The sequence below is a fragment of the Amblyomma maculatum genome, chromosome 11 (assembly GCF_055883805.1).
Source record: "Amblyomma maculatum isolate TAMU_Amacu chromosome 11, ASM5588380v1, whole genome shotgun sequence".
Classification (NCBI taxonomy): Eukaryota; Metazoa; Arthropoda; class Arachnida; order Ixodida; family Ixodidae; genus Amblyomma; species Amblyomma maculatum.
Window position 1 is genome coordinate 116,489,867 of NC_139354.1, and position 72,089 is coordinate 116,561,955.

The 72,089-nt window shown below is 44.2% G+C and overlaps 2 protein-coding genes and 1 long non-coding RNA gene across 6 annotated transcripts; 1 reads left to right on the forward strand and 2 right to left on the reverse strand.

Moving 5' to 3' along the window:
* Positions 1-12,112: 12,112 nt before the first annotated feature.
* Positions 12,113-12,728, reverse strand: LOC146174804 (uncharacterized). Of its 2 annotated transcripts, none has more exons than XM_084585668.1 (2): positions 12,544-12,728; positions 12,113-12,371 (listed from the first exon to the last, which is right to left on the reverse strand). In XM_084585668.1, exons 1-2 carry the CDS (start codon positions 12,717-12,719, stop codon positions 12,209-12,211), a joined length of 339 nt encoding a protein of 112 aa, XP_084441794.1. In that variant the 5' UTR covers positions 12,720-12,728; the 3' UTR covers positions 12,113-12,208. The 2 variants fall into 2 exon arrangements, with proteins under 2 accessions (XP_084441794.1, XP_084441793.1); XM_084585667.1 differs by having other exon boundaries at positions 12,113-12,431.
* A 3,980-nt stretch (positions 12,729-16,708) lies between these two features.
* Positions 16,709-22,513, forward strand: LOC146174805 (uncharacterized). The gene is made up of 4 exons (XM_084583970.1): positions 16,709-17,124; positions 19,550-19,751; positions 20,128-20,247; positions 21,201-22,513. The coding sequence occupies exons 1-3, from the start codon at positions 17,081-17,083 to the stop codon at positions 20,191-20,193; spliced, it is 312 nt and encodes a 103-aa protein (XP_084440096.1). The 5' UTR covers positions 16,709-17,080; the 3' UTR covers positions 20,194-20,247; positions 21,201-22,513.
* LOC146174806 (uncharacterized) lies at positions 22,346-28,194 on the reverse strand. 3 transcript variants are annotated; one of them, XR_014701971.1, is made up of 4 exons: positions 27,677-28,194; positions 26,720-26,805; positions 26,421-26,486; positions 22,547-22,675 (listed from the first exon to the last, which is right to left on the reverse strand). It is a non-coding gene; the product is annotated as an uncharacterized LOC146174806 (long non-coding RNA). The 3 variants fall into 3 exon arrangements; XR_014701972.1 differs by lacking the exon at positions 27,677-28,194 and having other exon boundaries at positions 22,346-22,679; positions 26,720-27,120; XR_014701970.1 differs by lacking the exon at positions 27,677-28,194 and having other exon boundaries at positions 26,720-27,120.
* Positions 28,195-72,089: the final 43,895 nt, after the last annotated feature.

Consider the following 72,089-nt stretch of genomic DNA (forward strand, 5'->3'; position numbering starts at 1 on the left):
AAAGCGTATGGAATGGCAGACAGGGGCTTTATGAATCACATCTACAGAGGAGGGCGAAGCGGACAGCAAACGATGGCAAGGAAACAAAATAACGTTAGGCTGGTGGACGGATAAAGGAAGCCGCCCAAGAGGAGATGGAAAGTAGCGGCATAAGCGCGGAAGGAAAGGGTGTGGAAAAAAAAAAGAAACTAGCTGAGAGGGAGGAAAAAAATAATGAAAGCAAGCAAGCAAGCAAAAAAAAAAGTTGCCAAGGTAAATTCGCAAGACACAGTAAATGCGCTATTAAAACGCTCCATTCCTGTTGATACTCTCTGTATTGTACTGGTTATTATGCAAGCTATCGTAAGCAGAGAAATATAGACCACAGGACAGCTTAAATAAAAATTATGCAATGAACAACTGCATCCATGAGCGCGGCCCACTGGGCGCGCACGGCGGTCCCAGTAGCGCTGATGCCTATGAGTTGCCCAATTTCTTTAAATATATATTTTTTTTGCGGCTTGAGAAAGGATGCTAATGCAGGTGAAGGTATAGTGTGTTTTCTTTCAGAAAAAATGCTTCGCGGTAAATCTGGACGCGGCAAAACCCGGGCATGATTGCCAGCTCACTGCTCGTTGGAAGGCAGCGATTCACATTTAGTGTCGCTTCGCTTCGTAAAGCTTATTCGGTGACGCGAAAAATATTTTATAAGGCCACTGAAAATGTGTGCAACAGCAGCAATCCAAGGACTGCAACCTAGCAATTCATTTGTGACCATAGAATGCTGCGAATCGAAAGAACGAACGGCGAATGCGCCCCACGCACAGCAGATCCCCCGCATCTCCGCTGCACGGCCGGGCGCAAGTCTCCCTACCAAACTGTTCTTCCCGCCGCGAGGGGCGCGCGCGTTGCACCGCGAGTTACTCCTGCACGGTGCCTATAGGGCACATTTGTACGGCTTCGGTAAAGAGGGGCTTTATATAGCTATGTGTATGGTGCTATTTCATATAATGCGGCGGCCTAAGGATGCATTTTAATGATATGCGACAGAGGCAGCAATTACGGGATACGGTGAATAAGCAGGTAGCAAAGTGCGGCTACTCCAACGAGGCTCTGCAAGGAGATTTAAGTACCCCAAGTTTTGTTTATCACCACCAGGTTGCTTAATTTATGCGATATTTGGTAATGGTTTTGAGGCGACATGTAAGTCGTGCAAGAGCCTGTTGCAGGAAATATGAGTCAACTGGACCAGTTGCAGGTTAATGAAAACCAAGGACAATGGAGGCTTGATGTACCCCGCAAAGGAAGTAATCAAGCTTTGTCAGCTTACGAGCACCTTCATTAACAGAATGATGAAGTCTGAAATGGTCGGGCGAAGTAGCAAGCTGTGTAAACTTTTGATTTCATCATTTTTTCTCACTATACACAGTACCTGCAGCTCATATATGAGAACAATGATCGTGCCCATGCTGAGGCGCTATGCAAGATATCGTTAAGTTGCTGCCCCCACTGATAGAGAGCTGGGCTGGAAATGTGAACTCAACAGTAGAGCGACGTTTAAGGCTATGGCATAAACCTCTCTCAAGAAAGGTTTTCCATCTGCGATTGGTAATTTTCTTCCTTTTTTGTGTGGCCATTTAATAAACGTACTCGGCTGCTCGCTGAATCTCGGCTGCAGTTGCGCTCTGAAGCGTGAACATTCTTGTGATCGCAGGTAAGAGTTTCACAACAGGAACACTCGATGCGCGTTCTTCCATTGAAAATTGAAAACCAGCAAAATTGTATGGGTTTACGAGCAGCCAATAAAGATAGTAACAAAAACTTTCGGTGCATACACGTAGCACTTTGAGGGAGACCGGCTCTATGAAGCGCGCTTAGTTCGGTCATGCAAAATGCGGGAAGCCATGATGGATAGCGTTCTGGCATACAAAGTTTAAGGTCTCCAACTGAGTCGAAGGTCCCAGGTTATCATCTAGATTTAACCTAATAAACATCTTCATATTTCCACCGTAACATTTATCAGAATGAGATAGAAAGGTTGGTTACATGTCGCATTTTCACAGAGGTTGTTCATAGTAGAAGATTTTTTTTATTGGATAGCGCTGTCAGCTTAGAACAAGTTGACATCAATTTGTGTATAAAAGCTGTATGCAGTAATGAGTAAATGGTATAAAAATGACACGGAATCATTAGGCTACCATGGCAGCTGAACAGCTTCGAATTGTTCACAGCCGGGTGACTATTTCATGTGACAAACAACTTGATCCGAATGCAACATCATGGTAATGCGAGCTTTCCAATCGAGTGGCCTTGAACCACCGTCACATTAAGTTTTTCGGTGTACACTCCAATATACATCCTTGCCGAGCAAGCGCTAAGTGCTGACATGTTCACACTAGATATGACAGTATATACTAATTCGTGTTGCCAAATTGTGCGAAGCGGAGCTTTTATATCCTTAAAATAAAAGCCTTCTACCACGCCAACGCCTTCCTGAAAGCGCAGCCAGGCGCAGCTCTCCGCGCGCGGCTGTCCCCGAACGGTGGCGCCGCGGCGGGGGCGACGGGAAGTAGGCGCCTCCCGTCGGTTTCGGGCGACGTAGCAGGCCGCACCTAGTGCGCTTCCATCGAGCGGCCGTGCAGGTGGTATGCACTGAGCACACATGGCGCCCAACTACGCCGGCTGCGGCCATTTTTGCGGTGCACGTAGCAGACGAAATCCTGCCAGTATACTGCTCCGAAAGCGTGCTTTCGCCATGTCACGTTGGCTCGCGTGCCACATTCATGTTGTTACTTAGACTCCTCATGCATCGGAAACCGGGCCTGTAATTGTCGCTCTCTACAGCTGCGTGATAATGCGTCTTAAACGCCACTTAGGGTGGACACATGCTCTGGTTAGCGCTGCTTGAGCCGAGGTACACGAAAAGGGCGCAGCGACGAATGTTCACGAATTAGGTTCCCTCTGTTCCGAAAATAAAGCTCGTACAACGGTGACAACAGCCGCTTCGCGAATCCGGAAAGCTGCATGGGGTTCAGCAGCAAGTCTACGGGGCTCTTGCATTACTCTAGACACCGTGTCCGACTGCGACCCTAGATTTCGACCTCTTCTGCATGTGTGACCTAGACATAATGCCTCGGAGTTTACCCTCGGGGTTACCTGCGATCGGTTAGGGCGAGCTGCATCCCGGTTAAGCGCAGGATGGATACTAATTAAAGGGCCCCTGAAACGCCATTTACGGCCGTATTTTGATGCTACATGTGTTTAGAGGTGGTCTTAGTGAGCATCGAGATCACATTCAAAAAGCTCTGCGTGTTAGCTGTAATTTACAAATAATTTTGGAAAATTGCCGCTCGCAGCCGATTTGGGCGACTCACCACCGTGCGTTTTCAGCCGCCCAGCCCATGCGACGTCATTGGGGTTAGCGTTATCATTGGCCATGGCCATATGACGTCACGTGTACTTTTTGCAATTATAGATTTTAAAATTAGCACTATTCTTCCTGAAAGTACTATGTTATTCGTTAGTTATTATTGTACATTAAAGAAAGGTAAGAATTCTGCGCGCATCTTGATAGAAGCGAAACACTTCCGGCCGAGAGAGATCCGTCTGCTCGCAAAAGCACGTGTTGCCCGGTTGTCAGTCTTGAAATCTCGCGATCCCAACTGCTGCTGCTTTTTTTCTGGTCTGCAATGGACCACCATTGCTGTGTAGTTGGCTGTAAAGCCGAGGACAGGAAAGATGTTATAATGCGACATCGTGTCCCTACAAAGCAAGGTGTCACGCGGGAAAGCTGGCTCCAACGCGTCGGGCTGTCATCGTCGGACAAGCGCCAGGAGCTCAGAGTTTGTGGCCGCCACTTTTCCCGTGACGCATACCAGTATAATCCCAGTTTGGCGCAGCAAACTGGCCTCAACGTGAGACGTCAACGCCTCAAGTCCGACGCTTTGCCGACGCAGTTTCTCCCTGGAATGGTAAGTTTTCTGGGTTGCGAGTTATTGTGGAAACACGCGTAGCATGGCTCGGAGTCTCGCATGGAAGTGCATGAAGCCTAGCGCAAGTTTTGCAGGCGCAGAATCCTTGCGCGCAAACCGCTCTTGCGAGAGGACCACAACAAGTTAAGGCGCTGAAAATGTATGAAAGGGAGCTCTCGCCCTGCGGCGCGCGGATAAGGAAAAAAAAAAAGATAAGGCGACCTGCGCACATGGAACCATGAATTAACATACACTAACGTGTACGCGATCACAACAATCGCAGTATAATTTGCCTGGGTGGTGCAGTGGGTTAGGGTGGTCGACTGCTGTGCCCAAGGCACAGCGGCCGCTTTTCGACGGAAGCGCAAGCAAGGTGCCCGCGTATCGGTGCGGACAAAAGTAAACGGAGCACGCTTTTTCTTCATTTTTCACTCGGTGCATATTTGAAACTGGTAGTAGTGGTATGCGTGGACCGGTAGTAGACGCAAGTGCCCTTTCACGGACAAATATTTCCTGATCTCCAGTGAGGAAGGCGTTCTTTTAATTTGACTGAAAAAGCCTAGCTGCTCTGTTTACTTACGTGCGCACCTGTACATGTGCTGTGCGATGTCACTCAGTGCTGTGCGGCGCCTCGTCTGAGTCGAATATGGGGCGTTGAACCCGATAAACCAAGCCTGACTTGTAATAAAAAAATACCACCACACTAATAACAATACAGACCAACTGCATCCCCCCTCCCCCACCCCCCATCCACCTAAAGATATGCTTATTTTACAGTGCGTTTAGTCTACTCTTGATCTTTGCCTTATAATACCTGTATATGCATGTCTTTCTCATTCATGAAGCGGGAAATTGAAGGGAAAATTGGCTCGTTATGATACAATTAATGAAAGGAGCCAACAGTCGAGTCCAAGGTAAATGTAGGTTTTTTTTAAATACTTTTGTGGTTGATATTGATCAGAATTAGTCCTGTAACGATTTTAGGCAGAAAGATAATTAAATACCAAGTGGAAGGAAAAATAACATGTGGTATATAGATAAAAAAAAAAGAAGGTATCCCCTATGACCTTGCACTTGTAGACTGTTGTCTCCTTTCATTCTCATTCATGTGCAGAATAATAAAACTGCCATTAGCACAATGTTGATTACGCACAAATTTCCTTTCTTTTCCTAGCATGGCAAACCATCATCGCCAGGAAGGCCGAAAGACCTCAGCACTACACAGGTTTCCTCTGGACAGGTTAGTACTGTTATCATGGTATTAATAACAATGTATATATACTTTTATATTTATATTTATGTATATTTAGGCCACATATGTAACTTTGGAATATGTTGCACACATATATGATGGCTCTATTGCTAGAAGCTATATAAACTAGCACAACTGTTGCTATGTCATTATGCTTTCATTCAGGTAGTTACGTGTTCAACCATTGCTTCAGACGCCTACCGGAGGTGATCCAAATACCACAGCTCTTCCTGTAGAGATGAGAATATTTTGGATAGTTCATTTTGTCCAGTGGATGATGCAAGTCTTTTGACATATGTACATGCTTAATTTTCAACTGTACTGAACAGCTTTGTATTATATTGCATATGATGGCTCTATTGCCCGAGTAAGTAAGCTATGCAAATTAGTGCAAATGTTATGTCTGCTTCCATGCACAAGCTCGATCATCGCTTGAGGCACCTTCTGGAAGCAATTAAAATGTAGCTCTTCCTGTATAGATGAGATTATTTTGGAGTTCAAATAGTTAATTTTGTTTAGTGGATGATGCAAGGCTTTGGTGTGCACTGGCACACCAAAAAAAGAAACTCGGAGCAGATATATTAACTGGATTAACATGGGAGACCCGACGTTCAAAAATAATGAGCTTCTGGATTGGTTCATGGAACAGTGTATTAGTCGACTGTCCTGCACTGTGTCTTTTGTTTGTGCTGCTAACATGCCCCCAAATTTTTCAGGGCTCTTGAAACTCCACAAACTACAGCTTGTCTGTGCAAATTTTTTAGTCATATCAGTTCTCCACTTTCAGAATATTTGTGTATGTGTTGCAAGTTGACAATGTTTGCATTTTGTTACGGGCAGTTCACTCTATACAGCACCTGAAAATGAAAGCATGAAAAATTTCAAATCTGCAACCATCATTATAATTATGAATATCTGTCTGCAGGAAGCATCACCAGCTACTCGCACGCATTCAACTACTCGCATGCATACTGTGGCAACACAATGTGGGAGTGCCATTCTGTTGGTAAGTCATTATTGATAAAGATGTTGTAGTGTTGTGAAAATGTATTAAAGAGCTATATGATTGATTACATTAAACGTAGATGGGGTGCTTGCAAATAATTTTAAATATATTAAATTTTTCCAGGCACACAGGTCTCTATTGGACTTAAATCTCTAGTCAGCACCAAGGTTCAAACAGAGAAGCCTGCCACCAGAGAAGTCGGTGGCAGGCTGCTATCACTGGCCGCTCGTTAGAACAGAACTTCTTTCATCCACTTTTGTGCATTTGCTGGCTATGGCAGGCAAGAAAATTTGTCATTTAAGCACAGTTCATTAGGCAAAAAAAAAAGAAAACTTGACGAAATACGTCACCTATGTGTCACATATTCACTCATTCAAACCTGCAAATACCCTCCCTGTGACACAGTCCATTCGAATGATAGCGTTCATAACTCTTAAGGATGTGGTAATATTCACAATGGGTCAACAAATATTGCCTTGATGAGTCTATAGAGACCATGCCTCATACATACCTTGCACACCACTAATCTCGGACGTGGTGTTAGGATATTCACAGTTGCGTCAGGTAGCAAAAGGGCAATTTTTCCTTACATAATATGGTCATGCTGTGTCTGCCTAGTGTACATTAGTGCTGTCTTTAGAGCTACTACGGAGCCATCACATGCACTTTGAAGTTTAATTTTGCACAAATATTTGAACAAGTCACTAAGATGCACAAGGATATTTGATTCTGTTGTGAAAAAAATATAAGTTGCGTAGCCCTAAAGTGTACCTAATTTGCCATGGCATTTTTTCTGTTCCCTGTTGATAGAATGAAAAAAAAAATGCATACCTACTATAAACTTTGACAGCAGCTTTATTTAGCACATTTTACAGCCAAGACATTCCGAGATGAACATCCACGGCTGCTACGTATTAGTTCATAATATTAACAATCACATGGCACCAATCGCTGACATCACTGCACTTCTTTTTCAGCGACCATCAGGATGAAACGGCCCAGTCAGCGATTGAGGAACCCCTCTACAAAGAGCGAAAATTCCTTGTGTTCGAGGGTTGCCTGCGGCAGCTTCTTGAGACCTGAACAATGTGCGGGCAAACAAGAACCCTTTACTTTAGCATAGCGGGAAGCCTTGTGACCGTGAAGGGGACATGCTCACTGCAGCATTCTTTCCTCTGGAAAAGCCAACCACTGGTTGAAGGAAAACCAGCAAGAAATGTCCTCCTGGCTGCAGGCATCTTGTTCCCTGGCTGCGGTATAGCTTCAGTTCTTCGGTTCCTGCAATCCATTGGGGTGCAAGGCATCACAGAGAGGACCTACTACAACTACCAACGGGCACACTTGCTACCTGCCAGAAGTGAGGTTTGACAATAAGGATATCTCTCATACAACATTCAAGTCACAGTATATGTCATTAACTCGATAAGTAGATGTCGCATCCTTTCATGACAACAACTTGAAGCTACAATGCAACATATAAAACATATAAAATGCAGCATATATGCAAAAGCGGAGGCATTGCAGTGCAATGCACCTGCTACTGCACATCTCTGTTGCCTTTGGCTACATGTTTAATAGACCAGCTGCAAGCTCTAGTACTGAAGGCATAATTTTTGCAATATTTTTTTTTTAGTAAATGTGCTGTGAGAAAAGTGAAAAGCATTGCAGCATTTGAAACCTGCCCCCCCCCCCCCCCCATCCTAATATGCATTAAGGCAACCACATGACTGCAAGTTTGTAGCCTCTAAATTGAACATCTCCTTCTTTGCAGCTTTTTCAGCAAAGGCAAGCAGAACTTGCTAGTGAGCTTGTAGGGACAACAACAGACCTGGCAGGGGATGGTCGCTGTGACTCGCCAGGCTACAGCGCAAAGTGTACTAGCTGTGCAGAATGGAACCATTTTGCACACTGCACAAGTTCAAGTCGGTGAGGTAATGCGACTCATCCTTTCCGACAACTGAGGTTCCTCCTAACATCACATCCTATCTTACGGCATTTCAACCCTTCTGCTCCAACTTCATTGCACACGGACGCAAGTAGCATAGGCCTCAGTGCTGTCCTCGTTTAGCGTTATGACGACTGTGAACATGTGATTGCTTACGCCAGTCGGACTCTAAGCAAGACTGAGCCCAACTACACCATCACCGAGCAGGAATGTCTCGCGGTTGTTTTCGCCGTGCAGCGGTTTCGCTGCTACTTGTACGGAGAGCCTTTCGTAGTAGTAACCGATCACCATTCCCTATGCTGGCTACTCAATCTCTGTGATCCGTCTAGTCGCCTAGCCCGCTGGGCACTTCGCTTGCAAGAATACGACAACAGCATTTCATACAAAAGTGGCCGACGGCACGCAGATGGAGACTGCCTCTCCTGGTTACCACCTGCCACGACGGAATGCGACGCGGACAGCTTTGATCATTACGTCACTGCTTTATCTCAGAGATTTCCAAATACTCATACCTTTTGAGCCGAGGAACACACCGATCAGCATCTGTAGTCGTTCTTAGCTGCTGCTCAAGACCCAACCTCGAACAGCCAGTTTTGCCTATGCCTATGTGATGGCCTGCTATACAAAAACGTTTACTCTCGTGGCTGCTTGCTCCAGGAAAGTGTCTTGTTTTTTTCACCGAGCCCACGACCAACTTGTCCCCACTCCCTGTACGGCCGCCGCTACCGGCCAACTCTGCGATTACGATACCTCATTAGATAAGAAGGCTGTGAGAATCGGTTTTGCTACGGACTGTCGGTTAATTGAATATTCTTTTTGCCTTTGTTTAAACCTTGACCTGGCTTAGTATTTTACGCTGTGTTTTTTGTGTAACTCTCGCCCTTACTTACTATCTCTGGAATACTTGCTTTGTTATTTTATAATCTTCTTTCTCGCAGCGTTTGTTCATTGTCGGTTTTTTCTCTTGTCATTTTTTGAGTAGTTTTTTATTACTATCATGTCCTGGTGTTTTACTAATTTTTTTATGCAGTGTAATTTGGACTACTACCTATATATGTTCCCATTGTGTGTTAAAAAAGTGACGCATAAATTTATTCCTTGATCACACACCAACACACGCACTTCACTGGTTGACCGGCCTAACTTTTCTGTGTTCTCAAACCTCATAGAGGGACGACGGGTAACCGTAAAGTGGATCCCGCGCCTCTGTTAATCGTTAAGGCGGGGTTTGTGACAATATAAAACAGACCAAAACTGCAGGAAAGGTATTACATATGCTAAAAAATTACAAAAATTACAAAAAGGTCAATGAGCTGCAAGGATTCATGGGATTTGCCAACTTTGAGAAAAATTTGTGGCACAACCTGCATACTCTAGTGCAGTGAAAAGAACTGCTCCTCCCCCCCCCCCCCCTCCAAAAGAAATTGCACGAGTGCACTCAATTCTGCTTAGGTGCAGTAATGTGAAAGCACTGCGATTTATGTCACACTGCTTAAATTGGTCCGACATTACGCTAGCAAACCTCGGCCGCACTCGTCCATATGGCGTACGTGTATGCCATATTTACCCAGGTTAAATGAAGGAGTGGTGCAGATGGTACTTCATGAAGATCACAATGTTTGCCGCACAGCTGAACAGTATGTTGTAGTTTGAACTTGATGAAGAGAATGATGCTTACTGCACAGCATGAGTGTGTTGCAAAGTGCATTGCTCGTACCGTAGACGGGGAATGCCTCAGCCCACATAACCAAAGCAGAAGCCAGTGGAGGCCGCTTGGAACCGTCAAAGCCGACAGCCCACCATCACACACCCATGTAACTGGTCGGAATGCTCTGCCCCAAGGCAGGTGACCTCTTCCCCTTGGATAAGTGCTCCCTTCTTCTCTCCTTGCAAATTTCATCGTGGTCTTTTTCTGCAAAGCTGTAAATTCTTCAGTTCTGCTCCTTCTATCTGGTGCTCTGTTCTATATTGCCTTTCGTTTTCCTTTGACTATCCTGCACAGATGAATAAAATGTAAACACCAACACTGGAAAAAGCGACCATGAAAAGAAGCCACAGAAGAGGAGATATGCGGATAGAAAAGCGACAGCAAAAACTAGAAACACATTCACAGATCTCAAGGAAGCAAGATAACAAGCCAAGCTGTCGACAAAGTTCAGGCCCCAGAAATTGCAAGAGAACAAGTTAAAAACAGCCTTATCAACAGTGCCAAATGAATGAATTATGAAAGAAGCTCCTCGCTCTATAAAATGCCAGAGGGATAAATATTAGAATAGGGAATGACAAGGTCTCCCAGCCCAACTAAGTGATTCCTGCGGTACAAGCCACAAAATGAGAAGCAGTGGCTACCTTAGCTGGCAGAATTTGTGTACATATATTCACTGTGAAAGGAGAGCGATGTAATGCACAGTTAGATACAGTTGATAATCAAGAAATAGGGGATTATGTCCAGGCATGACAGCTGGTGATAGCCGAGAAAGCTAAAATAAGGCTTTTAGAGCATTCGCTCTACTTCTCCCGTGCACAAACCTCAAAGTGAATGCAATGTTGACTTTGAACTCTCACGCTGTGCAGCAAACAATGTCATCTTTATAGCATAGACATGAGAGCACTATGCTATTGCCACAACCTATCACACCTCGTAGTAAAACTACAACACACTCTCGCACTGTACAATAAAAATCGCCTCCATCAATTTCTAATTGCAAGACATTTTCATGCGCTACAATGATCATCGTCTTAATGTTTCATCTACTCCTTCTCCTTCATTAAACTTACGGAAATACACCATGCACATACGCCACCTCACTATAGACGGAGGTTGCAACCGTGCCAGACAGCCTGCCGAGACCATTGAACAAAGAGAAGCCAGACTAGCCCATTGCCAAAAAGCTGAGCAAGAGTGCGAACGAGCCAAGATCGAAGTGGCAGCAGCAACTGTGACTGCGGCCAATGGCTAACGCTCATGAAATTTGGTTCAAGGACGGTTGAACCTGCACAACGTTTTGAAAATATGCAGTGCTGCCCCTACACTTTGGCAAACACACCTGAAAGGGACCAGCTATTACTGCAGCTTGGAGATAAGAAATGTAACACTCTGCAAGCGTATTAGACTAAATAAATTCAAATTAATAATTCAGATCAGCAAATGCAGGAACAAGAGTTGTAGTTTGATCTGTGCTTCACCTGTATTACTCCACTGCTGGAATGGATGTATTCTGCGATCTGTTGCCATGTATTCACGGCTAGGAGTATCAATAAACAAACCTTCAAGCACTCATTTCATTGTGTCAGTATTGAGCACTCACACACTCGGTATCAATCAAAACACAGAATGCTTGTGCTGCCTCGGCACAAGCATTCTGTGTTTCGATTTTAATTTTTTTTCTATAAAATTCCATTCCAAATAAATGAATGTTTATGGTAGATGCTTGGAAGCATGTGCTCAAGCAGACTTGGCGATGCTCAGCATTGTCCTCCATTCTGGATTGTTCTTGGATGTGTATTTTTTTTTTTACTAGGATTTGAATTTTCTTCCCAGGCTTTATTTTTCACTAACTAATAGTTCTACACCTTTCTTGCTTAGATATCTACAAGTTCTGGCACTTTAGAGGAATGAGATGTCTGTTCTTAAACAGTGCCACAAAACAGACACTTGACGCAGTGCATAACTTGGCGTTCATAAAATAGCATTCTCTATTTTTCCACCTTAAAAATAAACGCACTTCCATGCACCACTCGAAGCAGTGCGCCTGGCACACGTGATAAAGTTTAGAATACAGCATGCAGTGAAGCGACAATCACCTGAGATTAAAGGGGAGGGTGCCTGAATCCCACGTAGCTCGCCGTCGGAAATTCACGCCGAACCCGGCAAACGACGCAGGCTGGCAGGACCACCCTGTTGCTTTCGCCCAGCCTGCCCTAAATCCACTTGGTAAACAAGCGATAGGCTATGAAGCGGTGCTGCCTGAAAATACCACGCTTTACAGTAAACGGATCATACACACACAAAAAAAATAATAATGCGAATCTGTCACCTGACGCTTCCGCACTACCTACTTGTTTACATCTCCGTCTCCATCGATGTTCGCTCCCTCCTCCTCTAGTGCAATGTGCACAGCCCGAAGGACTTCGGGCGTTAGGCGCACGCTTTGGAACGCTGGGTGGATCGTAATGCAGCCGCCGTCCTGCTGGCACACCACCAGCACCTCCGGCATGCTGCGGCAGCATACATCTTCTTCAGGTGTGGGCATGCTTTCGCAGCGGCCGCAGCGGCACCTGCGCGTAAGTAAAATGTGAAAAGGCCGCGAAGCAAACACGAAACGGCATTTCATGAAATAAGAAAGTTGTAATAACTTATGTGCAGTGGCGCGTGCGCCACGGAACGCACCATGGTAGGCCGTCGTCTCCGTTGCCAGCGGGTGGTTCAGAAGGGCCAGTCGATGGCGTGCTGCTGTCGTCGCTGTCTAGCGGATCACGAAACGGAGTATAATCATATGGATCAAAGTCCAGCTCGGCAGCGGCTTCACGCAGCCTCGCTTCGAGCTCGGGATCCATGCGATCCATGGCGACCGACACGCGAAGCCGGTCGTGCGCGAACCGCCGCAAACACGAAGGGGAAGAAATCGGAGCATCGGAGCACTACCGGAAGTAAACAAACCGAGAGACGGTGGCGTCACTTCGTGACGCATTATGGGCGGGGCGTCGGCCCGGACATTTTCTTTTTTTTTGGCCGGCGCATCGGCGTGTATGAGTTGAGGGCTACAGTGACGGGAGAGGAGGAGCGTCATTTTTAATATGGAATATCTGCGCTATTAAAGATGTTAGCCTAAATTTGTTTGCGCTTTGCTGACTAGCGAAGGCACGCCGACCGCTCGTGCGCCTTTCTTAAGCACGGCTTCAAGCTTTTCATGGACCCTTTAAATTTTCCTAAAAGCTGTATGTACCTCGTCCCGTTTCGGACGTTGAAATGATCGATTCCTGGGGATATGCGCTGTTTACCGGGGGTGTCGGGGACAGCCTGGTGATTACTTTTTTTTCCTTGTACACATGCTGGGAATATACGCTTACGCCCATGGCGATATGCAAGCTGGCCGCCTAGCTCGGCAACCCTCCAGTTTAACTCTATCACTTCATTGTAGGTGCACTGTATTTAAACAGGTGCCAACAAGACAGACACGGCAGGGATGAAGCGCGGATCGACTACCGAGTATCGGCAACACACTCGAGTGTCGACTTTTGTTAACACGCATGGCGCACAGCCCAAAAATGCGCCACCACCATGGACTTTGCCCATTTTGGTGCCTTAATGAGCTACCATGAATTGCGACAGTCGACAGCAACATTTTGTAAAAGAAAAAAAAAACATTTGTGTAGTGAACTAACAATAAAGCTTCCAAATTCCGACTCTCCGAAGCGCTTCCCTGACCATTATCTGCGTTTCGAGTGAGTTCATAGCGTCGTTGGACATGTTTGTCGACCTCGGCTCGAGCAGCACAGGTTATCTGCAACGGCATCTGGCATCCTTGTGTGCGCCGAACCCATTTGGGATCCGAAATTCGGACATGTTCGTCGAGTTTTTAAAGCTGGATAACCCTGGCACCTGCAAGTTGTTCAGCATAGACGGGGTTGGCCTTTATTATTCGTTGCCGCATCCTAAACTGATGAAAGGCGTCAAGTTGTGCTTAACACAGGACAATGATGAACGTTCGTTTATTGACAAGTACGGTGTGTAAGTGGGCAGTTTTCTAGAACTCTTAGCATTTTATTTATCGGCAACAGTGGTTAAATGAGAGGGAAAGTCCTTTGTTCAAGCATCCGTAGTGTACATAGGTTCCGAGGTGGCATTGGCCAACATTCTTTTGAGCAGCGTTGATAGAGCCATTGCAAATGCAACAGATGGGTTAGTTGTTCAAATTTTTCGGTGCGTCGATGATTACTTGGTGTTGACCCGACCGGACTGCTTTTCTAGAAGTTTGGTTAATGTTCCGAAAATATTTGATGAATGCGGATCTGGATTGAAATTTACAACCGAGGTGCCAAGCAACAATGAGCTGCAGTTTTTGGATTTGACCTTGTTTAGTGAACATAAACACGTGTGCTGGTGCTATCATTCACGATCTGGAAAACCCTTGCTAGACTTCCAGTCTGGTCATACGAAACTCGTAAAGGAGGACATTGCCTCTTGATTGAGCGCCTGTGTCTCGTCTGCCCTTCTCTGTCCATTGTGAAGTTTGCGCTGTTTTTGCTCCGTGCTTACAACCTGCGCTCAAGAAGTCTTGCCATGAAAGATAAGGGACACAGTAAAGTCTTTGTTTCGGTGTTGATGGGTGACTGGATGGTGGAGCAAGCCAGTAAGTTGGTGGAGAAACTTGGCAAACAACCGGAGAACTTTATACAAAAGAACAAGAGGTGGTACAAGACAATAACAAAGGAAAACTAGCCGCGGTCGGCCGCGTCGACCGCTAAACAGAGCGACATGGGACTCCGCGTCCCCGCAGTCGAGCTGGCGCCTCTTGCCCCAGCTCCAAAGCAACAACTACTCCCAGCGCTCGCCAGCGCGAGCGCCTTATCGCCAGGAGTAGCACCAGCAAAAAGACACTCGGGAGCCGTCCCGCGCTTTAGAGATGAGCCGAGAGCGCGCCCCTTTCCACACGTAAAAACATAAAAATACAGTAACTGTAGCTTCTCTTCTCCACGTATGTGTGCCACCCGTCGCAGCGTGTCTGACTGTTTCGCTTACTTGTGTTGGTGTACTAGTAAGCTACACGTTATGCAGCGGGACGAAAGCCAGACCTTCTCGCGGGATTTATGGCCTCCGGCTGTTCTCACTCAGGCGACGGGACCGCGGAGGGAAGCGGAGGTTCTCTCCCGTCTCCCGTAGCAAAGGGAGGCGCGTGACGGGGGTCCGAAGAGTCTCCGCTCTTGAACTAATCGTCTCCTTCAAGGAACCATGTATTTGAAAACAGACCAGACGCGCAGTTCGCACCACGGCACCCCGCCGAGACATTCCTTCCCAGCCAAGTATGCCAAAAATGCAAACGGTAACGCGCCGGACCTTACAGATAGCGTTTTAATTCAAGCAGGGCGGTTGCGCGAACGGTTACCCTGCTATATTCATTCGGCCAAAAGCAGAAAGGAAAAAAGATGTTTGCAGTTGTTTCATACGCACATTGCATGTCTCATGGGCTTACGAAGGTCGCCGGTAGATATTACATTGATGTGGTGTTTTCTGCCCCTAGGAAATTAGGCACAATGTGCAAGCAAGTCATGCAGAGGCAAGATGGCAAGAGGGAGGCATGTCATGCGCGTCACGTATCACCAGCGGTTCCCTGCGAGGTAGGGGTGGTGTATTCCCTTTTCATGCGGCGTCACGTACAATGGACAGACTGTGAGGTGTGTGAATAAGCGAATAAGGAAGCATGAAAACGCAAGAAAAAAAGATGCCCTATCACACACAGCCATCCACTGCAGAAATTGAAAATGCAAACACGAGAAAGAATATGAAGAATTGAAAGCAAAAGGCCATCCACTGGCTCAGTCCACTTTTATACGCAAAAAGTGGAAATGTACCCAGACTACAAAAAACGCGCATTTTGTTTTGCCACAGTGAGGCGCCACGTGAGGTAGTGGTTCCACATTCATAATCGAGGCATGAATTGTATCAGCAGGCCTTTCGTTGCACCATCAGAAAAGAAAATAACATCTTTCCGACCGCATACTGTTTAGATAACTTCTTTGTAGTGGCAAGTTGTTTCAAGGAATATGTATGTGTTTCGTTCTTCAATAAACCTCAGATGATAGTCAGCGCTTGTTTGTGTTTCCTTCTTCGTCTTTAGCACCGCCTCGGCGCATTATCATCATCCGTCCGACTATACTCACTGCAGGGCGAAGGCCTCTCCCGTTTTCTATGCTAGCTGCCTCCACTTGACCCCTGCGAATTTCTTTATCTCATCCACCCACTTAATTTTCTGCCGCCCCCTTCTACGCTTACCTTCCCTCGGAATCCAATTGGTTACTACATGCCCTGCCCATGTCCATTTCTTGTTCTTAATTTCGACTGGAGTATCAGCAATTTGAGTTGTTTCCCTGACCCACTTTGAACGCTTCCTACCATTTTCCTTTCCATGGCCTCTACGTTGTCCTCAACTTAATAGAGAGATTTAGCTTACCGGAGACGTATTACGTCTCCCGGAGACGTACAGACGTAGACGTATCGGACGCCTACTGCGCATGCGTGAAAATTGATGTAGACGTATTCGGCTGACACCGGGAAAAACACGTTTTAGCTGTACGTATCGCCCATACGTAAGACGTATCGCTAGACGTACATGCAGATGATGATGATGGCTATCCAATAAAAAAAAAGATAGAAGTTATTTGTAATAAATACTTCAAATAATGTCACAAAAATGTCACATGCAGATCCCCCGAAGTCATCATGTTGACGTGTTAGCTGTGTTTTGAATAATTATTAATTTGAGCTCACTTTTAACCACTTTGCCACCTGCAGCAAGCCTGAACAATCCAAGCCTAGTTGCATTACATCCGTTTGTTTTGGTGCTCACATGGAGGAAGGAAACAACTGCTCGTGTTTGCTGGTGTTCGGTCGTGTGCTAGAATTTGCTCCTGCTATCGGTGCAACCTGCCCACGTTACGTTACATCATGCCGACAGCATCCTTCACCCTTCACGACAGGCAGCTTTTAAGCACCCTATCATGGGATGAAATTGAAGACATGCATAGATTTCAACGGGAGCGCGATATTCCAAAGCCTCGAAGGAACTTACGTGAGCGTGGTACCCTTCAACATCGGCGCCAACAACAACACAGTGTTCAACGGGATTTTTAGATTCTAGAAAGAGAGTCTCTGGCTCCGAGGCACCTTGGCACAGCTCGACTTTTACTTCGGTCATCTACTCTACGGTATGACAAGTGGCTTGATCTGCAAGCTCTTCAGCGATTCTCCGAGGTAAGTAGCGCATGGTGTGGTGGCTGTGGTGGCTTGACGGTTACAAGCCAAATTATTGATAGCAGTGCTTTCTGTGTCAAATAAATATGCCCGCCGAAACATGTAAAGCAAAGCTGACTGGCTGTGGCGTTTCAGTAGTCATCTTTGAATGCGAATTAGCGCTAATCCTGAGGTTCAGAGCTTATCAAAACAGTCTAACACTTGTGCGACGGCTTTCAAGCGGAATTAAAGAGATAAATTCCTTGTGAGAAGCGGGGCGGGATGTCGTATCATCCCGCGTGCACACTGCTACGCACTCTCGCGCTACTCATTGCACATCATCCCCATCAGCTTCCATGTGTGCATGAACGCTACCGAGCCTTCTACTCGATATAACTACGTCAAAACCCTATCATTTTGTAGTCGAAAGGCACCAGCGCTCATGCTCCTAGGGATGATTGCATGGGGCCAGTGCTCTCTGGCGCGTAACTGTCGTTTCTAGCAGGCGAGCAGTTTTGGCTACTGTAAAACATCAGTCACCGAACGTCTGCTGTAATCATTCATTTTTTTTTTTTTACGTCAATTAACTTAGGCACACTTGTGCAAAGGCATATATATATATATACCCCTGCTCTCCAACTCGGTTGTAGAGCTTCGGGAAGGTGCTCTCTTGTCGACATCAAATTTAGTGAAACTGTTTAACGTCCCGAATGCAACCAGTGCTATGCTGCTTTTCTATCTTGCCTACTAGCACAGCATAAGGTCATCAACATAAACACTAGCACACTTACAAGTCAATATTTTTTTTTTGATTAAATTAGGGAAGTCCACGGAAACAAAAACTGAGAAATACGCAAAAGGTTGTTACCAGCACAAGTTATTTTTTAATTCGCTTCATGTATTAGAAATACTCAACATAGAAATTTCATAAAATTTTATGCAATAATTTAAACAATGTAAGCAATTTTGGATTTGGCCCTTATCGATATGAAAATCTATATTTGACCCTACTTTGAATGAAATTTGTTTCAGAGTCGTTTCTAGTCTCTTTGTGAAAATAATACCTGTAAATGATCATATTGTGAATACAGCTGATGAAGAGTTGTAATATTCATTGTCACACAATCAGCAGCACTGATTTGCTCTAAAGTGAGCAAATAACTGCTTAGTGGGCTTCTGCTTCAAGCAAAGATGTGAGGCTATTTTCTATTGGTAGAAATTAGTTGGAATGTGTTTAATGAAGAGCTATTTTAATTCGGTGCACCATTGTATTGCCGGGGAATGGTAGATGCACATAGGATGCAAAGCGACAAGACAGCGGCAAATATTGTCGTTTCTTGCCAGTTTCGGCTATTTGCTTATGTTGCTAAATGCAGAAAGCCGCTGCCAACAGGCTAAACTAAATGTAGTCTTTTATAAGTTATTTTGCGAGCTTTATGCACAAACTGCTTCGTCTGCTGCAGGCCTATGTTCCCAGTGTTTTTATCTTCTGGCTTCAGATTTTCCTGTGATCTCTTCATATCCTAGACAGTGATAAGGAAGTAGCTATGGAGAAGCAATAATTGAATTTACACTTGCAGTAGTCCACCCTATCATGCTAAAGCTGAGAAAGAAAGCTGTCAAGAATAAAATAGAATTGGCTCATTTCCATCTGCACATCAGTAGAATCTGGCTCATTTTTGATTTGGCACATGATTTCTGTGAAATTCCTGGTCTTTATTTATATCCTTACTGTGTCAAACCGTTTGCAAAAGTGAGATGTATATATGGTCTTTCAGTTACAGAAAAAAAAAAAAAGAAGAAGAAGAAGAAAATAACTAGTGTAGGTTTCTGAATTTCGCTTGCTTTGAAAAAAAAAAATCAAGTGTCGATGATAGTGTTGAAAAAATCCGGGAGCACTGCGGAATCTACACTGCAGAAATGTGAAAATCTAAGCGTTGCTGGTGCACACAATGCATCACGTTTGCTCTCATCATTATGAATTAAATGCACAGTCATTATCATTGCTAATGTCATCACTGCTAATTCCAACTTCATTGTCATCGCTACTGTAGACAAGGAGAATTTTGATGTGTGTTTCACGATCCCGAGCGTTGCACAGTTGGCTAAAGCGCTCGGATGGGGATGCGAGGGATAGAGGTTCGGCTCCCAGCGGAAACAGGATTTAAATTTTTTCTGATGGCATCATCATGACGTCATTTGATTGACAGCTATAGTGTGACCAAACAAACCAATGCCGACAGTATGAGCCATTAAAGATTTTCACCTTAAAATTGATGGGCCTGTACGAGGTAACGCTAGTGAACTCTTCCAAAAGCAATGCAATAAGTATTATGCTACGGCACAGTAAAGAAGGTGCACACTGAAAGATTATTTTCTCATGACCACTTTATAGGGACTCTATAAGCGATCGTTGCTTGCAGCCGCTTCAATTTTTCCTCTTCAGGCGGTGCATGCAAAGGAAGGCCCCCGTGCTCAACTGCTGGGGTTTCATCATGGCACAGCAAGGCAAATTTGTCGACCCTCTGTGGCTCAGAAGGAGGACTCCTCTGGGCACAAGTGGAGCCTGTGCAGAAATATCAGGCACTAATGTGTACCAATGCCATAGTCTGCCAGTGGGCCATTTAAAGGCAGGCGTCACGATGCAGGTAAGCCTGTTCAGTCATGTCTTCATTGCAGTAACTAGCTGTAATATGTTTTCCATATTCAGGGGAGTCCATTTCCAAATTAAAGCCTAACATCTCTGCTGCGAAAATTCCACAAGCTCTTTTATATTTTTTGAGTTGGTTTTTGGGAAAGGGTACTCAATGACCCACCTCATGAAAAACAGCTTTTCATCTGTAAAGAAACTTGGCACTTAAGTATGTGATGCAAGATTGTGTTAGCATGTGGCATTTTATAAATTTGTAGGAAAAAATTGTATCTAAAAACTGGCAACTGTAATTACATCTCATTATACAAAAAGAACAGAGGCACCTGTGTAGACCCGCATTGGTTATATTTTTAATTCTTGCTATCTTTTAGGGATCCTCAAGGAGACGGTGCACTTTGAGAACCTGCAGAAGATCACCATGGGTCATAAATATGTGATCTATAGTGATGCAGCCTACCCCCGATGGCCTCTACTCTACAAGCTGTTTGGAGGTGCCGTACTGCAGCCTCATCATGTTGCCTTCAACAAGGCAATGAGCAGTGTTAGGAAAGCTGTAGAGGAAGGGTTTGGCAGCATAGCACGGGATTTTGCTTTTATTGACTATTTCAAGAACCAAACTTTGAGATGGTAACAGGTAGGGCGCATGTATAAAGTTGCGCAATGAACTGCCGAACATCTTTGTACAGTTGTCATGTGCCGATGTACTTTGTCTTGTGTCTGCCTCAGTTAGTCAGTACCTTGTGCCTTTTCAGACATAAGTGTCGGCCTACGTCCTACGGTCAAAAAATTTGGAACATTTTTTTTTTTAGGCTTACTTTCTCAGTAAAATATAGACAAGCATGGCAAGCAGTGACCTTCATAGTTGAGGCATTTGTCAACAGTCACAGAATTAATCTCTGTTTTCCTTACAGCAATAATTGCAGCATGCAGTGGTGCATATCTTGTAAATAGGGTAAATGCACTAGGAAACTTGGACATCAGAAACAAGTGGACAGGAGGCTTGCAGACTCACAACTGGATTTACTAAGTAAAGATGACACATATAAAGTGCACAAAACCGCATGCTCAACGCTATACTTTTGCTTGCTGTATATATGTCCTCTTTCGGTTAGTAAAATACAGTTGTGAGCCTATGTGCGTCCATGTCCACTTCTGTTTCTGTTGTCCGTGTTTTCTAGAACAGTTACTCCATTTCCGAGATGAGCATCACTGCATGCAACAATGCTACCCAAAGATTTATGCTGTTCATTTGTTGATGCTGTTATGCCGAGATGCAGCTTTATGAATTTTTTTTTTATGCGAGATGCTGCAATATTTATCTCGATTGATTGCAGCAGTGCATGACTACTTTCTCGTTGTTCTCGTCTCATAGTGTTCAACATGACATGGTGTGTGCGTGGTGGCGTTTAGGGTGGCGTGTGATAGTGTTCGTGTTCAAATGCAGGGGTTTTTGCCTGAGTGTGCAGCGATATGACAGCTTCGGTTTGCCATCTCGCTACTTGGCGAACTGAAAGGACGCGATGACTTTGGTTCGGCGTTGTCTCCCATGCTCCTTTGACTGCGTGACCGTCTACCGGTGAACACCCGACAGCTGCGCTCCGGACCAACGGCTTCACTTGTTCCCAACGCTAACTTCGAATTGTTAGTGGCACGAGATGCTTGTGACTGCAAATATGCACTAGACCACCAGTCTGAACGCTGTACTTGAGTTGTGCTGCGTGGGCCGTCTCTAGTGTTTCACCCAAACGGTTGTGTGTGCATTTGTGTATTGTCTAGATTAAGGAAAGGTGGCATCTGAGTTATAAAAGTGTCTGTATGTGTGAAGTGCCATCTGCTTTGGCGAACCACCACAGCTTGTCTTTGTCAGGCCGTCTGACGGCTTCAGCGAGAACCTGTGCTACCAGATGCAAAAAGTGATGATGCCATTTTATGGTTTTTCACTTCATGCAGCTAATTTACAGCTCATATATTCATTGATCGCATGTGCTGGTAGAGTCATTATTCAGAGTTTTCTGTACACTACTGAGTTAATTGTACTCTCATTGAGCTGTCATGTTGTCGTCATGCCCGAGACGCTTTGCATTGTAGCCCCATCCAGTAGTGTAGCCAGAGCTCGAGTTTTACCAACGTTGGCATCAACGAATGCCGCAGATGCCCTCTCCCTCTGTTTCTGCACTCTTTTTTTTTTTTCATAAACTAAAGTCACCTTTGAATCTCCTAGATTTTAACCCTGCAAAACTGTGTCTAGTCAGGCCAAAGCTATCACGCATATTCTTCCTTTCTTTTTTTTGCAGCTGTGGGTTTCGTGGACCCTGAAAATCACTTCATGAGCCCTTATTTGAGAAACACTGACCTATGATATGCTTTTAGCAATTACCACTATGTGACGGGACATTTTGAATTTCTTTTGGTGAAGTGGTGACCACAGGCCACTAACAGTGTTTTCAACGTTGTAGCTGAGGCTCACTTGAGAGAGCACATATATTTTTTTTTCGAGTCATTGCATATGTTTACAATTCTAACAGTGCAAATATTTCTTAAAATATGCAATTTAAAATTAGTGTAATGCCCTTTGCAGATAATTTCGGACCTGTATTTGCAAAACTGTAGCCTTAGCTACTTATGCACCATAAAATGCAAGAACAGAAACACACCGACAGCATTTGTGTTGCAAAAATGTATTTGGGATTTATTTGGCAAAGTGAACATGGTCGAGAGAGTTTTGGACAAAATAAACTGGTGCTATCTGCAATGTGATATAGTGCCAACATAAATAACTTTCATTCTTTCATCAGCGCAATCAGCATCTTGTCAACTGATTGCCAAGATTTCACCAGCTGATCTTCACATGTCCATCTTCACACGGGGCAGTGTTCTTCACCATGTGCTGCATAAAAAATCCGTGTTGTATTCTTCTGCCTTCCTGGAATGAAAAGGTGCAGTGTTCACAGAAATTACTGTAAAATTAAAGCTGTTATGAGAAAGCTGGAGGTTGTTTAATATTGCTCTCCAGCTGGTATTGCAGTGAATAACTACGCACATGATTATTCATGAAATGTCTGGGCATATGGCATACCCCTATATCATGGCACAGAAGTGCAGCAGTCTCCTCTTGTGAATGCACCTATCGGGGGTGGAATTGCCGCTCCATTTGCTCCATTCTGCTCCCAAACTGCTTTTCCTGCTCTATCCTGCTCCAAAATGCAATATTGCTCCAAAACTGCTCCAAACTGGCTGTTTTAATGTTCTACCATCAAATTTAGTGCAACACGCAAACAATGTCTTTGCACTAGTGGCAAAGATATAACGCATCTAGCACTGGCCTTAATACAAATGAAATTTTTGTAAGGGAAGGAAGCATGTGGCATAATAAATATTTGTTTGCAGGTAAATTTAATATGAGTCACTGGCGATTGGAGATAATTGCAAAAAAAAATGCACTGTGCATGTGCCGTAGCACTTCCTCTCAGCTTTTTGAATCGCCGGTGGAGGGAGAAGCAAGAGCAGCAAGCGAAGCAGATAGGCGCAAACTACTATGAGTCGTTCGGAAGGAAACTTGTCCGACTGGAAAAACCACATGAGTTATTCTAATGGTTGTGGTCTAAGAACAAGCAGGCACTTATCGAGCCTCTTTTTCAGTAACAAGCTTGTCGGACCTACGGCAGACAAAATCATACTTGAATCGTTATCGGTTGGTACACCAAAGATGTCACTCACTAGGAAGCGTCTCAAGAGTGTTGGAAAGCCATACAGGGCCTATTGCCAAGATTTAAAAAATGAGCCCCAGCATTGCTCAAGCAAATGATAAAACTATTGGAAGGAGGTAGTGAAGTAAAAATGCTAAGGCTACCCTTCAGTGCTATCTACATTTCCTGAAGGCACTACTGACCACTGCTCAGGAATTTATCAGCACAGGCATAGGATCAAAAAGGGATATGCACAAGATAGAGAGCAGAAATGTCATGTCCATTAATCTGAGCTCCATATTAGTGGCATTGCTTGAGTGCATTGAAGTGGTAAACTCGACATTTGAATCTGTCAGGTCAGAATAGGCAACTGCGTTAGGTCACAAGGTCACACTAGGTGTTCAGTTATAAAGCACACCAGCAAGCATTTTGTTTGCTGCTAGTCTGTTCCAAGTTGTTGGCCGTTGTCTTGTCAGAAATGAGTGCGAAGTTGGAGACGCATTGAACTTGCATAAAAAGGAAGAGCTCATCTTTTTCTGTCAGAAAGAAAAAAACAAATACTACAATTATCAGAGGCATTTGACCTTAGGAACTTGCTTCAAAACATAATTCAAATGCTCCAAAACTCTTGTCTCATTGCTCCAAAGCTGCTCCAAAACTCTTGTCTCGCTGCTCCTAAAGCTGCTTCAAAATGCTTGAGCCTGCTTCCACCCCTGACCTATGTATCAGACCCATTGATGACTGTCTTTAGTGGTAATGGCACATACCCACGGCGGGTAAAAAGGCCATGGTATATAGCAAGTACAAAAGGTTCATGGACAAGCAATTGAGTATTTTGATAATTACGAATCTTAAACTAGAATTTCATGAAAAAAAAAAAGAAAGGAAAAGAAAAGGCAGTGAATTCTCATTGTAGCAATCTACCTGGTGTGATTATATAGTTGTGAACAGAATTGCACACAGGTTGTAGGGTATATCCCTTGGCACTTGCCCCGAAGGAGAGGAGAATAAACACAAATAGCATGCCTGAGTAATCACCATTTGAACGATCTAACAGTCACTAACAGTGTTTCACAAGGATGCCTGCTTTGGCCACTGTTGTTGAAAGTGTTCATCAAAGACATTGCCCACATCGACATATCCATTAAATTTGTCGTACATATATAGGGTGGATCTGGTACATATGATATGGGCGTGTCCAGAAATCTAAAATATAAATCGAGAGACAAAAAATAATTTTGGGAAACTACTGTCGAGCTCACGCCCTGAAACTCTGCTAGGTCTAATCCGACTAGCTGACGTCGCCCATGTCCAAGGACTCCAGGCCGTCATCTTTGCGGATAAGTTGACACCTATCTTGCGCCTGTTGGATATTTATTAGTTTTGCCACCACCACATGCAGATAACTGTTCTATTATGACCGGCACAGATGCAGACACGTTGACAAAGCAAAGCAAAGCCTTCCTGTTAACATTATTGTTGTGGCTTCAATCAAACAAACTTAATATAAATTGTTCAAAGACAACGCTAGTTATTTTCCCAGAAAGAAATTTTCTTTTTAATCGTGCTGTCAGCAATGAGAGCCGGAACATTACAATTGTAGGCTCGCAGAGAATACTAAGTGTCACGTTAAACAGCAATCTGTACTAGGACTTGCCTGTTGCTGGCATATGCAAAAGATTTTCCATGGTATTTGATGTTATTTTATGTCAGTGAACGCTCCTTCTGATGCACATTGAAAACAAATTGAATCATTTTTTCACATCAACCAATGCATTAAGACCACAGTGGAGGGTGGAGTAAACAATATAATTTTGCCATCCTTTTCTTGAGGATAAATAAAATTCACCAAATGGGTAATTGCAGTAGAAATGTCTCTATAAAATATTACTTCTGAGCTTTTGCATTGATTATGCACATTATGCTCTTAGGTCATGGTGCAATGACCTAAGAGCTGGAAATGCATCACACGTCCAGGCAAACATCACACAAAAGTGTGAAGCCGCAAAAAGAAAAAGCATGTGGGAACTTCCCACGCTTTGCCCGATGATGAATACATTCTGGAGAGGGGTGCCTGAGGGCACACCACACAGGAAGATACGATGGCTGTTTGGGAGAAGGGACATGGCCATAAAACCATTACACTGATCCATTAGTTGAGTTCTACAGATGCTGTTTTGATCCGCTGTATGTGACATCAGACATGCCCTGTGTTTTTCTGGCAGACAGACTCCTTGTTCGACTATTGCAATGCTATCGAAGTGAAAAAGGAAGTTTCTATGTCTCCTCGCCTGTTCCCAAGGTATGACTGCAAGAACATTGCTTACCAATACTGTTTGATTGACTGGCTGATTGACCCAGAGAGATGTGCCGTGTTTTATTGGCCAAAGTTCTGTGAGAGGGCTGGATTGATTGTTTAAAGGCTTCTTGTGGAGTAAAAAAATACTGGCCCTGGGCAAGAGGCTCAATAGTCTATCATTGCTATGAACTTGCTTTTGACCTTTTGCTGTTAAGACCTTTGAAGTATGTACATAAGTCTGCAGAAGTGCAATCAAATTTCATTGTTTTTGTTCTCTCATCTTCGAAATGTCATTCTTCTCTCAAACCGAAGACTCAGTCATGCCACCAAATGGAGTGTAGGTTCAAAACAGTCTGAGACAAGCATAACAATACACAAAGCATTGCGATGGTCTCGTGAGTGTGCACCATGAACATGAAAATTTGTGAATAATTTGTTTTCCTACTCATTTATTTCATTTATCGCTGCTTTCATAGACCATTGCATTTTGTATAATGCACTGTTGCTGCTGCTGGTCCGTGCATAGATTTGGCATGAATGCAAAAGCTAACGACTAGGTTCTAGTGCAGTTGTACTAAGCAGTCTTGAGTTTTAAACTACAGTAAGTTGCTAGGGCATTGAGATAAATAAAACTTTTTACAAATTGGTGCTGCTCAAAATAACGTAAATATGTCCTCACCCCTCAGGGGCACTGACTGCAGGCTTGGTGTTGACAGCAGCGGCTCCACACTGTGCAGACTTGTGGCTGTGCCATGGAAGCAAGCAAACAAATGAAAGAAATAATTATTTCTGCAGCCATGAGATCTTGGGCTGTTTTCCGGTGCATAACAACATGCACGAACTTACTTTAGCACTCTGGCTAGACCTTGTACACAGCAGTAAGAGAATCAAGACTGAGCATTGCAGTGCTTTGTAAATAGCTGTAACATGTTCAACAAGAACATTGAAGAAAGTAATATAAGAAGTGTTGTCGCTTACTATTCTGGGAGTTGTAATGATTGCTTTCATCATCATGAGTCTCTCTGGGCACCATGTCATTCAGGCACTTGCAGGCTCATTTTCATCTGAAAGGGAATAACCATATGAGACACAGATGATTGGTAATTAACTTGCCAACATAATACAGGATGTAATTGTGCAGCTGAAAGTTGCGCCAGGACACTAGAAAAGTGCCACGACGCAGACACTGTTGCCTTCATTCAATGCAATGGTCCTTAACAAGGATCCTTTTTTAAGTTTCAGGTGTTTTTATAACACAATGAGCAAACCAGTTCAGCCTCTGCGACTTGTAAATGCTAATAGGACTTCCAGTGCCTGAATGTTTTGTCCAACAGCATAAAATATTGGCGCACTTCATTTCACGTGCTGACACAGGGACACAAGTTCACAAGCTTGGGGCAAAAAAAAATAATAATAAAATAAATGACCTCTTGCAGTATTTGGCTTTGGCACTGCATTCAGCATGTGCTGTTAGTTAATGGTGCCAGACAATTGTCTGAGAAGATAAATTAAATCATCTTGCAAACAATTTTCATTTATTGTGGCTCCTGGTGGCTGTGCACATTTACATGCACATGTAAACAAAAGCAGCTACACGACGTGTATTATATTATGCAACTCGAGCCATGCTTAGCAAAAATGCTGAAATATCATGTATGTAATTCGCACAACCTAAGTGGCTTTTTACTTTGCGCTGCTATTCCCCAGCAATCGACTAGGCGGTGTTCAGACGGGCGGGCCGTATGTATCGTGTGAAAGCATCATCCACCATCACTCCTACTCGGAGCGCACGCGATCGGCAGGCGCCGAGTCACTGCCATTCCGAGCTACTCGAAAGTGCCGTTTTCGTCACATATGATAACTAATTGTTCCGCTCGGACAGTCCGCTGTCCAGTCCGATCGTCTGAACAGAGAAGGTAGTGAGTAGTGACTTACCAGAATCTTTTTTTTTTTCTGACGCTGGATGGCTTGCAAAGGCCTTTGCGAACGCCCTTATTGCGCAGCGGAGCGAGCGCTCGTTCGCCGTCGGCGGATCCCTAGAAATCGTTGCAACTTCTTTCGACGGCGCCTTCTCCCTGCGCTGTACAGTGTACAGGATGGTGGCGATCTCGAGCTACTTGCTGGTCGTCCGCCGCACTGAAACGCTTGCGCATGATGTTTTCTTGGCACGGGCCGGGGCAAGGGTATTACAGCATTTGATGACGCCAATGTGAAAACGGGAGAACTATGTGGCCCGTTGCGCACAGCAGCACTCTACAAGCACTCGTAGCACCACCCCATCGGCGCTTGGCTTGGCTGCTGAAATCTCGTGAGATCTCGCGAGATTACGGCAAGCTGGACGTCACGCGGCATACGTCTCCGGAGTACGTCTCCAGCGCCTGTACGTATCGGTAGTTTTCACGCATGCGCAGTAGGCGTCCGATACGTCTACGTCTGTACGTCTCCGGGAGACGTAATACGTCTCCGGTAAGCTAAATCTCTCTAATAGAACCCTTTTCGTTAACGTCCACGTTTCAGCCCCATAGGTCAATACCGGTAGGATGCAGCTGTTATACAATTTCCTCTTGAGTGATACCGGTAATCTGCTTGTCATAACGTTCGAGTACCTTCCAAATGCGCTCCATCACAATCGTATTCTCCTAGCTATTTCTCTTTCGTGGTCCGGATCTGCGGTCACTACCTGGGCTAAGTATACATATTCGTCTACCACTTCCAAGGCTTCACTACCTATTTCAAACTGTTGCTCCTTTCCCAGACTGTTCAGCATTACCTTAGTCTTCTGCGTATTAATATTTAAGCCTACCTTTCTGCTTCTCTTGTCTAAATCATTTATCATTAGTTGCAGTTGGTCCCCTGAGTTAACAAGGCAATGTAATCAGCAATCGTTGATTACTGAGATATTCTCCATCGCTTCTGATGCCTAACTTTCATGCCTTTGAATACACTCCGACTCTCTAAGCAAGCTGTAAACAGCACAGGGGAGAATGTGTCTCCTTGCTTAACACCTTTCCTAATTGGAATTTTATCACTTTCTTTATGCAGAACTGTTGTTGCTGTATTGATATCTTTCAGTACTTTCACATATGCCTCACCTACATCCTGATCTCGCAATGCCTGCATGACTGCTGAGGTTTCGACCGAATCAAATGCTTTCTCGTAGTCAATGAATGCTGTGTGTAGAGGCTGATTACATTCCGAGTACTTTTCTATTACCTGGATTATAGTGTGGATATGATCAATGATAGAGTACCCTTTCCGAAATCCTTCTTGATCATTTGCTTGATTGAAGTCTAAGGTTGCCCTGATCCTATTAGCGATGACCTTGGTAAATAAATACCTTGTACGTAACTGATAGTAAGCTGATTGGTCTGTAATTTTTCAAGTCCTTAGGGTCGCCTTTCTTAGGAATATGAAATAACGTTAGCGTTCTTCCATGATTCCGGTACTTCCGATGTCTTCAGGCATTGCGTGTACAGGGTGGCCAGTTTTTCTAGCTCGATATCCCCCCGTCCATTAACAAATCTGTAATTACCTGGTACTCCCCAGCTGCTTTCTCTCTTTTCACGGATTCTAATGCTTTAGTAACCTCGTCATTCGTTACTGGCGGGACATCTGATTACTCTTCATTATAGCCAATTTAATTCTTGCCCTGACTACTATAACTGCTGTAGAGGTCCGTATAGAACTCCTCGGCTACCTTGATTATCTTGTCCATGTTAGTAATGACATTGCCCGCCTTGTTCCTCAGCGCATACATCTGGTTTTTGCCTACTCCTAATTTTCTCTTTGCCGCTTTCAGGCTACTACCGCTCTTCAGGACATGCTAAATTTTCCCGATGTTTTACTTCCTTATGTCGGCCACCTTGCGCCTATTGATTTGCTTTGATTTGCTCTGCCAGTTCTATCCCATCGGCTGGATTGGAGGCTTTCATACTTTGGCGCTTCCTAATCAAATCTTTCGTCTCCTTAGACAGTTTACCGGTATCCTCTCTAGCAATTCTACCGCCTACTTCTACCACGCACTCAGTAATAATATCTCCGCAATTATTGTTATTGCTGCAAGGCTAAGGTCGGCTTCCTCGGTTAGGACTAAGTATCTATTCTCCTGCTAGAGCCTGAATTCTTCCATTTTTCCCCTTGTCGCTAATTCGTTGATTGGCTTCTTCCTCACTAATCTGTTTCGCTCCCTTTTCAAATCCAGATTAATTCGAGTCCTTAACATCCTGTGGTCACTGCATCACACCTTTCCGATTAGCTCTACATCCTGCATAATGCTGGGTTTCGAGCACAGTATGAAATCGATTTCATTTTTGGTCTCCCCGTTAGGGATTCTCCATGTCCACTTCCGGTTTTTCCGTTTGCTGAAGAAGGTATTCATGATTCGTAAGTTATTGCGTTCAGCAAACTCAACTAGGAACTCCCCCCTGTTATTTCTTATTCCATAGTCGCCTACTGCCTAGTCTCCAACTTGCTTTCTACCTACCTTGGCACTGAAGTCGCCCATCAGTACAGTATAATGGGTTTTTACTTTCCCCATTGCCGATTCTACATCTTCATAGAAGCGTTCCACTACCTGGTCATCATAACTACATGCAGGTTCGTATGCTTGTACAGCCTTCAACTTGTACCTCTTATTTAGTTTAATTACGATGCCGGCTACCCAATCAATAATGCTATAAAATTCATCTATATTACAACCTATATCCTTATTGATAAGTAAACCTGCTCATAGTTCTCGCCTCTTCGGTAAACCTCTATAACACAGTACAGCCCGCCCTTCAGTACAGTATATGCCTCATTCGGCCTCCTCACCTCACTAAACCCTATGACGTCCGATTGCATACCCGCTACTTCCTCTAACAGCACTGCTAAACTAGCCTCTCTAGCTAGGGTTCTAGTATTAAACGTTGCCAGGGTCAGTTTTCCAATGGCGGCCTGTCCTCGGAGCCAGAAATTCTTAGCACCCCCTACTGTGTCACAAGTCTGACCGCCGCCGTGATCAGTTGCTCCACAGCCGCTGGTGACCGAGGGCCAGGGTTTTGTATCATGGGAGCTTGTGGCCAATTACTGCACCAGAGTGGCCAACTCTTGTTCTGGTGAGGGAGTACATTGCCGGAGGTGTTCACCGGCATCAAGTCACACCCCCAAAGCTATTCTATGCAATTCTATCAACACGCGTGTGTGTGTGTGTGTGTGTGTGTTTTTTTTAAATCCGGTGAAGAATTGCGCGGCACCGGGATTCGAGCCACGGTCTTCTTGCATGCGAGGCGGATGCCACTACGCCACCGCGGCACCATCGGTGCACTATGGGTGAAATGAATAGGTAGATTACTTTAAAAGCGTTTCTTTAAGGCCTGTTTTTCAACCGCATGACCTGGTTCTGAGACGTCTCGCATTCTTTGTGGAAACGAAAGAGCCGATTTCGCCCTTTTTTGTGGTGGTGGTAGTGGCTGAAGTTTTTTTTTTTTTTTTTTTTTTTTATAAATAATCGAAAAGAAAGAAAAGAGTAAACTCGGAAATGTTGCCAGTTGACAAAGACGGCTTGGAGAGGTATCGAAAGGGTGAATAAAGGGGTGGAGGATTCTCTGGCGTCTCGAACCCTGCTTTGTGAGTTTGTGATTGCTCTGAAATCAACAGTATACAGTGTGCGACGGACGCGACCGACTCACATGCGCGAACGTGCCCTAAAGGAACAGGCCTTTTTAGTTCTAAAACAACCGAGAAAAGATCGAGGAATGACCTTTTTGTTGGAAAACATGCTTTGGTAAGAGGCTTATACATATTTCGGCAAATTAGCCAATAACGAAAATATGGCGCATTACAAAAGCGCGTCTATGGCTGGATGGACACGACTCGCACGGAGCACTTTTTTCGCCTCGCGGGTTTCATGAGTGCAAACCAACTATGATCATGAATGAAGCTCAATTATTTAAAAAGAACATAAATGAAAGACGAACGTACAGTACACCTACCTCCCTAGCCGGTTATGTCGCCTGCAGTGCAAGGCGCATGAGTCGGCTAGCGTTTGTGCCTCTGAAGAACGTCTTTCAGATTGCATATGGGAACATCTGATTTAGTAAGGTAGTAATATAAAAACAAAACCGTATATAGATCCCATACTACAGCCCTAAACGATGATCAACGAGCGAGCCGCTTTGTTTGACTGTGGTAATAATACTTTTGGATATTTTAAACATAATATATACAATATACATAGCGGACGTAGCTCGAGATGGAGTTCCTGCACTGTTTTCGTTCACGTGGGAAGCGCATTTCATAATCAATAGTTACTCATCGCTGACTGTCGTTTGCTGTGCAGTGCAGACGTGAATAAAAAGCATCTCGCATTTACGTTTCCTTCATGTAAATATCTGCGGCAGGTTGCCCAATCATCAAGACGGAATGCAGGCGGTATGTCGCAGTGCGTCCAGGGTTACAACTTACCAGATGGGTTCGAGCACTCACCGCTTAAAGGTGTTCAAAAAGTAGCCAAAATGTAGCCAAATTTAAAAATGTCATGTAGCTCAAAAATAGCCCAAAATAAATGTTTAAAATAAGCAGAAAACTAAATACGAATAACATCTCTCTCTTTCCGCTTCCTCCTGAATCACTTCATTTTGCTATTCTCTCCCTCTTCCTTGGATGCTGCCATGAGTGCAGCTGTCTGCTTGTTTTTTTTTTTTTTTGCAACATGTGAAATGTGCTTTAGTACTAGAAATAATAATCAGAAGGATGTGAAGGAAACCGAACGCAGGTAATTATATGCGAGAAAAGGCTGCCATTTCGCTTTTTTTTTTTTAAGACGTGAGGTCACTGGAATCATCTTTGGTCGCACAGGCTAGCCAGCCTGATTTCGCATTGTATACGCAGAAACCGGGTGTCGATAAGCGAATTTCACTGCTGTTACTGGACCCCGTGAAAACGTTGGTGAAAACTCTATCTGTTGAGAAGGTTGCACCCTGTGAAAGGGTAAGGTGGGGAATTTCCATAAAATCAGCCCTTTCAAAAGGGCAAGACACGAGGTATCAGAATTTACTCGTTTCCTCCATCAAGTGGAACTGTGGGCGAGTTGCTTGTTTTTCGAAGCCCTCGTTTAGTCATCCTCTGTGTCCCTGACCCTACATCCTAGATGTAATGGGAAGGAAGAGTTCCAAGGGAGCTGCTAACATTTCTCTGTGTCGGCTGAATGTGCCATGGCTCAAGAAGCACTCGCGAGGCCGCGACTCTGCGTCCGGTGCAATGATTCCGACAAAGTTAACCTTGCGGAGGCATGAAAGCGACAGAATGCGGGTCGAGTTGAATATTTGAGAGAAAAGCCGAGTTTTCAAAAAGGAAACATGTGACTGGCCCTCAACTCTCTTCCTCTAGGTGTTTACCTTTCCCTCTTGACGAGCTTATGTAAACCTCGCTACCCTTGTTCGCTCTTTGATCCCTGTGCATTGGTTTGGCATCCGCTTTGTGCTGCTCTCTCTGGTGTAAACAGTGTGATGTCAAAGCTCAGAGAAGTGGTGTTTTGACATCCTCCTCGCCCGATGCGATGGTCTATACGCGCTTCCGCCAATATTAGTCTTTCTTACCCTGTTCAGAGCCACCTCCGTACAGTACGCGTTTTGTCCATCTGTCCAAAAACACCAGGGCCCGCTTGCACGAAGCATTTAAGTCTAGTCTTATTTTGATCTTCAGGCTTAATCAAATCTTATTGGAGTCTAAACGTTCCCTAGCCGATAAGACGCTTGCACGAAACAAACTAGACTGGAATAAGACAGAAACTTAAGACTGGAATAAGACTGGAACCTAGGCTGCCTCGAGCAGTCTTATCCCAGTCTTATAGTCAGTCCAACATGGCTGCCCTGCGCTTGGTCTGTCTCGAGATGCTCGCCGAACTCTTGTTGCGCCGCGAACGTGTGTTCCGTGACAGGACGAATCCTCTCGATGCGTTCAGCGAGGTGCAGCTGCAGCGGCGTCTACGCTTCAGGCGGGGCGGCATAGCCTTTATTGCCGACATGCTTCGCCCTGAAATCGAACGCCCGACGCGCCGGAGCGGTGCTTTGAGCGCCGAGCTGCAGGTGATGCTGGCGCTCAAATTTTTTGCCTCCGGATGTTTCCTGATTACTGCCGGAGAAATGATCGGGGCCGACGAATCAACAGCAAGCCGCACAGTACGTCGAGTTGCTCTCGCCCTCGTCCACCGCAGCAAAGACTGGATCCGGTAAGCCTTATCTGTTTTCCCCGCTTGCTTATCTTTACACGGCGCGTTAGCTTACGCGGCTTAACAGCCGCGCGGTCGGAGCAGCTGAGCATGCGCGCTGTGCGTAGGATCTCTCAAGTGTGTATATATGTAGTATGAACCTATATACTGGACGCGCAGAGTAACGCGAAGGTATCACTCACCGTGCGGCCGACGTGTTTTTCGTCATATGTGCGTGCGCGAGGGTGTGCAAGCCTGCGCATGACATCGACGGGGAACTAAAGATCACTACGCTCTTTCTTTTTATTTATTTACTTATATATATATATATATATATATATATATATATATATATATATATATATATATATATATATATATATATATATATATATATATATATATATATATATATATATATATATTTTTTTTTTTTCAGTTGGCCGTCGCAGAACGAGCTGCGAGAAGTACAAGGTGATTTCTACGCGGTCGCCAGCTTTCCGCGCGTCGTGGGTGCGATCGATGGCACTCATGTGCGGATACAGGCACCAGTAGAACATGAGGAGGCCTATGTCAACCGACACTTTTATCATTCTATAAACGTCCAGCTGGTGGTTGACAGCCCCTGCCGCATCACCGACGTCGTCTCGCGGTGGCCGGGTGGCACTCACGACGCGCGGATGCTGGCGAGCAGCAGTGTCACCGAACGCTTCGAGAGCGGTGTTTACACCGGGGTGCTGCTTGGAGACAGCGGGTACCCGTGCAGGCCCTGGCTAATGACGCCGTTCCGGACAGCGGACACGCCAGGGAAAAGGCGCTACAACGCAGCACATGGCACTACAAGGTCGATTGTAGAGAGGTAAGTTTAGCGCTTTTGTCAAAGTAAATATAGCTGTCAATGTTTTCGCACTATTGCGTATACGCAGTCTGAGGACGTAATGAACTTCACAAGATGATCTTCGAAATAACAAGCACGTCTGCCGTTATGTACGCGATCGACATCTCATGTAGTCGGTCATACTGCCATGGAACAAAACAATGACATTAGGGGAGCATTATTGGTTCGATTTTTTGTTTGTATTCTGATTTGCTTTTCATACACTGAGACATTAGAACAGACTCAGTGAAATGCTCTCTTAGCCTGCAGACTATATATAGGTCCACCATATTTTGTACATATTACTAGATTTCATTTCATTCAATTAGCAATCATTTTATCTGGAAGGGTGCTCATCTCTCATTAACCTTGAGTGCACTGTACTTTTAGTGTTTTGATGGGATATTTTGTCAATCAAAAATGCATTATTGAGTGGAAAACACAACTTTCTAAATGTTACTGCAAAGTGTACAGTATACATTTAACAGCTGAGAATGCACATATCCTGAGGCAGATGCATGCATCAGTGTTTGAAATGTATTGTTGTTCCAGCATGTCTGTGGCAGTTCAGGGCAGCACTTTGCTTGTGCAGGACAATTGGGCAGCTGAAGCGGCTCTTCCATTGCCTACATGGGGAGCTCCGAATGGCACCTCATCGGTGCTCGGCAATCATTGTCGCCTGCTGTGTGCTGCACAACATTGCCAAAGAACACGCATGCAGTAGCGATGAAGATTGCCTTCTACCACCAGAGGTGCCAGTCTGCCCCAGTGACATGACCGATGATGGCAACACGGTTCGTAATGCACTGGTGCAGCAACACTTTTCTCGCTGTAAGTATCAAATTATTTTGTAATTTCTAAAGTAAATATTTTTATCCCCTGTATTATCAGTCACATCTTGCCCTGGAGTGTACAAATGCTTCTGCTTACTGAGCAATTATTTTGATATAACTGTAAGAAAACAATTACAGTTCAAAGCAAGACAATTTATTTCAGTTGTGTACAGAGACATTACTAAAATTCAAAAGGTAACACCAGCAAAAAGAAAACAGTGTTCACAAAAAGCGCATCAATATGCTTACTACTTGCTAGCCTTTTCTATAAGCATATTAACATTTCGCCCAAAAGTTGATTGAGTATTTCAACCTTATTCTGCACGCTTTGAGTAGTGTGTGTTGCCAGGACAGCACAAGTTGGGGAGGAATTTCGGCACATGGAAGCACATCATGCATGCAGGGTAAACCCGCATAGTTTATCACTGCATGTTGGTCCCAAAAGTGGTGGCAACAAGGGAACACACATCACTTACAGTTATGTCACTGAATTAACAGTGAGGAATTTCGGCACATGGAAGCACATCATGCATGCAGGGTAAACCCGCATAGTTTATCACTGCATGTTGGTCCAAAAAGTGGTGGCAACAAGGGAACACACATCACTTACAGTTATGTCACTGAATTAACAGTGAGGAATTTCGGCACATGGAAGCACATCATGCATGCAGGGTAAACCCGCATTGTTTATCACTGCATGTTGGTCCAAAAAGTGGTGGCAACAAGGGAACACACATCACTTACAGTTATGTCACTGAATTAACAGTGAGGAATTTCGGCACATGGAAGCACATCATGCATGCCGGGTAAACCCGCATAGTTTATCACTGCATGTTGGTCCAAAAAGTGGTGGCAACAAGGGAACACACATCACTTACAGTTATGTCACTGAATTAACAGTGAGGAATTTCGGCACATGGAAGCACATCATGCATGCAGGGTAAACCCGCATAGTTTATCACTGCATGTTGGTCCAAAAAGTGGTGGCAACAAGGGAACACACATCACTTACAGTTATGTCACTGAATTAACAGTGAGGAATTTCGGCACATGGAAGCACATTATGCATGCAGGGTAAACCCGCATAGTTTATCACTGCATGTTGGTCCAAAAAGTGGTGGCAACAAGGGAACACACATCACTTACAGTTATGTCACTGAATTAACAGTGAGGAATTTTGGCACATGGAAGCATGTCATGCGTGCTGGGCAAATCTGTATAGCTGATCACTGCAGGTTAGTCCAAAAAGTGGTTGCCAAAAGGAAACTCATATCGCTTATGTCACTGAATTAATATGAGACCTATGCATCTATATCACTGTCTATAAAATCTATGATGACATTTTTCAGCTAAATGCAAGAGGCAAGATGTTACAAGCAATGTGAATGCACCAACATGCATGTTTCTTGCCCCAGGCTACACTGATTTCCAGTCTATTATCCCGTATTTATTCATCATAATCAATGATAATCTAGCAGGAGGTGGATAGAAACATGTTTTCTAATTGTGCACACAGGAAAAACTTAACATGCTAGGGACAAAAGAAGAGAAAGTAATGCAACAGCTGGACAGCATAATGTCAAAATTCTTCTGCTTCTTAGCACTTCACGTTGGTACAGTATTCTGAACTTCAGTAGGAAAGATGATTGTGCTTTGTTGTTAAAGGAGTGTAGACTTCTATATTGATTGTTTTATTATTTGCAGCAGCATGAAAGAACTTTCTATACACAGATCGGCACATGGTATTTGCTATGAGTGCCAATATTTTTTATCCAATTTCTTCTCTTACTGTTCCTGCCTCTGTTTCAGCAGTATAGTGACAGCAGTGATTTCATACCACCACATAAGTCACATGAGGTATGGAAAACTGTGATACAATTGCTGTTTCTTCACTCGCCTCGATTTTAGCTTTTGAGGCATGCTGGCTTTAATAGTTAACCAAGATGGATGAGGGAACAATTATTTATATTTTTTCACGACTCATGAGATCTATACAAAATTTTGTCATCGCAGTCATCACTTGTTTAAGTGTGGAATTATGATACACAAAAACATCCCATGAACCAAGGCTGAAAGTGCACACTTGAGCAGCACAAAAAAAAAAGAGAGAGAATGGCTGCATCAGGACTAGGCACATATCCGTGAAGGTTTTTTTACAGCAGTGTGAAAACTACACATATCACAGTCTAGGAAAAGGAAAGGCACAGAATATAATGCTGCTGTGCTTTGCTTTTACATGTTGAACACCATATATGTAATAACATTTTTAAAAATCTTCACCTATAAACCTTGCAGGTACCTATGCTTATAAGTTATGCTGACTGAAAAAAAAATATATATATAATAAAATGCAGGGTAATTATAAGTGCAGATAGGGCTGAAATTTGAGAAGAATGTGAGGATCTAGGTAGAACGAGAGGAAGAAGATGGTTTACACAGTATGAAGGAGCACTGAACAAGAGAAAAGGGAGGATGCCTCAGTTCGCAGGTCGACCCAACGTTTCGACAAGTGGGCTTTTCTTCGTCTGGATAAAGCGATCATCACTGACAGGGGTTTATATACAACTTTCGTTTCGACAAGCGGGCTTGTCTTCATCTGGGTAAAGCAATCATCACTGGCAGGGGTTTAAATACACTTTTTCTTCAAAAAAAGTGTTTTTAAACCCCTGTCAGTGATGATCGCTTTATCCAGCCGAAGACAAGCCCACTTGTCGAAATGTTGGGTCGACCTGCAAATTGAGGCATCCTCCGTTTACTCTTGTTCAGTGCTCCTTCATAAGGAGATTGTGAGGCCACTTAGTTGCTTTCCTCATCTTCGGAAATTGTGCTTTTCTTTTCTTTGAGCTCCAACTCAAGTTTCTTTAGCTCAAGCTTGCGACGCTTCTTCTCGAGCTCCAGCAGCTCCACTTCCAGTTGTCCCTTGCGTTGCTGCGTTCTCATTTGAGCTTGTGTTGCTGCTAATACTGCATCAGCAACAGCCCCATATTTATTAACAACAGACACAGCAGCATTGCACAGTGTCTTCAATCCTTCAGCTGCACTTGACACTTGTGCAGCTGCTTCTGCGGCAGCTCCTGCTGCGCTCTCTTCCATATTTGTCACCGTCTTTCTGGCTTGCAGGACTGCCAGTTCCAACTCGGCGTTCCTGCGGTTCAGCTCTATAGCATTTTCAAGGTGTTGCGCTTGCTGGGCTGGCCTTGAGAGGCGTGGAGCAGGTAGTCTCCCTGCTGATGCTGCTGCTGCTGCTGTTGTTGCTGCTGCTGTTGCTGCTGCTGCTGTTGCTGTTGTTGCTGCTGGTGCTGCGGCTGCTGCTGCTGATGCTTGTGGTGGTGCTGCTGATGGCTGTGCTGTGGTGGCAACCATTGCTGGTCGCACCACTGTTGTTCTTTCCATGGCACTCTCATCATTCGAATTGTGCAAGTCCACTTCATTTATATCTACAGAGCTTGTAGGGCTTCCTTGTCCGTTTAGTGAACCGAATGAGTAAAAAAAACTTTCTTCAATGGCATCTGCTGGTGGCTGGAAGTCAGCATATAACTCTGTTGTACTGCTGTCATTCTGCGCATCTTCTTCTGGCTCATCAGCAGTGCCTGGCATAGGTTCATTGCAGCCATCTTCACCGAGCCTGTGTTAATGATTTGACCATTAGTGATCCTGTAGAATTAGTCAACCACTCGCGAGAATGTCACAGGTGTGCACATGCATTCTTGCTTTACATGATTCTTTTGAGTCATTTTAGTGTGTCTTTACCAAACATCACATTCAAAATTCTTATGCCACACGATTCCCACACAACTCTTCGCTCTAGTGGCAAACGTGAGGCCAGAATGACCGCAGTGCACTGCACTCACAGAATCGCCATACTTACTCGTCTAGATTCACCGCGTCAGGTATTCCCTCTAGCATTGGATTATCGGCGCCAACAACATCCCTAACAGCCTCCAGCAGGGCAGGAAGCTCGTGGTCGTTGCGTCCAGCACCTGCACACATTAAAAAAAAATCAATTAGAATTCATCTAGCATTGCTTTAGAATTCCTAGAACTACAAGATATGCATCACAATGAAATACCACGTTCAGCTGTCATCGCCAGCAACAAAAGTTCTGTACTGGACACTCCTGTGCAGCACAAGTAGCAGTAACTAATTACAAACTTCGGTGGTGACACAAATAGAACAAATACTAAATCATAGAGGTTCATGTTCATTGAGTAGTGCGGGAAAATGCCTTTGTTACACTGGGAACACAGTAGTCCTTTTTTTGTGGAAAAGAAAAGTAAACATAATTGGTTTATAGAATAAGCCTGTTTTTTTTTCTTTCTGATTTTGTAATGTTTGTGTATGCTATGAAGTGCTATTTATTGTGTAACTTTTTTTTTCTGCAATTCTAGCTAGAATGGCAGCCCTTGGATTATTGTCTTGATTTTGTTGTTTGCTGTGTTGCAGAAATGACTTTTTGCTTATTTTGACTAAGTTCAATAAATGGCAAGTTTTGAAAGCCATCAAATCGCCAAATTTCTGTTTTCTCTTCTTACTGATTGTGTTGAAAACACAAACAAGAAAAATGCACGGGACGCAAATATTTTGCAGTTGTTGAAATGCACGCAACAAAATGAAACTGGACGGATGTGGATTTTCCTTCCATCGTCGCGCTGTTGTCCATCATCGTATAGTCTGCGTCACTCTTGTGTACAGCGCTCGATGGGCGCACTTCCCTGCATAAACTCATCACAGTTTCTATTTTTTAGAAGCAGCGCTTGGGGGGGGGGGGGGGGTGCGGAATTAGATTCACACAGACCTGCGAAGAATGTGAGCGCAAGCACTTTGTGCAGAAAACATGCGCTGCTTTCTAATTTTAGTCTCTATGGCGGGATGAGCACTGCCAGAACGCTCTACACAAGGGTGACTCAGACTTTACGTGCAGTGCTTTTCACGCTCGTAGTAGATAGGGTTCACATGCAATGCACTTGACAGAATCAAGGAGGCCACATTTCAGCCGGCTGCAGTCGCGTTGTGCAAAACTGCTCAAATTAGATCCGCGAGCGACGATGAACCAGTGAGTTCCAAACAGCATGACCATTACGGCATCCATCAAAATTAAACTATTTAACTGCAAGGAGAAGTAAAATCACTTACCGGTTTGTCGCTCATGCTGGCGTAGACGCTGAATGGCCACCTTCAGCTGCTGCTTGAGGTTCTGCCACTGTTTTTTTAGCTCCTTTGTGTCCCTCTTCGTGGTGTGGTGCGAATTGAATTTTCGGGTAATCTCTGCCCAAGCTTGCTCCCGTTTTTTTCTCGTAATGGCCGAATTAAATTTAGAGAATAAAACAACCGATTTTTCACTAATAAGCTGCACTAAATCAAACTTCTCGTCCTCACTCCAGTGCTGGCTCTTGAGTCGCTTGGCCGGCGGTTGAGAGGTCATATTCACTCGTGCTGCTTTACTGACAACTGCAGTGGCGTCGCAGGGGTTCAGCGCTCTGAGGGGTGCAGCTTAATTGGCAGTAAGAAGGAGGAAGGAGCGGGGGCGAAATGAATTATCGTGGAAAGACGCGAAAAGGCGCTCATCGGTGCCACTGACTGGTCAGTGCGATCTTCTCGTAGAACGAATTGTTCTGTTGTGAGTCGTTGAAAGCGCATGCCTTAACTTAGACCAGAGACTCCACAAAGTTTTGACTTGGACCGGGCCTGTGTACGTGCTGTTACGACCGTGCATCATCCGCACTTGCGCACTCTATTGTTCGCCTGTGGGCATAGGATAAGTGCTGTGGATATGTGCTGTTGGTACAAGGGCGCTAAGCGAGCCTGTTTCCAGGAATCCTTTTGTGTAAGCCTGTTTTGCTTTTTGGAGACTCTGCAAATGCCAAATTGACCCTGTCAAGAGAACGTCTAGAAAAATACAAAGAAATGTCCCCCTGCGGGAAATAGCCGGAAGTGCTTTCTTTCTTTTGTTCACCCTTCCAGTCGAGAAGCGCTATCGTCCAGTGAGGAATGCCTACTATCCAAAGGAGACGACAGAGTGACATGTCCGCTGACTTGCAGGACAAGAAAGGAGCATGACGCATACGGCCATTAGATGATTTCCCGGGAATGCAGGAAAAGATTGCAATTGTCGGAAAGGGACAATGCTGGGAGCAGTATGTGCCGCGCACGTGCAGTTGGGTTTCTGAGAAGGAAATCCACTTGCCGGAACCAGCCTATCGTTTCTTTGCTGCTGAGCAACTGAGCGAAACCTCATAGGCAGTGTCTCGCACTGTTTTATAAATGTTATACACGATCAGACAAGCAGCGCTGTCAAAATGTTCAGTTTCCAACTTTCAAAAAGCGCGCGCAAGCAAAAGCAGCCGGATGTTTACATGGAACTGTGATCAGCTATTGGTCGGCGCGAACGCCGGCCGCGTTCGCGGCCGACTTCCGCCAGTTCCCCGTCTCATCCCTTACAAAAATGAGTTTTGAAACTCTATTGTTGAACTATTGACCACCTTTTGAATTTATTGAATTTCGATAGACATTCAACCCCAGCTGAGTGCAATCTTTACAGGGCCAACAGAATTTTCATTGTGTTCTACCCAATAGACTTTTTGTGCTATTTTTTCTATGTGCTTTTTGTTGTCAGTTTTCAACGTTCACAAACAATTAGCGTGTACTGTTCATGCTGACCCATGTTTTTAAGTAGTTTTAGGCACCAATGATAAAAGCATGATGTGACAATTTCGTTATGAATTTTTGGTCTCACTTGTAATCAACTATTGGCCCCATTCTGCAAAGGGAAATATAAGAGCAGCATGCAGTTGCGTGCTCGTTCATGTTATATAAAAGTACATATTAACGGTGCACACTTAGCTCAAGCTTCGCAACACAGCGAAAATATGCCCTAAAAACTTCATGATGGCAAAGCCTCCACTAATAATACAAATACATCGTTGAATGTCAATCAGAATCCGTAATGGATCAGCTTATGTATGTCGCAGAAGGTAACTTTAGTGGTAGGACATATTTTATATTTATCATAAAACAAGTTCAGTGAGTCATCATACTAACAAACAGGATCCTAGATTGAACCTACCATGTAGGGCAGGACAGAGCTTTTTAAACCAGTTGCAAAGTTCACTATATATATGCTTCAGGGTCTGACATTCTGCCCAAGCCTAGGTATTTTTGCCCGTAGCTTTTGCCGCAAAATGAGGTGCAGTCTGTATTGGAATCCTCCACCGCTGTATGTCTTTGGAGAATTTTACTGTTATTTTTTTCTTTTCCTTCCTTTCTTAAAGTGGACACCATGCTAAAATGAAGTCACTTTAAACATTGAGGGGTTCTAATAATCACGGATTGATCCCACGCATACTATAGAGTTAACACGCATAACAAAAACATTCGCGTATGAAATAAAAAAAAAAAACAGGATTGCACGCGTCTTCTATCGGCGACTCTTCTTTTCAAAGAAGCATTCGGCCACTGCCGTGCTCCCCCTGTGCCCGCGAACGGCGCCAGCATGTCCGGAGGGGTCGAGGTTTACTTCCTGTCGGCTGGGGGGAAAAAAAGGGCGGGGGGAGGGGTTGCTCCCGCTGGGTCTGTGCTCTCTGCCTTCTCCGTGGTTTGTCTTCACGGAGATGACCTTGGCTGCAGCATAGCTGGAGTCGCGCAGCGGGGGCGGCGGCTCCCCCTTTTCACCGAAGCTGTTATTCTGCGCCCCGTTTTCTTTGCACGCAGACGCGGGTACGCTGAGTGCGGCGATGTGCCAGTTCAGTTGGCGTTTTCCCGCCACCGTGGTCGCATCTTGCACTGTGAGCGAAGCACCGTATGTAGGTTTTTCGCTGGTGATTATTACGAAGATCGTTTTGTTCAAATTGGAGCGCGAACGTACGCATTTAAGTCTTCGGAGGAATCCGCTCTTAGGCGGCAGCTTCGGCGCAAGGAGGACATGTTTAAGAAGTTCAACACTCGCAGGCGTTTTGGATTCTAGGCGAAAAGCCGGCGCGGGCGGATGGAGCGTCTGCACTTTGGTGAGTGTTTTACTTTTTCCTATTCGTGTTTGTGCCAGTCTTGTACAGTGTGTGCTACAAGGTGAAGCACGCATGTATATATTTCTAGCAGGCAAACCAGCCTCGTCGGAAAAAAAAGGATGGGGAGAGAGAGAGAGAACGAGGCTTGTCTCTACGCGGACGCTGGGGCCGACGGAACGCCAGTTGGGGTGGCGACATTTTTTCTTTTTTTTAACCGGTGACCGTTTTTGACGGATTGTTCGGCACAGTGCTGTACTCTTTCGATACGCTACTCGCGCTGAGACGGACACATTATCGAGATCATAATATGCCTCTGTCACACATTGTGGATTATTGAATCTGTGCAGCTCCGCCATTTTTGCAGTGTTTGTTTTTGTTTCCACTCATTTTAGTGCCTATAGTTGGTAATTTTGTTTCAAGTTTTCTGGGTAGTAATGCTTGTGACCTGCGCTTTGCTATTTATATTCACAATGGGATTTTTGACGGCAGCATATATTGTTTATCAGGGAGAAATGAACGATGTGGTAGTGCTGCCGAGCTGTGGAGGCGGCGGTCGATGCCGTCTAAGCAGTGAAAGACAGTGACAACTCATTTTAGACAAGAAATTTCTTGAGCTATGACGTGGAGCAGCGCACAAATGTCTTTGCTCTATTTTTAGGTTAGTATATACCGCAGCTTAATTATGATTTATATTTTTTATTTCAGCATCACATGCCAGGAGTTCCCGGACGTATCAGCGTTTTACGCAAAGAACAGCCTGGCGTCATACCTTGCACATGAATTGAAATAAAGCAAATAAACAACCCAGCTCATGTTATGGGTTCACCAAAGATGCATATTTTTTCTTTCTCATTAACGGGCATTTTTTATTCTGTGTTCCCTTTCCGCTGCGGATTAACAGAAAATGCTGCGTGATCAACGGTTAGCCAGGAGCAGGCACGAGGTGGTTTACATTAATGCAAAAGTAGCACAGCACATATCCTTGCTGCGGTCAGTCAACACATTCTATGTTCTGCTCGACCAATCAACAATTTAGTCAGTTTAGTGTAGGTTAATGAGTGAGTAAGTATAATGGGGCTTAAAAGATCAAGATCTGTTTTGTTCTTTTATGCCTCACTATGCTTATCATTAACCAGCACTGATCAGACAGGATTGTTGATTGGTCGAGCAGAACATAGAATGTGGTGACTTATCGCAGCTAGGAGATGTACTGTACTACTTTTGCATTAATGAAAATCACCCCGTGTCTGCTCCTGGCAAACCGATGGTCGTGTACTATTTTCTGTTGTTCAGGAGTGGAAAGGTAGCAGAAAATCAAAAAGCGTCACTTGCAGAGTTTCTGAAGCATTTGAGCCTGAAATCAACAGAATTTCAGTTGCGCAAATTCCAAAAGCGCTCTTAAGAAACACATGGGCCACTATTTCATAAGCGCTCAACAAGAGGTCAACACTGCATCATCCAAGATGTTGCCGATTATCAACAGACTTTCAACAGCGTGTATTGACACAACGCTTTCGAATTTCTATAGAAACCCTACACGCATTTTTGTAAGGGATTCCCTGCCGGTGGCTGAAATCCTCGCCTAGGGACAAAAAGTACCTACAGTCTTCAATAAGTGTGGACTGTAGTTCAGTCTTATCGGTTCGTGCAAGCGCCCGGCGGCCGCCGGGAAGCCCAGTCTTATTTTAGATTCGGATAAGACTAGACTCGGTCTTAAGACTGGACTTATACCCTCACGTTCGTGCAAGCGGGCCCTGCTCTGACAACTTAGGCCAGGAGAGGTCTATTCTCCCGGGGAAATTCTTCGCCTCGCCATTGTAGGACGCCGAGTGCTCGGACGAGCGTAGCTTTTCCTGTCAGGCGGGGTAGAAGGCGACAAGCGTTTAGGGGTAGCTCGGCTGTAAACGCTGATTGGCCCAAAATTTGTGACGTCATATATGACGCCACAATTAACGTCATGGGTCACGTGATATTTTATGATGTCATGTCCGGATGTAGGGAGCACGTGTTTTCCCTAGGCTGTCCCTGGATTCCCCATGCTTTTCAGAGCGCCCGGGCGCGACCCGGCGGCATGGCCGGCGGTGTCGGTGGCGCGCCACAAGCAAACGGCACCTGCCCAGCCGATGGCCGTCGGCGGAGAGGCACGAGGCCTAGCTTGCATGCGGTGCGGACACCGTGGAAACGGCAGCGACGTCAAATAACATATGCACGCTTCGAGCCGCGAAGAGGTTTCCGAACCAGCTTGTCACACCACACGAATTGCCGGGGAAATCACAGTTTAATTGCTTTTCCTTTATCTAGATCTGTGTGAAACCTTTCGGTGACAAAAACAATCGAGGTTCGCCAACGCAGTGTGACCTGTTCGTAAGCCGGCTGGGCGAATTTTCCAGTGACAACTGCACACCATGTTTGCGGTGATTCCGCTCTTCTGCACATTTCGTATATTAGCAAAACGTTTCCTTGCAAAATAGCTTTCTCGGTGCGACGTCTTTCAGGCGCGCAGGCTGTCGGCAACGGTCGTCCGTCCCGTTGCCACGCGTCCCGATATAATTCGGTCTTTTTCTAAGCGAAATAGTTCGTTATGAATTGTTTTAACCAGAAATGCGCTCGGTGACCGCTCTTATTGGCTAAAAAGGGCCTAATTTCCTCACTCCAAACTAATGCGCCGGCGAATGCATATGATGCCGGCCGACAACACCGCGGCGCCGGCGCTATTATAAGCACATCCTAGCTGCAATAGCTAGCTAGTCGATGACTGTAGAGGGCAAAAAAAAAAAAAAAAGGTTTGAGGACAAAGGGAATAGAGATACGTACTAGGTCATTCGACTCTACAAATTTTCTAGGTCAGAATTGTGATGCTGGGAGTGATATGTTGATTAGGAAAAAAAAACTAAATAAGCTGTAGTATTAAAGGATGACCTCTCACTGTTTTGGTTACCCTGTTGTTAAAAACAATTAGGTGCCTAATGAATATCCTATTCTCATTTGGGCTATGATTATTATAAAACTATGTAAGTCATTTCACATTGATCAGGGCTTGTTTTAGATTAAGTTTAATAAAGCAAATCGCCATCTTGCACTTGGAGCATAATGCCTTCATACCTCAAATAACGTTGATGGAGCATATCATAAAGTCGCAATTAATACAACCGGATTTCAGAACATTCAGCCTCAGGATTTCAGGCTAACAAGAAGAAATGTTGTACATTGTTACTAAGGCGGTCATGTTATATATGGGTAACTATAGGAGCATTATAAGATGTGTACTTTTTAAGTAGTACAGAACTGTGCGTAGCCTTTAGAAAACATGAAAATATTGCAGCGTATATCACATGAAGAGTAATGGCATTGTATGTTTTGTAAGTGTCAGCATATGTTTGCTGTTAAATTGAGATCCATGTGATGCACGCATCTTTTAATGACTTAGTGCTTGTTCTAATGCAACGCATGGACCATTTCAGCTTGTCATGCCTTCGCATGTCTAATATGTAATAAACAGCGTCTTACGTCTTATGCATTTCTTTCACGACAACAAGTTTTGCATCCGTCATATGTGTCAGTTGTGATTTTTAACTGGACCTGTAGCCTGAAACAGACTGCTGACTGCCATCACAAATTTGTTTGTTATATATTCAAACACTGCATTTATTTTTGTTCATAAAAACATTGAAATGCTTTAATAACTTTCATTGCCTTGAGTAAATGTTTGTCATTCGTTACATTGATTGCTTGCAGTCCAGAAATTCTTTACATTCTTATTTGGCTATACCTTACACTTAAAAACACATATAAAGTTATATATGTGCTACACTATTTTTCCTTCCATTTAGTATCTCTTTCACACAACCTCAGAGTTTAAAGACAATTATTTATCAAACAGCACTTGTCAATATATCTAAGTGGACACTTTTTTAATTGCACAATGATGGCATAATGCAATGAAGAATAAGCTAATGTGGTCCACCATTGCAGTTTGCAAAAGACTTATGAAAGAGAAAGGTAGCATGCACTATAGCCAATTTTTAACAAAATTTTCTGGGCATATGCCACCTTTTATGCAACTAATATGTCAACAGCAAAAAAAAAAGAAAAACATTTCTTATACATTACTAAGGTGTAAAGATGAGTAAAACGAGTATTTTCTGAATTTCGGGCTGTCCAGACATTGTGGGATTGCTTTTCAGGATATAAAAAGGCATTTTTTTAGCATAAAGGAGGGGTTAGAAACCTTGCTGTTCCCATAGGAGTGTGAGGACTGCACTGGGTGCAGTGCTCAGTGCTCAGGAAAGTGTGGCTGGGAATGGGGGGGGGGGGGGTAATGCAAAGAGTGCAGTTAGAGAAATATATGCAAGGCAATTCACATGCTGCAATACCTGACTTAAGTTCTTTTCCTCAAGAGAATGCTTTCTCTTTTTTGTTGCTGTAAGAAAAGGTTATTGCTAAAATGAGAGATACAATTCAGTTCATCATGAAATCGCACCTGACGACCCCCACTGTCACTCCACTGCTGAAGACCACTTTGAGACTAAATGTATTCTGTTAGCAAGGCATCACTGCTCATTGGTACTTTTTTTATTTGCAAGGAGGCTACAGTAGTCTGTGCCATTGCTTTTCTATGTTGCTTGCACCTATAGCATGCAGTACCTAAAGTAGTAAATGCTGCACAATTTCATTTACAGACAAAGCACCTATACCTTGACAAAGTAGTGGCAAAGATGGATGATTTAAAGCTCTTTCTCAAAGATGATGTGTGGCCACAGTGTGCAAGGCTATTGAGCAGAAATTCATAAAATCAAATGAGCTCAGAATATCAGTAGACAGGCGCCAGAAGTTCAAAAAGAGTATGGTAGGGGAATGTGTCTGAGGTTCAGGGTTTTCATTGCAGGAAGAAAATAAAAGGGGCGTGATGCTTGAGTGCAGTGGTAGATTTTATGCCGAGCTCTGCAGTAAATCAAAAGCGATTTTAGAAGCCGCAGAACATATCTGGTCCTCTTGAGGTGAAGAGATTTCTTTATTCTACTGAGGGACCTCTCAAGCCTTAAAGTATGTATTCCAAAGCTTACATCCTTCTACGACAAGCTCTCTGATAGAACACATTTCATCGAAATGCCTTGGCTGAGGAGACACCTCAAATTAAAGTGGCAAGCATTGGACTCGAAGAGGCCAACAGTTGGGCAGCATTGGAGTTCCCCTGATTGAGATTTTCTAGAGCCTCTCCCCAGCCTGCAACTATTCCTAATATATGAGTGTCTGTTGTATCCTGTGAGAGGAGGAGGTTGTGTCCTGTGAGGAAGATGACCTATGATGGGTCAGTGCACGCTTTCAGATCTTGCATTATCATCTCTCGTAGGTGAGCTGGCAAAAAACATTGATTTTGACAAACCGAGTAGCAGCTTTGAAGCCTTAAAGACCGGAAAATGAAAATGTTGGCATGTCGGTTTTTTTTTTGCTTTATGCTCTTTAGATCAATACCAGCTTTCAAAACAAGATTTATAATATCTGAAATTAGTTGCTCAAAGCAAGATGACTTCAGTGTTTCCCACTTTTTGTACACAAGCGATTTCTATAATTGATCGAGGGGTATGCTTATTTCATTTGTGCGGCAGGATTAATTATGCACCCCTCTGCAAAATTTGTCTTTTACAGCGTAGTTGTTGAAGGCCTCAATTATGACTGCTTGTTTGTTTTTGTAACTTCAGTTCTCTTCTGTGTGTTCGAGTTGTCCTTTCACTATTAGCATGCTTACTTCTCAAATGGCATTTCTACGCCCATATTTGCATGTGAACGCTCAGTCTAACATTCTAGCTAGTTCGTATTTACTTTATTCTTTGTCACTGTGGCCGATGTAATTGCAGTTGTCTTGTGCATGTTCAAAGCTTTCAACAGTCCTTATGAAGAGTTTGTGGAAGCATAAAAAATATGAACTACAATACAGCACATTGGCCAGTTCTCAAGGCTTTTGCTGGGACTGCGCTATGCCTGATGTAAACGAAATTGTTCACAATGGCACCGTGTTATAATCCTGGTCGCATCTGCCAGTTTGCCACTTTTTAGTTACTGTGCGTGTTAAGTATTTCCACATGCTCAAAGTTTGCAATTCTTGTGGTTTTTATATGTCCTTTTATTTGAGTGGTCCCAATCTAGAAATTCATCTGTCAAAAACCTCTACTTAGTTCTTCACAAATGCACCTTTCTTAAGAAAATAAAAAATATGACATATGCCCCTCGTAATATAGCTTATTATCAGTTGTGGGGTATGCTTGTTATGTTGAAGTCTTAAGAAATGATGGGGAAAAAATGCCTCGGCTTGCACCATGTTGTGCGATACGAAAAACGAACTTCCCCAATCGAAGAAAGCCTTGACGACAAAGTAGTTGATGGTATTGCGCTCAGGTGTGTTCATGAAGAAGGGGGGGGAGGTTGCCCCACGTTATTGCACCGGATGTCACAGACCTACGCCATTGGGGGTTAGAAATGGAGTGCCCTCATGGGATACAGAGGAACGAATACAACCGGTCATGGAGACTGCAAACATGCGCCTTATCTGCACTTGTGCCCTCGTTTTTGTGTTCTTTCTGAGTTGTAAACCATCAACAGGTAGCAAGGCTCGCATGCAACGGGTACCTTATACACATGAACGTTAATCCCAGTTGAATTCCAGTTGGGGATCCATTGTTATCCAACTGGTATGAACTAGAAGTTTGTTCCTTAAACCATTTACATCAGTTAGGATTTTTGCCTGGGTTGTTTCAAAGTAAGGTAGAAATGTTGTCAGTGTTGTTCAAGTTACTGCCTATGAAGCAACACAATTTTACAAAAAAACAATGGTTGTGAGCCGCCTCATGCATTTATTTTTTCGTTTTGAAAATGTTTCAAGCTACAATAATTGCCATGTCACTTTGCGTAAAAGAAGCTCTAGCTTTTTACAGGAATGGTTTTAGAGTGTGCTAAAGAAAGAAAGTGTAAAGAAAGATGGAATAGTGACATGTGGCCTTTTTTATGCATGATATGTTTGTGTGCCACACATGAAGTGAAAAGATATCTCTGTTGGTTAGCGGCTTTGCACTCAGTGGATTAGTCATGCAGTGTTGCATGACAGACCACCGAAGGCCCAATACATCCTACAAAAGACTAAAAATGAGAAAACATGACGATGAAGTTGAAGGCCCATATGATCTGCCAGGAAACAATGGGGTGGCTCTGAGAAGGACTTTTATATTGGCAATAGTAAGGATGGCAGTCTTCTGCTTTGTGCATCTTCACTTCGCAGTGACAACACTGGTGTATACTGCACTAACACCTACTGTAGTTTTGACCATGCTGTGAGTTATTCTGAGAGCTGCGGCGGTGAGCATCAGCCAGTGCTCTAAGTTTCAAGTGTTCATTTGTAAAAGATGTGTTCTGGATCCTGCTAAAGAGTCTTGTATTATCCAATTGAGTTTCCAGAATTTACACTTTCTCTAGAAGCCCTCATTCCATTTAGGCATCTTTTCATTCTTCCCAATTAGAATTTTCAGTCCTAATTGAATTTCCATAATCAAATGTCTTCCAGTTTCCAGATGACCTCCCAGCTGGAATAAGTACTTAGTCCCAACTGCATAGTTTTAACTCTCTGTAAAGAAGCAATTTATTTTTATTATGGGCTGCTAAGTAACGGTCATCTTACGGATTAGAATTGATATTCCTAATGAACATCCAAACTGAATGGACAATTGTTATGCATGGTGAAACTGGAATTCAAACTACATTTCAATGATGTATTGTGTGTACGCTGGGTAAGATGTTAAAGGAAGCTGGTGCATTTCGCTCCCTAGTAAAAATACATCCAAACATATTAGATTTCAAAGGCTTTGCAGTTAAAAATTTTGCAACTAATTTCAAAGTCCAATCTGGAGTCAATGATTTCAATTCGAGCATATTAGATAGTCTCGAGAGCTAAATTAAATGTTTTAGAGAGCAACTCATGCACTTAGGTCCTGGACCCATTTACAAAGGAGCAGCAGACGTTAGCTGCAGAGTAGGATAAAAAAATTTACATATTATTTTAAAAAAAGTGCAAGAATTAGAAACCCTATGTCTAGAAGATCTATTAATGCGAAAGTATTACTTCGCTATGTTTATTTATTTATTTATTGTAAGTACCTACAGCGCCCATGAGGCATTATTGTAGGGGGGATACAACTACATACAATAACACATGCAAAGAAGATATAAGGAAACTTGTTAGCAGGGTAACACAACACACTGATAGAACACTAAATGAATTCTCAAATAGTATAAGTGATAACATAAAATACATTAACACAGCGCTGGCAAATGCACAGATTTCTGTCCGCAGACCGCGTCCGCACACCGCATCCGCAGAACGTGTCTGCAAAATCATGTCCGCAGCAGTTGTAATTGAGAAGTGGTGGAGGTTAATGAGTGGTGTCAATCGATGGAGGGTAATGTAATGTTGCAGCAGCATCCGTTCTTTTGCATTGCTCTAATGCAGATTCTGCAGTGCTCTTTAACTTTGCAACATTTCTGATTTTACAACCCCAAAAAGTGTATTCATAGCTGTTTTCACAATTTCAGGAATGCCTGTTTAAGTTCATTCAGTGAGACCATTAGACTGTTTTATTGATTGCAGGTTGCACCAAGTGTGAAAGTGTGGGAGAAACCAGAGGTTGGAGTTTTGAGTTAAAAATGAAGTGGCTCTAAATTGCAGCAGTGCAATCGAGCAAAGAAAGCTTTTATTGTCCTGCCAAGAAAAATAGGAAACATGCAACAAGTGGCATTCATAGTTAAAGATAATTATACTGTATTCTGCACGAAGGTGTCATGTCGTAAACCGGCAGTCAATATCGGTTATGTAAGAAACACACATTTAATTTAGTGAGAATTATCATTTGATTGATGTTTGCTCTTGTGGTGCTTGCCCACATAAAACTGCAATACCTTATCTGTGGGGACTTGCATAATTAAAGGCAAGGACAGTACCACCACTCATTGAAGAAATCTTTTTTTTTTATTTGCAGTGTTGTTTATATGAATTTCCTATCTCAAATGAAAAAAATTCACACTAAGACTTATGCGAGTTTCTAAAAGTTCAATATTTTTATTATAGATCAGTAGCCATCTCTTACATCATTTTCTTATTTCAGACTCAAAACAAAATAGTTTTTCTGTGTTTATTTCTTCATGAAATTGGACCACGCAAACGATTTTTCAAGTAAATAATTTCAATGTAAAACAGTCTCATTGAGATCAAAGCCAGTAATAAACACACTATTATCAGCATACATGATGAGCTGAACACTGTTGTCAATATGAATTATGTCATTTATGTACAAATTCAGCAAAAGTGTGCCTAATACTCTTCATTGAGGTACTAAACAAAATATATAAAGGATGTTTTGTTACAGTTCATCTGATTCCTTGAATGGGAATTGATTCAATTATTTCAAATACCTTTGTGAGGGCTGGTAATTAAAAAAAATATCTCTACGAACGTGTGCTCCATGCTCTAGCAGATTTCATAGAGTTCCCCGATAGAACATTGAGCTTTTATATTAGCATTGCATGTTAATTGGATGTGAAGCATGTTTGATGTTCACAAATGCATGCCATTTCCATAATTTCGACTCCCTTAATTGTACGAAATCTTGACACAGAGCTGAAGTGTTGCCATTGACCAAATTGTTGACTGGGGGCCAATATTCAAGTTGGAAATGGTCATTTCCGATTTTGATTTGGCCTCAACTGTTTTGTTAAACTTGGAACAAAGCCATACTGCCGCAGTGCAATCCATCGCTACGTACGTGGTTCGGCTAGAGCAGCTCTTTAGACACAGTGGCAGACACAGAGACCAATGACAAATTTTATTTAAGAAACAGCCTACAAAAGTGCACTGAAAACATGGCAACCGCTCACCCCATACATGGTTACTATACAAAGGCACTCTGCACTTGAACCTTGCCTAGGACGCCTAGCGCGTAGGATGCTTTCGTATAATAAAAAAAAACCCCCGGCGTTGTACATGGCATCGAATCCAGGTGCGTACTCTTCTGCCTTTTCCCGTGCTCTCGAGTTAAGTGATCCTTGGATGGCGACTATAACCTTCGAAATGTGATGCATTTATAAAAAAAAAAATACACAGCGGCACAAAGCCGCGGTAGCCTATTGTTTGTCGTCACTGCAGCACTGGAGAGAACGACGCTGGCCACGTGCTAGCTGCAGCAGCTGTGGAGTGCACAAGGTAAGTGAGAATTGAGCAGTACAGTTCCTTATGAAGCAATATTCAAGACGATTATGCAGTTGTTATATAAAATGCCGATACTTCCATTAACATCGCTGAACAAAGCCGCACCACACTAAGAATACTCTAGCTGTTAACCCTGTTGTATGGGCTTCGCGTTCGTCGCGGCAGCAGAGTGACGCTTGCCACGTGTTCTGCAGCTGCTGCACGAAGACTCGGAAGAATGCGTGAGGGAAGCAGGTAATAAGCACTGTAGCACTTTATTAAATCAAATTTGACACGATTATGCATGCGTGTATGTACGTATAGCCTGGTAAAGAGGCCTAGCGCGCAAGTTATTTTGGTGGCCGCGGCGATTGATACGAAGCCACGTGCAACGTAGAGAGGGAAGAGGAGTACGGGAGGTGCAGGTCTGCGGTCTGCCAGGAAACATTAGGGCGGCCCTTAAAAGGGCAGTTTGGATGCGCAGCGACGTGACGGCATGGCGAACACAACGCCCTGCACTCGTCGGCCCTTTGCCGTGCACCGTCAACAGTGGTGCACTACGTCGTACACAGTGCCTAGTTATATGCTGCCTTGGATGCTGTAGCGATGCTTCTACTGTAGGCATTTACGAGGGTTACGGCGATGATCTTGGAGAGCTGATCGATGCCGCGATCCCTAACATGGGCTGCTGCGTACAAAGAAAATCCTCGGCCTCTTCGCAGCATACAGGAAACAGTGCTGTAAAAGAGTAGAAAAAAGTTGCATTATGTACATAGCGATTTGATGAATGCGCAACATATTACAAAACCTTCGACAAAGAAATCTGCGTTCTTGTACCTCAATCAGGGTTGAGAATGCGCACGGCAGACGTGCGCCTCAGCATAGCAGTCAGGCAGCGGTTAGTTGCCGACGGCGGATGTTTTCGTGGAGGTCTCCATAGCCGTGGCCGATTTTTATTTTTTTTTTTTTTGAACTCGAGGAGCGTCCATGCCACGAGCTGCTGCTGCACGAGGTCCTGGAAGCACGTGGGGAGAGACAAGCGACACAGCACTTATAAATAAGCAAAATGCGAGACAATTTTGCGCAATTTATACTTGCCTTGACGGTGCTTGCGATCTCCCGCAGGTCGTCGCCATTATCAACGTCATTCCGCCCAACGTACAGCACGGATCGGCGTGCTGAAAGCGCATTCACGTAAACGCGCAGGCCCGCCATCGTCGAGCACCTCGGTGACCGAACGCGCCGGTGCCATGCAGCAGCGAGATCCACGAACCGAATGCCGGAATCGCGCGCGTTGCCAGAGCGGGGGGCACCTAGCGATTCCCTAGAGCGTCTAGGGACGAAAAAAAAAACAAGCAAACCCAATTTTTGACTACGTCACGTCCGATTAAGCATCGAGCCCGACGTAAAAAACGTCACGCCAGGCCGCGGCGTGTCCACCAATCAGCGTTTCCAGCCGAGCTACCCCTAAACGCTTCTAGAAGGCGTCCCATAGTGGAAGTCGTTTTGTGTGTCGTTTGTATGCCTTCTTTTTCGAGAATACAGCTAGGGACCAAGGTTTCACAGACACTTTCACATACGGAATGGAAATACGTTTTTGCCGATAACATGTGCTTGTGCCAGAGGTAGAATTTGTTTTTGTTGAGTTTTTTCTGGCCTTTTCTTCACTCTTTCAGTAGCTCTCGACAGAGATTGCCTATTTGGAAGAATAGAACTTTTCTGGTCAACGTTTATCTGCGCCTGCCTTATTTTTGGGGTGGGGGTGTTTAAGTGGCAGTGTGTTTGGTTGGGGTGCTTCGTTTTTCTTTTTCATTTTGCATTTCTCCGCAAGCAATAGACAGTCAGTTGGTAGCAGCGCTCATGTCCTGTTCTCTTGTCCTGTTGTGTGCGCGAATTTATTCAACAAGATGAAGGCCCCATAGCTGTTTTTGTTGTTTGCTTGAAAAATTGACCTGGAAAAAAGTGAAATAGGTATTGAGGAGGCAACATTGCAGGCATTCCAAGTCGGGTGTCAGCAGGATATTTGTCACACTAGCAGAGAAGGCTGCACTCTTCATTCCAGGGTTGCCGGGTACCGACAGCATGACCCGCAAAACTTTCTGCACGACGTAGCCCAAAAATAGCCAAACGTCTACTTATAATAATAGCCCAAAATAGCCAAACCAGTAAACTGTACACAATTAGGGTATACAATTTCAAATATTTATTGGCAGTCTTTGTTGAAATGAGGGTGCATTCACAATCGCGAGTCGCAAACGTGTCGCAGGGCGGGAGTGCGAATGGGCTGTACCTAGCTGTACCCAGTCACCCTTGAGGACCAAGGGGCTGGAATATGCACTCTTACGACCCCTCTCCCAGAGTCATCTTGAAGTCGACTGCAAGATACATTCCAGGGTTTACTCAGAAAGGAGAATTTCCGTCTACTCGTTTCTTCGAATAATGCGAGTGGCATCTTGGAACCAGGCCTTTCTGTTGGAAAACAAGCCTTGCAGATAACCTGAGTTCCACAAGTTGTCCATTAAGTTGCTAGACCACTTGCGATCGGCAACGCCGCGAAACAGGAAAGGGAAGGAAATAAGCTTTTGTCCGGGCACACACCTCAGTCTACCGACCTCGTACTGTAGGAAGTCCTCCCTTCATCCCGCATCCCGAACAATCAACGAACCACAGGTCGTCTTCTATTGCCCCACCACTGTGCAAGTCACAATTATGCGTTTCAAGTAAAGATGCAGAATAGCCCAAAGGTAGCCAAATAGCCAACCAAGAATATTTCCCGCCAGCCACAACATAAAGTAGCCCAATTTGGCTATTTATAGCCCAACCTGGCAACCCTGCTTCATTCGCATTTTCTTCCTTCCGCGAAACTATTAGCTTCATCCTGGGAGGCAGAAAAACGTATAAATAGAGTGCAGGAGCATATCGCGGCAGCAGGTGGAGGTAGTTCTAGTGCCTACCCTTTCTTAACACTGTAAATGCACCCCTCTCCTCCCCCCGCGCGAAATTGGGGATCAAATATAGCCCAAAAATAGCCACACAGCCAGAAAAAAAAAATACTTTTTCACGCAGAAGGGAAAAAACATTGCCCAGGATTACGTTACTTCCTAATGCGAAATTTGAGCGCAGCTCATCAGCTGTTTCACCTTTTCGATAGATTGAGGCAAAGGTTTCGAGCAAGGTACGTATGTACAATTACAGACAACTTTTTTTTTTAATTTTTCACATGTATTCATTGAAGAAACACTCCACTAACAGTTCTTGGCTGTCATGAATGAAGCTTTGTGGTCGGAGAAATGAAGAGAGCAATCGAGTTATCGGGAGGTTGCGGGAAGCCGGCGGTGGTGTTCGAAGCAGCACGTCGTCTTGACTCGCTAGCGGCGTCAGGTCGCTTCCGGCGACCCTCCCCCCTTTACTCGTGGTCTCTAAAGTCCCTTGCTGCACGCGCTCCTGCCCCCATCGTTCGCCGCTGAGTGTCCCCCCCCCCCCCCCCTTCTTCCTGCGAGGGACCGGTTGCCTAGGCACCAGCTCGAACTGGGGGGCTGAAAGGGGGGCGGAACTGGTTGTCACAGTGTCCACAGATGACTCACTTGCGGATCCTCTGTCATCTTCTAAGCAAGGCTGGCTTTACAACAGAAATGTATCCTTCCCAGAGGCCACTCTCGCATCATTCGAAGAAAGGAGCAGAGAGAAGAGGGCCTCTCTAAGAAAACCTGGGAATATCTCCACTAATTATTGATTTAGATTGGTTAACTAAATCATCATTCTAATTATTAAATTTTTGTTTCTACATTACTAACATTATGTCACTTCTCTGCTTTTAAGCCACCAATCTTCCAGTCGTTTTCTGCTAGTTTCCACTGCCGGTTTATTCACCCTGCCACTGGTATCTCTAAACCCCAGAGCTTCAACTTCAGGATGAATACCATTACATTCGAGTATAATACGGTCAATTGTTTCACTGGAGTTACCACATACAGCACATGCGTCATCTTAATTGTTAAATTTCTTTTTGTAGCTGCGTGTTCTAAAGCACCCTGATCTAGCTTCAAAAAGTAGGGCACTGCCTCTTGAGTTATCAGAGAAAGTTTCCTTCCTGATCTGCATTTTCCACTTTCGGTATAATTCCACACTCTGTTTCTTTTCCATCGAATTTATCCAATTTTTACCTTCCGTGTTTTTCACCTGTTGCTTAATGCTCTTTATTTCTCCGTCCTTGTGACTAGCACACTTACTAGTTAGTTTGCTAGTCCTTTTCCTCCATTTTGAGTCAACGCTTTTCAAGTACAGGTACAGCTGCCCATCTGCTCCTGTCCAATTTCCTCAGGCGTTCCTCACATAATATTTTACTCCGAGCTTCCCGTAGTGCTCCCGACAGTTTGTCGCCTGCCGCAATGATCCGGCTGCGCCGGCTCAGCTCGCTGTCTTTACGGCGTGCGCTTTCTATCGAACGAGCACGCGCCCTGACGCGCCCCCGCAGGCGCACCACGACATGCCGCCTGCATTCCGTCTTGATTGGGCAACCTGACGCGTACTTCCATGAAGGATACTTAATTACAGGCGGGAAACTTTTTATTCACGTCTGCACTGTAGAGCAGACGGCGATGAGTAAATAGAGAGATTTAGTACAGTGTAGTGAGCGCGGCGTACGCACAGCCCATGTACTTTGCGGAACGCTACGCCACGGTCGCGTACATGCGACAGACTTTTAGTAAGGCGGAAGCGCATACGTACGCAGGGGTCTGAAAGCTAACGCGGCAAGCGCAGTGGCCCATGCAGTTGCATCTCGCAGCCATTCAAAAACTGAATTTTCTAGCGCAGGAACTCCTGCTTCTTTGTTTTTCCGACAGGCGAGAGATGGAACCCATGCTTCAAAGGTGCTGATCTGGTTCGTCGTTGTTGCAGAGGATGAGGATATAATTAATAACTTTAACCGAATCGGAGCACTACCCCCAGCAAACGTAGGCGAAAACGAAAATTAACAATGCAACCCCGTGCAAAATTTAAATCCGAAGAAGCAAACCGTTTTCCGAAAGAAACAATGTCATGCCGAAGCAGTTTTCCGAGTTAACAGTGCGCCTATGATGTCATCATTCAGTGCAAAGTAACTATGAACCTCGGAGAATACACTGCGAAACTGTACAGTCTCATTAGAGAGGCGGAGTGTATTTAAAATGCCACGAAACGTATGTCTTAAAAGTCGACATCATGGCTCATAGGCAAAGAAAATTTACCAAAATAATCTTCCGGTTGAGGACAGCCACAATGAACACAGCAGATGGTTAAAAGTTAGCGAATGTTCTGAAGAAAAAGTGTGACATAATATGCTGCTGCTTTTTTGGAGCCAAACAATATTTAACGCGCCCAGATGAATCTGCGTTGTAAAAACCTACATACGCCTGAAATTTAGCTGTCTGCTCTTCCGAAAGTTTCAACGTTCCCTCTTAAAGGCGGCCGCTCAAATGATGCAAGCTTTTAAGCTAAAAGTAGTCATCACTCGGCACCAAAAACGAACCATGCACAACAGCAGACGACCAACAGTCCGTCTGCTCACATGAATGCATGGAGGAAGGAAAGAACTTAGGAGAGGCCCTGACATCATTTTTTTGAAGCCGGCGCGTCCGACCTGAACTTGCAGAGAGCCGGCTCCGTGAACTGCGCATGCGCGCCCAGGACCAAAGTGGAAGGAGGATACGTTGCTCTTCTGGACGGATGTGACGTCAAATAGCTTTTAGCGCTTGTTTTTTTTTTTTTTTTCTAGAAGTAAGCCTCAAACCCAGATGCTCACTGAACCGCCCCCAAAGCACGACCTCCTCTTTAAACTTCCGACCTGCTCATGCCGTCGCTCCCCCTGACGCCAGACTTGCTTTTGCTTGTTTAGTTTTTTTTTTAGTTCTCCAAGCTGCCACCGCATGCCGTGGCGCCACAACTTACCCTCATCGCATTGGACAGTAACAGATGGGCGGCTAAAGTATTTAAATACCTATACTTAAAAAGCGTTGACTCACAATGGAGGAAAAGAACTAGGAAACTAACTAGTAAGTATGCAAGTCACAAGGACGGAGAAATAAAGAGCATTAAGCAACAGGCGAAAAACACAGAAGGTAAAAATTGAATAAATTCGATGGAAAAGACACAGTGTGTGGAATTATACCGAAAGTGGAAAATGCAGATCAGGAAGGAAGATTTTTTTGATAACTCAAGAGGCAGTGCCCTACTTTTTGAAGCTAGATCAGGGTGCCTTAGAACAAGCAGCTACAAAAAGAAATTTAACAATGGAGATGACGCATGTGCTGTATGTGGTAACTCCAGTGAAACAATTGACCATATTATACTCTAATGTAATGGTATGCATCCGGAAGTTGATGCAGGCGCATTCACTGTTCCTGAAGCTCTGGGGTTTAGAGATACCAATGGCCGGGTGTATAAACCGGCGGTGGAAACTAGCAAAAAACGACTGGAAGATTGGTGGCTTAAAAGAAGAGAAGTCCAATCTAAATCAATAATTAAGATATAGGTAGAAAAATGAGCATGATAGCTACTGCTACCACCCCGTTTCAAAGGGGACGCTCCTATATTGCATCCATCCATCCATCCATCCATCCATCCATCCATCCATCCATCCATCCATCCATCCATCCATCCATCCATCCATCCATCCATCCATCCATCCATCCATCCATCCATCCATCCATCCATCCATCCATCCATCCATCCATCCATCCATCCATCCATCCATCCATCCATCCATCCATCCATCCATCCATCCATCCATCCATCCATCCGTCCATCCGTCCATCCGTCCGTCCGTCCGTCCGTCCGTCCGTCCGTCCATCCATCCATCCATCCATCCATCCATCGCTTCTCTTTCAGTCGCTGTCTCCGCATGGTCTGCGTGTTGTCACGTGCGGGAAGACGCTTGCTTTTGCGACATTCAGAGGTGATCTGGAGTCAGTTTTCACTCAGCGAACGCAGTCAAGGGTACGGCAGCAGTAACACTGTTTCCCGGAATGTTTTACGTTTGGGTTCCTTTCTGCAAGTCCAGCGGGCGGCAGTCAAGAATCACGACTGGGATATCGTTCCACTATAGTTTCCCGTTACCCAAATTCGAAATAAGTGGATGAAGAAGATATCTCGACAGGCAGAAGGTAAGATATCGAGAAAGTCGAATTCCATACTCTGTGAAATTAGGCTAAATGGCAGGTCAGTTCTCACGCTACGTTGTCTGCTGGTCTACAATATACGGCTAGAAATATTTTGTTGTATGTTTGCTGGCGGCTAGAAATACGAGTGCGGCTCGTGGATACACAGCCAAGCAACTGCTGTTGTATTTTGTCGTGCTCTAGCCTGACTAAGCAGTGCACATGGCTGTGGCAAAAATTCAGTACCTGACGTACACCGGTTTTGATGAGAAGCTTGCTTTGGCGCATTGTACTGTTTTGCGCAAACGCCATTGAAGTAGTTATGAAACCATGGACTTTTAGCTGTGCTAAAAAGTGTCTTACGCACTATAAGCACCATAACTCAGTTTTTAATCAATATGATACATGTTACTGTTTCAACAGGAGGTTAAAAACTGCCTTCTGTCGATATTAGTTTTTTTTTTTATTTGCCATAATGAAAGTATCAGTGTGCCTTCTGTTGATATTAGTTTTTTTTTTTTATTTGCCATAATGAAAGTATCAGTGTGCCTTCTGTCGATATCAGTTTTTTTGGCCATTATGGAAGTATCAGTGTGTTCTTTAAATGTATCTTTACAATGAAAATGCCTTGCATGCTGTTAATAATGCTGTCTTTCTTTTTTTTTTGTTTAATGCTGTTGATAATGCTGTATGTCTAATTCGCAGTATATGTCACCTTTTGAGGTCGATTATGTGCACTTTAATATGCTGTAAATTGCCATATGTATTCCCAGGAGACCGGAGCTGGTCGGGCTGCTTCTCAACTTCTTCTCCCTGTGTACTTCATCTTCATGAAGAAAACTGAACGAACTGTTATTATTTTGTGTGGTTCCAACTGCTCCCATATGCACAGGGAATAAAAATTTCTTTGTACTGATGTAAGCTTGCTTCTGATTTCTCTTTCTTGCAGTGCATACAGCTGCCTGCGGAAGCTTTAAAGCATGCTACTTGCAAGGAATTCCATATTTTCATGCATTTTCAGCATTGAGCATGGAAATTATGAAAATGTGTAGTGGTCATAAGGAAATATGTCCACTGGGTGATCGAATGCATTGGCTGAAGCAAATTTTCGTTTCTGAATTTCGTGCTGCAGAGGTTTCTGAGGTTTTAATCTAGCATTAATAGAAGTTAACCAATATTAACTATGCTGGTTAATCCAGTATTGCAAACAAGAGGAAGTGACATTTAAAAATTCAAACAGAATATATGTGTCCTTATTTCAAAGGTGAAAATACTATGAGAATAAAAGTTCTCCTACACAAGATTTTCATGGGTAGAGTATCAAAGCTGGTAACACTACATGAAGTCTGGCTTTCTACATAACGTTCCCAAGGATCCGTAGTGCTCACGAGAGTTGCTGAATTGAGTTCTGCTTGTCTCCTAATGCTTTCATCTGAAGTATTAAGGCAGTGCAGCTGCAGAGATGAACGCGCGGGAGCACCGCCGATGCGAGATATGCGGCAATGCCAGCGAAGCTCAATCGACGCTCGAACAACGGTCGTAACTACGATGATTAATGGTGTGAGGGGTCATTTTTAAAATATTGTAGGCGCAAATAGTCGCTGTAGCACGTAGGGCTACGATGACGGTTGTGTTGCACACTTTTGTCCAGAAGGTCGCTGTGACTAGACCCCAACACCTAAAAGACGGCCACTGCTTCCGCTCGCTTTTAACTTCCTTTGTGGACAGGATGATGAAGGTAAAGCTTATCCAGCTGGATTTAGCAGACCGTAAAGGTAACCGACTTACACGAGCGACCGTATACGTTGTTTATATATGTTCTGCTTGTTCGCGCTGCAGAAACTGTTTTCAAGATTAATGTATCAGCTAGCCTAAGGGGCAGTTATTTTTCCAAACAGCGAGGCGCCGCTTCACAAAATGAAGCAAGGAAATGAATATAAGGGTTGCATTCTTCAGGCGAAGCGCTGTATATATATATATTTTCTATGCGCTCCCACTGCAAAATCGCTCGTGGGCCAGGGTCAGGCGGTCAACAATATTTTGGAGCCCTCCATTGCGGTGCATCTCATAGCCAGGATGTTGTTTTGAAACATTAAACGCCGTGAATCAGTCAATCTACGCGCTAGGAACACGAGAAACAAACCGAATAAAGTGCGCGGCGGTGCGCCGGGACCGTCGTGCACGACATTGCATCGTCTGCTGTGGGGGTTAGTTCAGGCGGCACCTGGCGGCACCTTCGGTCTCTACACGACAATTTTTAGGCCCGCGCGCCTGGTAGCGCCAGTGAGCAGGTCGGAAGTTTATAAGGAAGGCTGGCGCGCTTTTCAGACAACGAGCATTTGCGCTTCGCGAGCCCTGGGCACCCTAGGTTGTCTTTCATGCGTCGGTCTGCTGCAGTTTGCGGGCAATCATCCCGGTAGATGCAAACTCGGTGATATGCGGATTCAGTTCGTGGATTATAGCCTTAAATTCAAGGGCGCAGCCCTCGGTGCAGTCTTACTTGCAGCCTTCTGACTGCGGTGAGTCGTACATGCATGCCCGCAAACTCTAAGTAAAGCATTTGTCGTCTTTCTGCCATCGCCTTCCTTGCAGCTTCTTTAACGAGTTTTTGCACGGCAGCGCAAGCATGCGTTAGCCTCAATTATTGACGCGGCGTAATCGCGCGACAGTCTCCGAGCGAAGGCGTGAGGAGACGAGGAGACTGCGTAATGGCGTCCGCGATCTCGTTTCACTGCGCTTGGAACAACTTCCATACCTGCTGCTGTGCACCGATCGGTCGCCGGTTGCGGTTGTCTTCCGGATGCACTGGAGTATTGGGACATATGAGGCGACTAAAAGATAGCGTAAAACTATTTCTTCGTTCGCTTATATTTGTTTGGGCAGTATAAGGCATTTTTGCGTGCGCCAGCGTGAACGCGCTGGTTTATAATCAGGAGGTTTTATTGCCTTCCTCGCAGCTTCAACCGATGGAGCGGCTCGGCCCATAGAAAATGTCGGGATTCTTTCGGAAAACTGTTGGGAGGTAAGTGGCACTCGTCTGTACAGACCATACGTGGTAGTGCTGCAATACGTGAGTAATATCTGCGGACTGCTAAAAGGGGGGTTGCTAGCCAGCTGAGAGATGGTTTAAACGTAAGCGGGCCCGGTGCGAAATGAGCCTCGAAGTGCAACAAGCCTACTGCACAGCATGAAATGGCTACAAAAGTATGGTCATATACATGACCGAATTCATGTACTTATTTTCTCAGACCGCCCACTCTCAAGTACTCACTTATTTCGGTGTATGCAGCAATGAGGGTAACTTCATTACTCCTCAGCTAGCATAGGTTCATGCCTGTGACAATATCTGTCCCTTTACTGCCGAAATAACTGCATTGGTAGAACTCGCTGAGCTTTTTTATATAGATTTAACACTTTGGATGCTTGTTGCTACCGCAGAGTTCCCTAATATATATATATATATATATATATATATATCTTTTGCCTGCTCCAACATAAATAGTTGGCAGTGCTTGGCTTCAAGCTGCTGCCAAGGCCATTGACAGCTTATATGAAAAGAGAGCAATAATTATTCTGAGCTGGCATGTTTTATGGGAGAGTGAGGCACCATTGCGAGTACCTCGTAATCCTGTCAGAGCTTGGCAGTTGCTGCTATAAGCACTCTCCATTGCAGTTCCATGCAAGCCGCAGCGGAGCGTGTGCGCGTGTGTTGTGTCTCTTCTCTTGTGTTTGTGTTTGTTGCGCCACATTTCTGAATACCGCAGCATATTGGGCACTTACTGCACAAGTGGATTAACTTAGATTCCCTTTGTTGCTATTTCAGTGTTTTGTAAGTGTGCTAAATATTTGTATTTGTGCTAGCCTTGACAGCCAGTCTCGTTACTACCTTTTTCTTTCTGCAGCAGGCACTCTCACTTGCTTTACTCGAACTAAATTCTATTGTGAGCGAGTTTGCTGAATTTATGCAAACCAAATGTAATTGCAGTATTACTCTCATTTATTTACATTTGCAGAGGCAACGAATTCTTGGTGCCGACGAACGAGTTCCCTCCGCCAGTTCGATTACACCGCCACCTCAGTAGTGTAGTGAGCTGCGACTGGTGTGACCAAATGGATACTCTCACTGCTTCCACAGGTTTAGAGCGTGCTCCCAGTTAAGTTTAAAACACCTTGCTTGCAATGTATTTAATCTTCTTGTGGAATATTGTCACCTTTCTATTTGCTGATATGCTATTATTTGAAAATCATTCTGGGTGGTTTGGAACACTGAATTGCATTGGGAAGCACAAATGTGTGACTGCAATTTTTTGCCAGTCTAGCTTCTAGCCTTGCGAATTAAAGTAACAGATTAATACCTGAACAGACCTGACACTTATTGGAGAGTGTCATATAGAATAAAACTTGATCCCTTGCGGAGGTAACACAGCTGTGGTTCTCCGAGAAAAAGTTATCTGTGTGTGATGGTGTCTAAAACATGGCATTGTCTTAGGTCACTTGGCATGGAATCGGCCACTTCTTGTACTCTCTTGACAACATCTATTGTACTATGTGCTAGGTGACATGCCTTCAGGGATAAGGGTAGATGGAGAATACCTCAGTAATCTGCAATTTGCTGATGACATTGCCCTGAAGCAGTCACAGTAGCAACTGAAGCAGTCAGGATGACGGGCAATAGTGTGAGCAGGTTTTACGTCATGCTGGTCATGGAGGAAGCAAAAAAGTCTTAGAAGCAATGCAAAGGGGGAAATCGGCTGGTATGGATTAGGCAACTGCAGATCTTTGAAGAGTGGTAAGGGGATCGTGCTAGAAAAACTGCTTGCTTTGTGTGTGTAGTGCCTCATGACCTCAAGCATATTGAAATCTTGGAAGGATCCGGACAGTACCATATAATCTATAAGAAAGGGGCTGTCAAGCACTTGAAAATTTAAACTGATCGGGTTACTGTCCATTGCCTACAAGATAATAGAATTGGGAAAAGCTTGGACTTTCTATCAGCTGAAGGAGCAGCTGGCTTTCGTAAGGGCTGCCGTGTTTTTTAATGTGTCTGCCCTGCCGCTGTTGTGTGCTGGATTGTAGCCTACATCCACACCGGATATGAGGCTGTGCAAACAAACTGCTCTTTACAGAAGGGACATAATTTGAACTGCCCATATCATACAATGCAGCAGCAGTAGTGAAAAGCGCTCCACAAGAAGTGACTTATTGTAGAATGGTTGCTTTATTGCGGTAGCGTAAAAGGCGTCACCCTTGAGAAAAATCACAATCATGCCTTTGGCAGGTGACATGGCCATGCACTGATTGGTTGTCTGGTTCTGCGATGTCATGAGGCCACATGATATGGCCGAACTGGCTGGAGCTCATATTGCGGAAAAGCGCAAAAGAGACAAAGGATCGAGAAAAGAGAGGACGACGCTATCTGGAGCTGCTAACTCAGGCAGCTCCTTTGAGGTGAGAGGGTGAGGTGGAATATACCCCTCCGAGACCCTTGGATCTAGTATCAGACATGCTACTCCATATTCATACAGCTTGGTTAAAACAGAGCTTTATACCCATGTTGGGTGGTCTGAGGCACAATGTGGTAGATTATGGTTGTATGCTGATGATTATGTGTGAGATAATACCGGCACAAATTAAGGGATTAGGGCTTATACCTTTCAGGGCCGCTTTAAGCCGATCGTTCATATATGAATGATGGTTCTCACACACTGGCAGACGTAAATTTTCGTGTTTGAAACTTGTAGCCGTATTTAGGCAGATAGTATGACAAATGTAGTTATAGTAACTAGTTCACAGGAATGGAAAGGCACAGAATCTGTCACTTGTTTCTGTGGGCACCTGAACTGTGCCGTAAGGGAAGGGAGGAGAGAGTCAAAGTTGAAAGACAGAAATGGGTGCCGTAGTGGAGGTCTACGGAGTAATTTTAACCACCTAGGGATCTTTAACGCGCGCAGACATCACACAGCACACGGGTGCCACTTCGTTTGCATCGAAATGCAGCCGCCAGCGATCGGGTTCGGACATGGGTACTCCGGCACAGTAGTCTTGGATCTTTACTACTGCACTACTGCAGTGAGGCTATTGTGTCAACTATAGTTTCTGTTTGTGTGCAGCTTGTTTATTTTTTATTTATTTATTTATTTTTTTTGTTCTTTCTGGCACATTGTGACATCTAAAAAATTATTCGAAATAAAGAGGTTTTTGGCGCCATTCACACGATTCTGCTGCTTGTACTATAGTTTTCTTTTTATGAGAGCAGTATTGAAGTCTCTTGAAGACAATTTTACTAGCTCTCAGTTCAGCTCAGATGATGAATCAGTCAAATGTCAGCCTCGAACTTCAGCTAGTGGCCAAGAAAAGCTTAGTTTCAATCTCTGATCACTCTTGGTCAGTTACACGTGCTCATTTTGTGTTCCCACTGTTTTGTTTCCATTCGCTGGGTTTCAGCAGCAATGAAAGCTTGGTACTACTGATGTGGCTTCTCCAGAACTTCAAGTGTGGAACTTCTTCAAGCAAATCAATTAGAATTTGAACACCGAGCTCCTATTGCAGATTTTCAAATTTGATGGCAAACTCTCCCACCTTCTAGAAAACATGTCACCAAATAATCCAGTCATAAATCCTGAAAGGTTTGGAAATGCCATTGCTATAAACTGTAAAATGAGTAGAGGAAGGCCGAGCTTAAAAATGGGTGTTTTTAGCAACTTAGCTATATTTCTGAGAGAACAGCACACCTTCAAAATGAACTTCAGAACGTAAAATATTACTTCCTTGGCATTTGGGCTTCGCTGCATTTTGTTAGTGTGATTTGGAGAATAGGTACACGAGACTCTCAACAACTGCTGCAGGAAGTCAAAAATGACCACTGCATGCTTCCGGACAGCACTACGAAAAAAAGAAACCTGCCAATAGGTGCACCATATTTTTACTAGTAATAAAAGAGGAAGTGCAGCACATTTTTAGTGTTCTGAATTAATTTTCTTGCTGTCTTATTTTGATATTCATGCCCCTTTTCTTTCACTTTTTGGATTTTTTCTGCAAATTTCGGAGAAAAAGATTTTATGTTATGTATAAAGTCAAAACAAAAACATGGGCATTTATTTAATTGAGCATCTAAGCACCTGCATTTTAGTATTATCTAATAGCAAGATTGTGCAAATATTTCATTTAATAAATAAATTACACGGTGCTGAAGAAGTTGAGGAAAAAAAAGAACTTCATTTGCAAGCTGTAGCTTAAGAAATGAGCATTTTTCTTCCTTTTGTATATCTTCAAGATTTTATTACAATTGCTTGTTTTTATATTCATGTTTTGACAATACTTTGTGAATATTTTACCCAGTGCTGAGAATTTATCTTATGTATTATGCTTATATTCATAATATTCACGTGTTTAGAGGGCACTTAAATAGCTTTATTTTAATTGGCTCATGTGCGTCATGGACAGAAAGTGTGATCAGAAATTGTCACCAAGAAACGTCCTTCATACTGGAACTTGCGTGTGAAGAGCTCTGGCAGGTGCGTGCTCTGTTGCTGTGTTGCAGAGAGGAGGAAAGGAGGCATCCTGGATGTGCAAACCGCCGCGGAGAGGTGACAAAGAGGGTAATGGCAACCCCATGCATACGCGGGCCACTTATGCGCTTATTCACAGGACCTCGGAGGATGGGCGTATGGTATTCGATCTTTCATTTGACGTGCGTAACTCTAAGGCTGCATTCCCTGCACCATACCTATTAGTCATGTATTCTAATTCTGGTGCCGGATTGTGTTCGTCTTAGCGATCTTAGAGCTCTCGAGCACTGCCTACATTTTTTTTTGTAGGTTGCAGCAAAGTTCTTTAAAGACTTCATTTATAAAATAGCAAGGTGCATGTATGCGATCAAGGATCCACATGGGAAGCTGCAGACGGGAGCCGCTGACGCTGCCTTCTAAAGTGTCTCCTAAATTTTTATAACAAAACGAACATCCGCACAGTGTTTGCTGGAGATGCTTACAACTCTGCTGTCCTGTCCGAAGACAGGGGTACATGCATTACTTCCCCCCCATATGCAAGGCCAGCCACAATTAATCATTCGTTACCAGGGTAACATGATTGCCTGGCTTTTTGTGTGTTCACTTCCTTAGCATACTGTAGCATAGTCTGATTGCCTGGCTTTTTTTGTGTTCACTTCCTTAGCATACTGTAGCATAGTCATAGTAGTGTGCACCTTTCCAATAAGTGGTCACGGGGTGTCGCCATATTACCTGCTGGACTGCTTTGTGCATTTGGCGCTAGCACAGTGGAAGCAGAGCCGGTTTGCAGCAGTCCAGAGAGGAGGAGCGAACAATATGGTGGCACCGAGTAACACTTATTGGAAAGGTGTATATAGACTGCTTGTTCCTGCAAGATGCGAGTTAAACCGCTCTCATACGAACAGTTTCGATCCTCATTGAACTGGATCTACATTCAATTCATTGTAGATCGAGGTTGTCACATGGCAACTGCCAAGTGCAGTCGAGCTCGAGCCTGCTTGACTCAAGGTTGCTTCCTCTCGAGATTTCAAGCACACTAAAAAGCGGTCATTGACGCCCTCGTCATCGACGAGCTCTAAAACTTGAAAACGAATAAATGCAATAGAACCGCACATAATAACATAAATGTATTAAAAGGCATGATAGAACATTGTTAGAACATTCGTAGAACGGCTAATTTTATAATCTCGACACCGTAGTCCACCGCCAGTGGAAGCCAAGGTGGCGTTCTCTTCGACTGCGTCAGCGTGGAAACTGTGGAGCGGAAGAGAAACTGCACTGTAGCACTCGACTGCTGGGAAAATAGGTTAGGTGACCTGAGGCGCCAAAAGCGAAATGCTGCTGTGTACACTGAAATCGTGCAATCATTACCCCAATCTTAAGCTTCCTTTTGAGACTCATTGCGACTGACAGCAGACGACGGACCAAGTAGGAAATTTCTTAAGGCTCGCTGAAAACGCCCGTGTAGCACCGGATGCTTCAATCCTTTTGAAAGCCTGAATGCAGATTGAGTTCAATGAGGATCGGAAGTGTTTGTGTGACAGAGGGATTAGTGTAGCACAGCTAAACATTTGTGTTAGCTGGTGTGCACAAGTTTGGTGGCCAAGCTGTGTTAAATGGTCTTACAATGCATATTTAGAAACAAAACAGGGCACCGCAAACGGTTTATTCAGCTTCTCAGATTATTTGGCATTGTACACATTGTCTTGAAAGCAGTCCACAATATGGCCAGCACAACTTATGGCCTTGCTTATTTCAGATTGTTCATTTAAGAGAGCTAACATATTCAAGGGATACTGACCAGGCTGACATTTTAACCAAGCCCGATAAGGCGTTGGACAAGGTCTCTGCGAAATACTGCAGTGATGCACACACTGGAAAGCAACAAAAATGCAAACCAAAGCTCTCATGGTCCTTTTCTGACAGCCAAACCTCCTCATTCTTGCGCTGGCCATCGAACTTTGTCGATGAGGTACCAACAGATACTGCATCCATTGGTGTCTCTCTGACTGATGGGCGAGGGGTGTCACTCGGTCTGCTGATGTCACGAACTTTTTTGTCATGCATTTCGTTTTCACTCATGCACACACTCACACAAGAAAGAGGGCTTTTAGTTTCTTGCCCTTGTCTATGCATGCTTCAGAGTGTTCTGTGCACTGTGCTATTTATACACCTACGGCTGGACTCAAGTGGCAGCGGCGCGCGCTTTCATACAGCCTGCGCATTCGCCGCATATATAAGGCACCTCTTCTAGGCAAGCAGTGTTCTCTTCCCCGGGAAGGGTGTGCAGTATTTACCCAACCCTCGCCACTCGCTTCTGTTGCGGCGCCCGGTGCGCACCTGCGTTCGCGCCTTCAAGCGTTCAAGTGTTCAGTTTACGGAGTGGGCGAAATACTTAGGGAGATTATGTAGTCTCAATTTTGTGTGCGCAAAAGCGGTGCAGTATAGGCTCAGGCAACAGTATTATTTATCACATTTTGATTGTAGTAATAATTACCTTGTCTTATTTCTTACAGTGCGCAACATGTGCTAATTACGATCTGAATACAACAGTGATTTGGGTTATCAGTCTGCAGTAAGGCAAATAGCAGCATACTATTGTAAGGTCAGTCCCATTAAGCTGCACAAAAGCTGATTTTTTTCTTCCTACTGCAACTTTGTTTCCTTGATTATATGAGGGGAACTGTCAAAAATGCATTGACATGGCTATAGAAGCACAAAATTTATCACATGAGCATTTTTGGCCTCTCGAGCCTGTTTTGCCAGCCTGTTACAATTAGTGGCCGAGCAAGGAGGAGTACCTGTTTTGCCTACATGCATTATTTCAAATGATATGCCAGTGTGACAGCATCTTTTTGCTTTTGGGCACATTTCTGTCTGCTTCTGCACATGTACCGAAATTTCGGGTGCCTTCACGTGTCTGCAAGTCAGGCTGGTCGTTGACCTCTTTTAAGTTGTTAGTGCAAATTGAAAAAAAAAGGTAACCTGCTCTTATTGCACTTTTTGTGCACTTCGAACACTGTAACTGTTTTTCATGTTCTGAGGCGTGCGCAACATCACCTCGAAATAACAGGAGACATTCATCACCACCCTCATATAAGGATAGTAGGAAAGCCTTCCGACCCTTGCCTTTGCCTGCCACCTATGTTGCTAAACTCTGCGGCTAGTTTGTAACGAAGCTGACTTCATGAAAATAGTTGAGCTTCTCGGCCGCAGTGTGCTTTTGGTATTTCCTTCGGCTCGGACCCATACGTACGTTTTCTGCCACACATTTGAACTTTATTTCCTCTGAACGACGTGCACACGCCTGCAAGTTTGAAAAACTTGCAGTGTTTCCTTTCATCAATTCCCGAATAATGGAGAACTCTGTTCCAATAATTTAACTATATTTTATGTGAGTTTTTTCCTGGTTTTGGCTCGTCGGCAAGATGCTGATACACAGCCAGAGTCTGTAAGGATGGCTCACGGCCGGCACACCCATTATCTATGACTCTCAGTACAGCGGCAAAAATCACTGCAGGTCACTCGGAACGCTCAAGTTTATGACATCTCGTTGACAAGAATCACAACCGGGTGAAAGT

Bases quoted from the DNA above. Each gene is read 5' to 3' on its own strand.
- LOC146174804 (XM_084585667.1), bottom strand. From the start codon at position 12,719: ATGGATCGCATGGATCCCGAGCTCGAAGCGAGGCTGCGTGAAGCCGCT. The intron at 12,432-12,543 runs GTGCGTTCCGTG...ACTTACGCGCAG, and splicing joins GGAGACGACGGCCTACCATG to GTGCCGCTGCGGCCGCTGCG.
- LOC146174805 (XM_084583970.1), top strand. From the start codon at position 17,081: ATGACAAGTGGCTTGATCTGCAAGCTCTTCAGCGATTCTCCGAG. The intron at 17,125-19,549 runs GTAAGTAGCGCA...TTTCCTCTTCAG, and splicing joins CTCTTCAGCGATTCTCCGAG to GCGGTGCATGCAAAGGAAGG. The intron at 19,752-20,127 runs GTAAGCCTGTTC...GCTATCTTTTAG, and splicing joins AGGCAGGCGTCACGATGCAG to GGATCCTCAAGGAGACGGTG.